Source organism: Camelus bactrianus, chromosome 1 (assembly GCF_048773025.1).
Source record: "Camelus bactrianus isolate YW-2024 breed Bactrian camel chromosome 1, ASM4877302v1, whole genome shotgun sequence".
In the NCBI taxonomy this organism is placed as follows: Eukaryota; Metazoa; Chordata; class Mammalia; order Artiodactyla; family Camelidae; genus Camelus; species Camelus bactrianus.
In genome coordinates this window covers 147423001-147495089 of record NC_133539.1, presented here as the reverse complement: position 1 = coordinate 147495089, position 72089 = coordinate 147423001, and the positions used below count along the sequence as shown (strand labels likewise).

General features: G+C 38.5%; 2 long non-coding RNA genes across 3 annotated transcripts; both read left to right on the top strand.

Annotated features, from left to right (window-relative positions):
• Positions 1 to 29179: 29179 nt before the first annotated feature.
• Positions 29180 to 35316, top strand: LOC141579068 (uncharacterized). The gene is made up of 3 exons (XR_012510090.1): positions 29180 to 29286; positions 33427 to 34814; positions 35139 to 35316. It is a non-coding gene; the product is annotated as an uncharacterized LOC141579068 (long non-coding RNA).
• A 20998-nt stretch (positions 35317 to 56314) lies between these two features.
• Positions 56315 to 60929, top strand: LOC141579060 (uncharacterized). 2 transcript variants are annotated; one of them, XR_012510051.1, is made up of 3 exons: positions 56315 to 57193; positions 58480 to 58587; positions 60456 to 60929. It is a non-coding gene; the product is annotated as an uncharacterized LOC141579060 (long non-coding RNA). The 2 variants fall into 2 exon arrangements; XR_012510053.1 differs by having other exon boundaries at positions 56316 to 57120; positions 60456 to 60928.
• Positions 60930 to 72089: the final 11160 nt, after the last annotated feature.

Genomic DNA, 72089 nt, shown 5'->3' with positions numbered 1-72089 from the left:
CCAGTGCCCATACCTGAGCCTATCTGGGTGATGCTGACATGTGGGATCATGATGGTCCTGGGAAAGGAGAGAGAATATGGGCTGGGCGTCAGGTCTGCATCAGAACCTAATGATGCCCATAATGTTGTGTGACCTGGAAACTCCCTGACCTCTCTGTGACTGGCTTTCCAGCCCTGACTCAGAGGACTGCTGTGCTTGGCATACAGTAGGATCTCAATCAGAGGAAAAAGCCAGCCCTTCCCCAGGAACCTCTCCTAATACATGCCCAAAGCTAAGCCCATGTGCCACACATCACCAGAGCTGATACTTGACAAACAGGGCAAGTGAAATCCAGCAACTCCTCCATCCTGCCTGAGGCCCTTCCCTCCTCAGTGACAGTGGCTCAGAGCAGGTCTCTGCATCCCAGAAGTCTGAACTGAGCCTTGTGACCTGGAGGAGTCCCTGTTCCACACAACTCTGTTTCCAGTTCCTTCCAACAAGACACAAGAGCACATGGTCAGTCTCTTAACTGCAAGGTACTCCCTTTGCAAATTCCCCCATCACATCCGGGCAAGAAGATGTGAGTTCCAGGGCACATGTACATCCAAATGATGACTTCAGGGAAATATCCCTGCCCACACTGCCCTCTTCAGAGCCCACCTTCTAAAAGAAGGGGTAGTGACCCACGGTTGTGCACAGTTTTCTCAGAACAAAGCCCTCACCCACTCACCATTGGAAACACGTGAGAAGCAGAGATTCCCAAGTGCCTGGACCCCTGTCATCCAGAAAGCAGAGGTTAGGGTAACAGACAGAAGGGGAGAAAGTACTTTCAGACTGTATATCTGATAAGGGGTTAACACCCAAAACATATAAATAACTCTTACAATTCAACAGCAAAAAACAAGCAATCTGATTTAAAAAGAGGGCAGAGGAACTGAATAGACATTTTTCCAAAGAAGGCACACAGATGTCTAACAGGTACATGAAAAGGTGCTCAACATCACTCACCATCAGGGAAATGCAAATCAAAACCACAATGAGATATCCCCTCCCATCTGTCAGGGTGGGTGTCATCAAAATACAAGAGATAAAAAGTGATGGTGGTGGTGTGAAGAAAAGGGAAACTTCTGCAATGTTGGTGGGAATGTAAATTGGTGCCATCACTCTGGAAAAGAGTAAGAAGACTCCCCCAAAATTTAAAATTAGAACTTCCATATGATCCAGCAAGTCCACTGCTGGGAATATATCCAAAGGAAATGAAATCACTATGTCAATGAGACAACTGCACCCTCATGTTCACTGTATCATTATTTACAATAACCAAGATATGTAAACAACCTAAGTGTCCATCAACAGATGAATGGATACAGAAAACGTGACGCATATATATGTATATATAATGGAATCTTATTCAGACATTAAAAAAATGAAATCCTGCCATTTGTGACAACTTGGATGGACCTTCAGTGTATTATGCTAAGTGAAATAAATAAGACAGTGAAAGACAAATACCTATGATCTCATTTACATGAGGAATCTACAAAATAATCCGAAACCAATAGAAACAGAGATCAGGTTGGTGGTTGCCAGAGGTGAGTCAGGGGGTGATTGAAATTCGGGAAGATAATCAAAATGTACAAACTTCCACTTAGAAAATAAACAAGTCCTGGGGACATAGTGTACTGCAAGGTGACTGTAGTTAACAACACTGCGCTGTGCATTTGATAGTTGTTAAGAGAGTACCTCTTAAAATTTCTGATCACAAGGAAAATAGTGTGTGTCTATGGGTGATGACAGACATCAAGTAAACTTAAAGCAGTGATCATTTCACAATATGCACATGTAATAAATCATTATGCTGCACACCTAAAGCCAACAAAGTTATGTGACAATTGTATCTCAGGAATACTTATCCCAGGAAGCGGGGGTGCAAGCCTGGACTACCAAATGCAGGAGCTGCCTTTGCCCTCCAACAGCAGAGGGTGGTAATTGTGACAGGGACTGTAGGTCCCTCAAAGCCTAGAATGTTAACTGTCTGGACCTTCACAGGGAGAGTGTGCAGACCCTGCCCTGGAAGACGGTGGTCATGGCAGCAACGACGGCCTGCCTGTGTGCAGGCTCAGCCCAGACAGCTCCTGTGCTCTGCTGTCACCGCATTTACTTCCCTCCCCACCCTCAGAGGGAGAGGCTTCAATGTTGCGATTTTACACATGAGAAAACTGAGGCTCATTTGCTTTGAATTATTGACCAAGTGGTGGGGGAAGCTTTGAACCCCAGTGTTCGGATTTCAAAGCCACATCTCAGTCCTGATTTTTACAAGGTGGAGTTCCAGGCACTGGGGACCCTCCACCTTCCTCACTTGTAGTCTTACTCCAGGGCTGCCATCCCCGAGGCGTCTGGGTGAACACATTTAATCTGCTTACTCTGCACCAGCTGAGCCCTTGGCTACCAGTCTGTTGTCGCTGCCTGACACCAGCTGAGGTTTTACAAGTAAATCATCCCACCTGCCCTGCCAGCCCACCTGCCCTGCCATGTGGGGCAGACTCCTCCTAGCCTGGTCATTCTAAACCCTTAGCTCACACATTTGCACAACTGCATCGAAAGGGCCCTACTCCCTGTGTGGAGGTATCGACAAGGGGAAGGGAGGGGAGTTTTGGGTGGCCGCTTACTGTGAAGGTGACACATGACAGGGACATATTCATGTCCATAATTGCACTCAATTTGAATCTAAGTACATGGTCACAGCGAGGGGTAAAAGCTGAGGGGCTACAAGGCTGCTGAGAAAGGGGCTTGACTATTGAATTGTAAATGTGTAATTTAATTTAAAAATTAGCCTCCTGGGGGATAAGAATTTGCCCTAAGGCCAGAATGGGCCACCTGACCCCTGGGAACCCCTCAATTCCAGGATGTAAACATCTGAGCATGGAGGGGGCTTAAATTGGGGTGCTGTCCTCTCAGTCATGGTGCACCTGCCCACATGTGCACCAATGAACTGCAGTTCTCACACATCAAGGCACCTCTCATGCCCTGCCAAGGAGGTCCAGGTCATAAGGAAGGGATGACAGACTGTGAGGTCACACGTGTGCCCCTGCAGGGGTGAATTTTGTATAGGGCAGAGCCCCCCCACTCTCACCTCCAGGAGGGGTGCTGGAGGGAGCAGGAATCCTGAGCCCCTAGGCTTAGCAAGCATCCTGGCTGAGGGTGGGGAAGCTGTCCACTCTGAAGTCATAAGTCAGATGGTAGATTGGGGTCCCACCCCCACAGCTCACCAGTGAGACCGTCTAGTCTGTTTTCTCTGTAAACTGGAACCCAGTCACCCTCACCCTCAGAAGTGGGGGCAGCCTGTGTAAATTACAACACAAAGCCCTGGGCTGTTTCAGGTGCCCGGGGGTGTCCAGCCCCCCTAGGCCGGGCAGGTGGGAGAGGAGATGTATGAGTTAGCAGGTGTGAGAGCAGGGCTGAGACTTGGCTGAGTGCATGCACTCAGGAATATCCAGGAACTGCGAGCTACCACTAGCAAATCTGTTCACTGAGGCCATGTGTACTCTCCCTTGTCATTTACAATCCCCTGTTTGAACAGAGGCCTCTGGAGTCTATTAGCCACATTGTTGCCTATCACCACACTGTTGCAGTTCCAGGGTCTCCATTTAGCCAGCTTGAAGGAATAGTCAAACTTTTTCTTAAAACCAGTGACAGAAAACCAAAGTGGCTTAAAGAAGCAAACAGGGCAGGAGAGAATGACTTAACTAACTGAGACATCCACAGGGAGATAGCTTCAGGCAGGGCTGTACCTGGTGCTCAGTGACATCAGCAGAAGTCATCCTTCCCCACCTCTGGGTTCTGCCACTGGTGTCAACTTCACATGGCTCTGCTTTTACGAGAGCAAGATAGTCACCAACTGCCACAGGCTGACATCACCACCCCTCAACTCCCAACTGAAATAGAACTTCTCTGCTCCCAGGATTCCAGCAACTAGGCCTGACCTCCGTGGAGCCTGATTGGGCTGGTGCCCAGCCCTGAGCCAATCACAGTGGCCAGGGAGGATGGAAAATGCTGATTGGCCAGATCAAGGCCATGTGACCATCCTCTCCGGGAAACCTGTGAGCTGTTCACCTGTTTTCAGGTTGGGAGAGTGTGATGTCTCCCAGAGGATCCTGCTACTAGCACAAACTGCAGGTGGCACAATGAGCTGAAATGAGCCTGTCTGCTTGGTGACAAGTGACAGGTCACTTAGTGGTTCACTGTTCCAGGGAAGGAGGCTTGTCCACACAGTATTGGGGCTTCAGAGCCAGAATGTAGTAGAAAAGCCTCCCAGTCTCCCAAAAGGTGGGAAAGTGAGCAGTGACACAGGAAAGGCACTCCTCTCTGTGGCCCTTGGCTTTCTCCTTGTTACAGTGGAGAGTGCAGTGTTGCCACTGACAGCCCACTTCCCTGCTGGGAGGCCTTTGCAACAGGTGGAGAGTGCTTGGAAAAGCCCACTTATTCTGAGGAAATGTTATTGCTCCTGTTTGCATTATTATTTTCATGTCACTTGTGAGTTGGGCCCTGAGGGGGCCCTGATCTGGGGGCACAGACACCCACAGAAACTTGGCCCACTATTACTGTTCATTCAACAATGACTTACCGAGCACCTACTGTGTGCCAGATTCCCAGGGTAGAGCAGTGGTGTTGACAGCACAAGCCCCTGCCTCACCTCATCTCTGCATCCCAGGTGGGGTCAACAGAGTGGGAGTTCAGGAAGCAGAGGTCCTGGCCGAAGCCTTGTGGGAACCCCTGGGTTTTACTCTGTGCTGAGGGCACTAGCAGCACACCGATTGTGGGACTCAGTACCCGCAGGACCCAGCATGATGGGTAAAGGAAAGGGGCATTCCTAAAAGCCCATCCTCACTAACCCAAGGCTCTGGAGGGCAGCTCCACTCTGCTCAAACCCAGGGGGCATCTTCCACCATCCTGATCACCCTCTGGTATTACTCCCCGCTCAGATGCACTTTTCACTGTGGCAGCTACACTCAGAATATGTGTTTGTTTCTCTCCTATGTGGTTAAGTGGACTTCAGATACATAATAGTGATGGAGTGGCTAAGCCTCTGGGCAGATTGCTGGGTGACCCGCGGAAATTGCTGCAAATGGTGAGCTCCCTTTTGCCAACCAACGGACCAGGGCCCACCACTGTTCTGTCTGTTCTACCTCACTTAATCTGCACAGACACTCTGTGCAGGACCTCCTGTTATCCCCCATCTCTGCTGACCTTGGGTGGACAAAGCTTGGGTTTGAGAAAGTTGCCCAGGTCACATGGTTGACAAGTGGAGAGCTGGGGATTTGCACCCTTGTCCCAGGAGTCTAGATCAAGGAAAGGCCTGGGTGGGGCAGCTTATTGCCAAGGGAAATCCTGCCCAAGCCTCTCCCATGAGAGCCCAGCCAACAGCACATCTAGCAGAGTCAGCATTTCCTGGACCAGATGGACAGAACCTCAAAACTTCTTTGCAAACAGATTGTTTCCATGTTCTATTGCAAACACAGAAAGGCCACAGGCCAGGGAAGGATAAGGCCAAGAGTTATTTCATTGGGGAGAGTGAAGGACAAGTGTGAAGACACACAGCACTCCCAGCAGGCCTCTCGGCAGAGCCTGCCACTGGGTGAGCAGCTACCATGACTACTTACCATAACCCTGTGAGGTTAATGCCTGTACAAGCCTGCCTGTGAGAAGAGCAAAGTGAAGCTCAGAGAGGTGTGGGGACACTCCAAAGACAAACAGATAAGGTGGGATCATCACCACCATGCTGTGCTGGGACAGGCAGTCACCTGTCACACTGCTCATGCATGGCCTGCTGGGAGTAGTGAAGGCCTGACAGGAGCACAGGAACACTGTGGTGAAGGTGATGTTTCTACCTGGGACAGATGGTACCGGGAACTCTAGCTGATTCTTCATTGTGCCTGCTTTGAGTGCCAGCATGTTGCAGCCTCATGTAGGGGAAGGGCTGTCTCCTTTCCACAATGGTGGACAAGGAAAAGCATGTACACACTGGCATCACCATAGACCACCGGCAGGATCAGGATCTGGAGCTAAGAACAGAAACTGCCAACACCTCAGGAACTGGTGCAAGAGGAGGACCTGAGTGCCCCCTGAAACATGTCTAGTTTTAAAAACATACTTAATTAGGGGGAAGTGATAAACAGTTGATCCCTTCAAAATATTCGGTTATCCAAGGAACAACAGCACCTCAGCATTGTAAGAAGATTAAGTCAGTCATCAATAACCATCACTATAGGTATGAGTAAACAGTGTTAGGAGATACAAAAGGGTCTCAGGATCATGCAGGTCAGAACTGAGAACCGTCCAAAGCATGGGCTGCATGATAGCCTCTCTAAGCTACCTGAGGCTTGGTCTGCTCCTGACACAGGGCAGATGGTTTTGAGAAAACTACACTCCTCAGGGGACCCCAGGGAGTTGAAAGAGTTGAGTTTGGATTCCTGATCATCTTCTAAGTTTGGAATTTTGAGATTCTTCTGCACCTGTCCTTCCTCCAGAACAGAATCTGATTCAGGCGGGATTCCAAGGACTGAGGCATGTGCCAGGCAAGAGAGCAGGCATGGCTGAATGAGAGCATCGCCAGTTCCATCAACAAAGAGGCCAGGGCACTGAGATTTCCAGTGATTTAGCATTCTGGCTGGGAGGGGTCATGTGTTCTACAGTGAGTACTGAGTATCCTGCACCGCCCTCGAGGACCTGCAGGGGGCGCGCGAAGCCAACGTGTCTTAGGTGGCAGTGCGCATACGCAGTTCGCGTCAGCAACTAGCGTCTTCTCTGGGGGCGGAGCTTGTTTTCCTCAGGACTGAGAGGGCGGCGACAGGGAGGCTCCGGGACAGCGCTGCCTGCGTGTCCGCGGGAGAAGGACGCTCCCCGCCCGCTGTCTGAAGTTACGCCGGTTTCCCACGGCCTGAGCCCGCTTCCTGCCGGGGTGTGTGTGGACCTGACCGAGCTGGGGCCCCGGCCGGCTGGGCAGGAGGGGACGGGTGCGCTGGCGGGCCCGCTTCGTCTATTCTCCTCGCCCGCAGGGAGCGGGTGAGTGTCCGCGCCCCTGGTCCTCACCGCCCGGGTCCCCTTCCCCCGTGTGATCGGAGGTGTGTACACAAAGGGTCAGGAGCGGGGACGCGGGTGTAATGGGAAAGGGGCTGAGAAAGTACTGAAAGGGTTAAAGAGAAGTGTGTAAAATCACATTATGTTAATTTTTATATTTTAAGTGTGTCAAAGTCGGAGTTTATCATGCTTTTACTTTCTTGTCTTTAAAGGAATGCAATCATTTATTTTATACTTAAAATATGATTCTCAGCTTACCTCGTTTTCAAGTCAAATTACTGCCACGGTTGACATTTTCTCATAATATAGTGACAATCTTAAACATGTGTGAATATAAACTCATTGAAAAAATCTTGCAGCATTCCATGCTGAGTAGTCTTGTTAAAAATAATATCCGGGCCATTACTAAATCATTACAAAAATATAAATTTTTTTGAATCACTTTTAGAAGTTCCACAAACAGTGGTACTTTTAAAACACCAACCACTGCATAGTGCTTAAGACCATTTAAGATGAAATATATTCAAACCTAAAACTTTAGAATACTCAAAAGGCAGGATGTCTGCTTTTTCTTTGCAAATACATGTTTTCTTCATAAGTGCAAAATACGACAGTATTCAGCTAAATATTGTATATATTTATTCAAAAGGTGAAATTAGAATATAATCTCCTTATTTTTTATTTTAAGGCTATTTCCCATAAAAATTGGTATTTTTATCTGTAGGATCTTAATTCTCCATTCATGTTTTTTTCTTTTGATTTATTTTCTTTAACAGAGTGCATTCTTGTGTCTTTTTAGAGTTTTTAATTCTGCTAACTTATTCCCAGAGACATTCTGAAACTGATAGTAAATAATGGGAGTGGCCTTATAGTAACTGTGCATCTTTTATGTCAGCACAGTGCGCTTGCTGATATGATTTTACATTACATTATAATATAATTATTTTATTTGATTTACATATATACTAATACATATTTTATATATGTACACACATATATGAATATCTACTAAATGCCATTAATTTGCATGGGGTGATAGCTGATAACATGTGATCTTTCTGACCACTGGCTATTCTTATGTGTGTCTAACGTACTTCTAAGAACAGATGCTAGAATATCACACCTCTCATTATACAGTATATTAAAGGTTATATTTTATTTTACTTATTTTTAACCACTTTTTATTAGGTAATAGTCATTTTACAATTTTATGACAAATTCCAGTGTAGAGCACAATTTTTCAGTTATACATGAACGTACATATATTCATTGTCACATTTTTTTTTTTTTGCTGTGAGTTACCACAAGATCTTGCATATATTTAAGATTCCACACATGAGTGATCTCATATGGTATTCCTCTTTCTGTTCTGCTCAACCTAGAATAACATTCTCCAGGAGCATCCATGTCTCTGCAAATGGCATTATGTTGTCAGTTTTTGTGGCTGAATAGTATCCCATCATATAAATATCCCACGTCTTTATCCAGTCATCTGTTGAAGGACATTTTAGGCTGTTTCCATGTCTTAGCTGTTGTAAACAGTGTAGAGAAATCAGCTGAAAATCTTATGGGGGTTCCCTTGTAACCCACTCTTTGTTTTCCTCTTGCTTCCTTTAGGATCATTTCTTTATCCTTGACCCTGGTTAACTTGATTAGGATGTGCCTTGGTGTGGGTCTGTTTGGGTTCTCCCTGTTTGGGACCCTCTAAGCCTCAGGTGCTTGGATATGATTCCTTCTTTAGGTTTGGGAAGTTTACAGTCATGAGTCCTTCCCACACCTTTTCAATCCCCTTTGTTCTTTTTCCCCTTCTGGAACTCCTATTATGCATAGATTGGCACACTTTATATTACCCCATAGGTCCCGTATATTGTTTTCATTGTTTTTTATTTGTTTTTCTCTCAGCTGTTCTGATTGGGTGCTTCCTGTTGTCCTGTCTTCTAGATCACATATTTGTTCTTCTGTATTTTCTAGTCTGCTTTGCACAGCCTTTAGGTCAGCTCCCATCTCAGCCAATGAGTTTACTAATTGTACATGGTTCTTCTTTATAGTTTCTATTTCATTTTTGACATATTTTATATCCCTAAACCCTATTTCTTTTAGTTCCTTCAGTACTTTGATCACTCTTTTTTTGAAACCTTGTTCTAGTAGGCCATCAATGTCTTTTTCCTTGATCATGCTTTCAGGGGGTTTCTCTTGATCTTTTAATTGGGAGTGGTTACTCTGCTTCTTCACATTGCTCATATCTCTCTGGCACCGTGGCTTAAGGAGTATCAGTTACGTACTTAACCTGGAGATGGTGTGCCCTTAATGATTTAATCAAGAGGTCTTTGTGTCTTCACCCTGCTTCGCGAACTCAGCTTGCTGTTTCATAGGCCTTCTGTTGGTGCCCTCATCTGTGCTGCTCTCAGTGGCTGTTGGCTAGCAGATTGTGCCCCCTCCTAACACTAGGTCAGGAGCTGAGCTCTTACCCAGTGGGCGGGCAGGTCACTCCCCCTCCTGATGCCACAGTCAAATGCTGTGCTCAGGGGGAGGCAGGTGGGCAGATCACACCCCATCCCAGCACCGTGGTCCGGTGCTGTGTTCCTTCCAGGAAGGTGGGTGGCTGCCCATCTGCCCTCTCCTGGTGCTGGTCACTCCACTGCTCTGTGCAGCTGCCTGCTCTGCCTCGAGTAGGCGGTCTGTAGGTGGGCACGGGGAAGACTGCAGAACAGCCCCACCTAATCTCTGTGCCAAGTCTGAGCTCCTTGTTTCTCTTGGCAGCACAAGTTCTCTGAGGTGTCAGGGTAGAAAGATCCTCTCTGCCTCAGGCTATAAACAAGTCTCAGTCCTGCCTAGGAGGTTGTGGAGCAACCACGTGCAGATACAGGCCTCAGCCCTGCCCCCGCCCAGGCACTATGCACAAGAGGAGATGGTAGCTGTGGCTGAGCACTGCTTCTCTTCTTGCGAGATGTGCCAGTAATGGCACAGGTCTGAGGAGACAAAGGCTACAGCACCCCTCCCCCCAGGGCACATGCCTGTTTACAGTTTTGTTTACCTTCTGAGTTAAAATTTACCTGACAATGAGATGTATAAATTAGGCTTTTGAGGTTCATCCTTGTATCAGTAGTTGATTCTTATTTATTGTTGAATAGTATTCCATTGTTTGAATATACTATCATTTGTTTTATCCATCCACCTACTAATAAATACTTAGGCTTTGGATATCTTTTTTTGCAAGCAAACATTTTTTAAAAAAATGCAAATATAATATACATGCTTAAATGTGAACACATCTTAAGTATATAGCTCAGTGATTTTTCACAAAGTAAACACATCTATGTAACCTTCATCCAGTCAAGAAACAGGACATTGCTGTTCCACTTTGGGTTTCTTCCCAGATACTACGGCACCCCTTTGATGGATTAACCATCCTAAATTCAGCCACCATGGATTGGTTATTTTGCTTTTGAAATTTTTGGTCCCGTACTTTCCACTCAACATTATGTAAGATTCATCCACTAGTGTTTTCTGTTAACTAGTATATTTATTTTTATTGCTTTAAAGTATACAACTTGTATGCATGTGCCACCACTTATGGTCATGTATTGCTGACAAGTGTTTGGGTCATTTTCTATTTGGGGGTATAACAAATAGTGATTATGAGAATTTTCTGGATGTCTTTTGGTGCTCAGATGTAGAAGTTTATGAAGGGCACACACATGGGTTACCCTTGGTAATAGGGTGTGTGTGTGTACATATATATACACACACATATACATATATAACTTTCATTCAAAAATCCTTTTCCCAAAGTATATGTAAGAATTTATATTCCCACTGGCCATGTGTAAGAGTCCCCATTGCTTGTTGCACTCAATAATGCTTCATATCACTTAACAACTAACTATTCTAGTGGATGTCTAATGGTGTTCCAAGTGTGGGTTTAGTACGTATTTCTATTATTAATAAAGAGGTCAGCCTCTTTTCATAGCTTATTTGGATTTTTGTGTGTGAGTGTGTGTGTGTGTGAAGCACCTGTTCAATTTTTTTGCACATTTTAATATAGAGGTTCTGCCTTTTTCTCCACTGGTTTTTGTTCTTTATATGCCCTAGATACAAGTCTTTTGTTGGATATAGGTATAGCAAATATATTTTCCCACCGTGTGGCTTATCTTTTCACTTTCTTAATGGTATCTCTTGATAAAAATAATTATTAATTTTACTGAAGTCCAACTTAAAACTCTTCTTTTATGTTTAGTGCTGTGTCCTGTTTAAGAACTCTTTGCCACTTCAAAGTCATTAAAATATCTCCTACATTATTTTCTAGATGCTTTGTTTTGGTGGGGGATTAGGTTATTTATTTTAATGGAGGTACTGGGAGTTGAACCCAAGACCTTATGCATGCTAAGCACACATTCCACCTGAGCTTTACCCTCCCCCTGATGCTTTGCTTTATGTTTCAAATTTATTAGATTTATAATCTACCTAAAATTACTGTTCATGTATGGTATAGGGTTTAATTCAATACTGTTCCATTGGTCTGTATATCTAACTTTAGGTAGTTATCACATAGACTTAATATTGTTTTATAATAAGTACTTTAACATTGTTCTTTAATATCATCTTGGCTATTGTTGGCCCTTCACGCTTCTCTATGTATTTAGAATCAGCTTGTCAAGTTCTACAAAAAAACAGTAACAACAATTAACTTTTGGGGATTTTGATGTGCACATATAAATATTTGAATCAGTTGAAGGGGAACTGACATCTTTAAAATGTTGAGCCCTCCAATCCATAAATTTGGATTATCTCCCCTATACTTATTTTTATCACTGCTGTAACAAATTATCACAAATTTTGCAGCTTAAAGCAACACAAACTTATTAATTTATTGTTCTGTAGGTCAAGTCAGGAACAGGTATCACTTGGCTAAAAATCAAGATGTCATCAGTTTTATGCCCTTCTGTAGGTCAAAGGAAGAAAATATTTTCTTGTCTTTTTCAGCTTCTAGAGTCCACCCACACTTCTTTACCTATGGCCCTTCCTCTATCTTCAAATCTAAAAGCTTTACAGCTTTCTAATCCTTCTTCCAAAGTCATATCTTTCTGACCACAGCTGGGAAAATATTCAATTTTTAAGGACTCCTGTTGTTAGACTAGGCCCATGTAGATAATCCAGGCAAATCTCCCTGTCTCAGAGTTCTTAACCTGATACATCTGCAAAATCCCCTTTGCCATGTAAAATAACATATTCACAGATTTCAGGATTAGAGCATGGATATAGGTAGGGGTCAATGTGGTGCACTATTCTGTTTATCAAACTGTTTAACATTTGACACTTTCTGACAAACGTACAAGATAGAAGATCCTGATCATGTTTAGAATGCTTCCTCTGCAAAATATTGGGCACTGAGTTTATTTGAAAGGACTGAAAACAATATTACCACAGGAATGGTTTCCTAATTCTACTGACATTTATTTACTTTATAGTTAAATACCCAAAATGGTCAGCCAGGAGTGGGATCTTGGCAAATAAAATAAAAGTATTATTCAAGCATTTATCACTGAATTTACTAGCTAATTCTATTTTAGAAACAGACAGAAAATAAAACAATTTAGAGTAAGTCTGCTTACTTATATATTAAGTGAACATAAAGTTTTAAAAGCATGTCTGAATATGGGATAAAAAGAGCATCATGAAATGTAATGTTAATATTTAGTACCTGCAAATCTGAAATTCCCAATTTATAAACAAGTTCATGCTGTATAGCACAGGGAACTATATCCAATACTGTTTTGTAGTAACTTATGGTGAAAAAGAGTATGAAAATGAATAAATGTATGTTCATGTATGACTAAAGCATTGTGCTGTACACCAGTAAATGACACAACATTGTAAACTGACTACATATATATATATATAATATATATATATATATATATATATTTGAAAGGACTATATATACCAAGAAAAAAATTAGATTGATAACCAACAAAAAATCTGTCAGGAATATAATGCTAGAAACACTGAGACACAAAAGAAAATCTCAGGCATACATCTGTTTATAGAGTCATAGAAAAAATAGTGCCTATGCAAGTCCCTGATAAGCATGAGAAAATAGGAAAGGCGATATAAAAGTTCAAAATGCTTTGCTATGTAAGAGCTGCAAGACGACACAGACACAAAATTAAGTGGTCAAAATGTTTATATAATTAATGATAACAAAGTAATTGAGGACATCATTTTAAATGAGATAAAAATAGCTGCTCAATTTTCATATTACTAAGCAAGTCATTTCTGTTTGCAGTAGGTTCATATTATTTTTATATGTATTTGTATTTTATAAAGACATCAACTTAGATCCTGGCTGATAACTGACAGTGGAGCAACTGATTGATATAAATGGGTATCATAGGCTTATCAGATTTCATATGCTTTAAATATACATTAGTTATTAGCTGTCAGGAAGAGTTCAATTTTCATTTATTCTAACATAGTTGTGTCACAGGAAGGTTACTCTGTATTTACAATGGAGGATCATGATAGATATAAAGATATCAAGCCTTATTGATCTTCATAGGGTTGCTTTTATAAGAAAAGGAGAATAAAATAGGAAAAATCAAAAATACTACTTTTTTAATAGTGTTCTAACAGTTTTATCTTGATTTTTATTTTTTTACTGAGTTATAGTCCGTTTACAATGTTGTGTCAATTTCTGGTGTACAGCACAATTTTTCAGTCCTTTATGAATATACGTATATTTGTTTTCATATTTTTTCACCATGAGCTACTATAAAATCTTGAATATATTTCCCTGTGCTATACAGTATAAACTTGCTTATCTATTCTATATATACTGTCAGTATTTACAAATCTTGAACTTCCAGTCTGTCCCTACTCACACACCTCCCCCCTGTAAAATACTATTAAATCAACATATATTTATGAAGAACTATGAAAAATGGGAAACTATAAGTTGTTTCTTTAAATTGGAGCAAAGAGAACTCCTTTAACTGGGAAAAGAGTTAAAATCTGGCAAGTTTTATGATTTCATGTTCACCCCTGACAGCTTTTCTTTCCTCATTTCTCCTTCAATCTTTTTTGGGCTTTCTAAAGAATTAAATTAAAAAAAAGAAAAAAAAGTAAATTAAGAAACAGCTTTGCATCTAAAATAACCTCCTAACTGGAAAGATTGTATACTTTGTGAAAAATTTACAGCTACCGACTTATGATCTATGTCTCTGTCCACACTGCCTTACTTGTTAGGAAGGGTCTTAAAAAAAAAAAAGTAAAGAAAAATAGCAAATTATTATGGCTTTTACATTTTAAATTCTTTTCTATGAGTTTACAATCTGCTCTATCATGAGTTATTAAGATAAACATTATCAGCTATACTCTACTTTCCTATCATGCACATTGTGACTCTGAGAAGCTCACACAATCTAACTTAACATCTGCAGGTGGTGTACAGGTTAATGCAGTTCTTTTGACAATATATGGTTTTGTAGTCTAGTTGTCTAACTACTACATAATGGAAAAGATGTAGAACTACTGGTACCACTGCCCTCGGTCTCTGTCATTAACCTTAAACATACCTGGAAAAGTAGATTCAAAAACTCATTGGCAAGAACATTTTTCACACTCCAGATCTGATATTCTTCGAGTTAAGATGGCCACTCTGAAAGAGAAACAATGTTTAAGATTATTTTAAATCTTCATTTTCTTATATTATTTGAATAAAATCTGTTTTATTAAACTTGCAATGGTCATTTGTCTGAAAGAAAACTAATGATTTAATGTAGATGCTATGTGTTCATCTAAAAGTAGGCCAGCAAAAATAAGTTCAAAAGTAACCAAACTCTGAAGTAGTGAGTCATAACGTGGGCAATTTATCACCAAAAATCTTCCTCGAGTAAGACCTGGGAAATAACTCACAGTATCTTCTGGTTCAAGGGGAAGTTTACTAACAGAACCAACAAAAGGTTCTGGGTAGAGAAAAAGGATTATTTACTAACTTTGAAAGAATTCTTCCAAACTCTCTGGATTATGCCGTTTGACCCTAACAATTTTCTAAGATCTTCTTTAAAACATCTGGCAATATTATTAGACTTCTTAAGAGATTTAAAAGAACTAAATATATATAATAAATGAGTATCTATATTAACATCTCCTCAAAATAAAATTTAACATTACTTTCAAAAGTTGAATAAAGCAGTATTTTTTGGGGGGGGAGTCAGAGTGTACCAAAAATTACATTTATATACAGTAGACAATATTACTTGGGAGGCAAAAATATAACCAAATGCTTCTTACTTCATGTTTTGAACAATCACCTTAACAATCCTAGATGAATAATAATGTTCTTAGCTTTTATTACTTAATTATATTTTTATTATCTAATGATTTCTTATTTAATGATACTTAATAATATTTACTATTAATGATATTCATGTATTCATTCAATATATAATAACATTTATTATAAGAAAAGATTTTAAAGCACTGTGATGGTAATTATTGGCTTTCAGGATGCAACTTCCATTAAAGTATATTAATACCAATGTAATGGTACAAAATAATGGGTAATATTGTCACAGTCTATTCACCAGTGAATATGGGTAATAGGTTTGGTTGAAAGGTCCAAATTCTATTCTAAATTTTTACCATTTCATTATTATGGTTACACGGAGATGGAGCAGCTAAATGATCTTTTTTTTTAATGTTCAAAAGTACAGCCATAAGAAGAAACTTGGTCTTACATAAAAATAGACAGCAATGATAACATCCATACTTATCAAACACCCAGAAAAAAGGCGATGGAAATTGTATCTCTACATAAGGTATTTCCTAAAAGAAACTTTCCTATGTTTCTGTTTTCATATATACCAAATAGAAATGGCTACCTTAGTTTTGGGCAGAAAAGTAAATGAAGACGGTTATCTGAATTGCCAAACAAAGATCAAGCCCTGAAAAATTAATTTCTATTATTTATTTCTATTGAGTGTCAGTTAATAAGACTATGATGATTTCTTCTGGATTTGTGATTGAAAAAAAATGTTACTTATTTTTCTAAGCCTGTATAAGACCACTATGGTCTACACCCTAAAATCTGCTACTTGGTACATGTCAGCATTTGAATAGAAAGAGTCAAATTAACTCATATGTGTCTCACATATATGGATTATCTTCAGTTTCACAGGGATACATAGACATTAAGGCAAACCTATTATAATATCTTCAATAAATGTTGTGAAACTTAAAAAAAATTCAAGGCTTTATTCTTTGTAAAGTACATGCTTGTTTCTGTTATTATACACTAATTCTGGCTGCTATTAAAGAACTTAGTACAGACCTTCACCAATATTATTGAAAAAAAAATTTTTTTAAACTATATACACCACTCAGATTGAGATAAAAAATAATTTCCATCATCCCAAATATCCTATGGTCCTTCCCAGTTAAATCACCCATCTCCAAAATCACTATTGTAACACATTAACATTAGTTCTGTCTCTGTTCTAGAACTTCATATAAATTGAATTGTACAATGTGTTCTTTTATTCTGTGGCTTCTTTTGCTCAATATAAGTTTTGTTTTACCATAATGTATTAAAATGGGAGAAGTAAAGATTATAAACTACAGATGGCAAGGGCTGTCTCTACTTAATTTTTATAAAATGCCTAGCTTATAAAATATAATGTTTTTATGTAAATAACACTTAATGGAGTTGTTTAAAAGTGGAATGGGCTTTCCTTAGGGACAACTTGGAGGTATTGTAACGACAGGTCCAAATAAGCATTTAGCAGGGATGATGTAGAAGAGATTCAAGTATGTATACGTAAGGTATGTATAGCAATTCAGAATATAATGTATTTTTAGAAAAGAATAAATTAGTCTCTGCTAGACTCACCTTTGTGGTATCATGCGCATTCTATGTGTCTTCTACAATGTTGGATACATCCATGTGTAATTCCTTTAAAACCAGAAACCCAAATCAGTAGTTAGGAAGGAGAAGGTATCATTTTTATAAGCCAGTAGCTGAAGTATAAAGTATTTTGGGTCAACTTTTTTTTTTTTTAATTACAGAAATATATTGCTTGATTACCTTAAAGATTATGACAATTTTCCAGTGGTTTCATTTTTTTTTTACATAATACATTCAGTTTATTAAATTTTCTAAGGCAAATTCTCTTCCCAATTTTGCATCTTTGGCTATGAATATTTTGAGTAGCATAATATAGAACCTGGAAGTAGTAAGAAATCTTTTTCTCAACCTCTTTTAAAAAATTCTTCACTCTATGTTCCTGTTGGAAGTTTACATGCAAGAAGATGAATACAATCAGACTTTACCAGGGTATCATCGGTGCAGTTGTCCTTCCAGACCTCTAAATGTGCAACCACGTGTCTCTCAGTTCAACCCTAGAAAGAACTCCGTCACCGTCAACATCAAATACCTTGAAGCAAACTAAAGAAAAGAAACTCTTATGGAGGGAAATTACTTTCATATTCTGAAGTATAATACATTTTATTACAAGCTGCCCTAGTAAAATTACTTAGTTCCTCAAACAACTACATTCTGGATTAAGTTCTTATTTGGAGGACACTGTGTCCTTAAAGTCCTTTGAACTTGTAGGCATTCCTGTACACTTCACAAGTCTCTCTCCTTATATCATTAGCCAGCTTAGAGAACTCTATCATTCACCTAAATCTAAAGTTAAATTTCTTGCAAACTGAAAAAGGGCCAAGTTACTATACAATATCTCACAGGTTTTGAGAAGGTAATTCAAGCTTTTAAATTAATTTCTAATATTTAAAACTGATCATTTCACAGTTGATTCTTACAATGTGGAAAATATTCCATCTACATTAAGAATCAACAAAAAGCTGGTACAGTCAGCCCCCTGTATCCATTGGTTCTGCATTCACAGGTATAAACAGTAGATCAAAAAAATATATATATATAAAATATATATATATATATAACTTTCCCAGAAAGTTCTCAAAAGCAAAACTTGAATTTGCTATTCACTGACAACTATTTACATATCATTTACATTTTATTTACAAACAATTACATTATAATAGGTATTACATGTAACCTAGAGATGATTTAAAGTATACAGGAGGATGTGCATAGGTTATATGCAAATACTATGCCATTTTACATAAGGACTTGAACATCCATGTATTTGGTATCTGAGGGGGTCTCAGAACCAATACTCAGCAGATAATGAGAGATGACTGTATAAAGATTTTGCCTCTCCAATGTAATTAATGTGCACCGTATATTTTTGCCTAAGAACAATTTCAAATCTTCAATGAAGTTTATATAGAACAAGCTAAAAATCCGAAATATCAGCACTTTGCTAATTAACATCAATATCAGCAAAATTGCTAGTTAGTCTAGTTGGTTAATTTCCACTAGTCCACTGGCAAAAAATAAACTTAAAAAAATTTAAGACAATAATTAAAGTCAATTGAGAAACAAAGACTTCAGCCTCTTTAATACCAGAACTTTAATGTGAACAAATAATCTATAACAAAGCCAGGTTAGAGTAATGGTATACTATCAGGGAAGATAAAAGAAATCTAAATTCTTAAGATTAAATAATTATCTACTTCACACACCTGTGTAACAATTATGCTATTAAATTAACTGAGTGCATCACAGTACAACATTACTAAAGAATATTGAACTATTAAGTATCATACACAAAATATGCAGTATTTGTGAAGCTGTATTTTAGAAAGATGCAGCGATAATGACCCTAGTGAATATATAAGAATTAAGTTCCAATTAAATGTAAACTGCTGCATTTTCCTAAACAAATATGGTTAAGATTTATTAATGTAATATGCTTATAAATTAAGCTACAATATTTTAGCTAGGTTTAAAATATAAATTCAGTATTTAATAAAATTGTTTTATCATAAATATAATTTTGCTAATAAAATATCAATATACACAGTAATAGAAAATAAGTTGGAATTCAAGTTAAGCAAGATATATTTTCTATATAGGCTACTAGAAAATATTTTCTATATGCTTAACATTTTCAAACACATCATGAATGTTGTAGTTCATTTATCATGAATTGTACATTCATCTGGAAAATCAACCATTATTAATAACAAAGATCTTAAATTACTCCACAGTAAAAAGAACAGATGATTGAACCTTTACACTGACCTCAGTAAAACCTCAGCAAGAGACTGCTATTTGCCAAAAGGATGAAAATTCAAGCTTTAATCAGATGATTTTTTACATGAATGGATGCTAATTTTTTTCTCTGTATAGCTTCCAAATTTTGTGATGTTTAACACACTTACATTTCTGTCTTTCAGCCAGAGGTCCTCTGCAACAAGCTGATAACCCACAGGATATCTCCTTAAAATCTATGTGGCTGTCATGATTTTCACCAAAAGCATTAAATAAACCTGTAAAATAGGAACACAGAATAAATCACAGCCAACAAACTTCCTGTTAATAATGACACGCTTATGAAAGGAGGCATGACTCGCATAAACTAACTTAGTTTTTAAAAGTTATCAGTAGTTTCCACTGTCTTAGGAAGTTTTTTCTTTTCCCCTGGCATAATTATAAACAAAATTTAACTTCCTAGAAGAAAATACTATCATTTAATGTTTGGTTTTGTCTGCCTACCTGTCTCTTTTATTAATTCCAAAAGTCAAAAGTGATTGTAGAATGTAAAAAATAAAAATATATTTCAAAAATTTAACTGGAAAAAAGCCAGAGACCACAATTATCCTAATTTGGAAAGACTAAGGAGAGAAAGGAAAAAAGAAGAAGAAAAGTTGAACTCTATCAGAGATATACTGTGTTGTTATTAACAAGCTTCATAGAGCTCCTTCATGAAGCAAAGAAAACACACTATATTATAAGAGAAAGAAATTCTGTACTGCAGTCTTCATTGTACCACTTAATCTGTATAAATAAATATATTAAATTTCAGAAATAAAGGGCAATTTATAATCTAATCCTGTGGATTTTAAACTTTTCATAAAAAATAAATGGAATCATTTTGTTTTCAAATGAAATGATTTCTCAATCTCTAATTCTAAAAAGGTAAAAACATAACTGCTCTGCTGAAGTGGAAGCCCTGTCTGTTTTAGCTCCCCTAACAAATATTTCTAAAACACACTAGAAACCTGAAGAATACAGACTATTTCAAGAATCTAATTCTGTGCCCTCAAAGAGCAGAAAATTGAAGCTAAGAAGTAGTTAAATGACTTGCTAAAATAAATTTTTTTAAAAAGGTCTGAATCAGAAGCAGAACCCAAGCTTTCACATTTCAAATACAGTTTTTGTGATTATCACCCACAACTACTCCTTGTAAAACTCAATTAATATATATATATATATATATATATATAGTAGTGAAAAGTTTAGAGCTAAGTGGGGACCTTAGAGATGGTCTAGTCCATTGGTTTCTTAATTTTTTAAAGGTGGGGGAAGGATACAGCAGTGGAACCTTCTATATAAAAGATATACAATACACACTCCTCAGCTGAGGAAGAGGTGGGGTCATGTGTGGAAGCTAGAGCTTTGCCTATTCAGTGTCCACCACCCTGACCCTGCACCAGATGCTGAGGCACCGCACTGGAGCACAGTTTCATAATGATTGTCTTGGTCAAACTGATTTTATATATGAGAATATTCAGGTGCAGAAAGGTAAACCAACATACACAAGGCTCCAAAGGTGGAACAAGGCTCACGTGTTTAGCAAAGAACATTTGTAGAAAATAGAAGGATTCCCACCTTCAGTCAGGGATGGACGAATTGGTGGTGAAGCCAATGGGCCAAATGTCTCTAAATCAAATCATCCAGTTCGGGATTGAGCCCTCAGCAACCAATAGCATTTCTCCAGATGAATGATGTCTGATTCTTGCACTAACAATCAAATCAAACAAGATTATAAAATCTCACTCTTCTCTTCTGGACAATTAATTAGTTCATCCTGATAATGTAACTACTAAAGATACATTTTAATTTCCCAGTTAAACTGTTAAAAAAACTACCTAAAACAAAAACTCTGAAAGACAGATATATTGTATCTAAAGTGGCATGAAAATTAAATTCAAATTAACATAAAAGAGGCTTTAAAATGGGAAAAAAATTTGCAATTTCCCATTAAGCAGGCTGTTTAATTCCATCATGTAAAATAATAAAATAAGATATTTATTTTTTGCTTCCCACACTTTTATCTGTATTCACTTCGGTGATTTTAATCTCTATCTTGGATTTGAAAATTCTTGATCATAGTCTCTCCTGGCTACACTGGTAACACACTAATAGCAGAAACTATGTTTGATTTATCCTGTCACTATTGTAACCACTTACACATTTAATACTTATTAAATAAATGTACAAATGGGATAGACCTAAGCTTCTCCTTCTTGGCCCTAAAATTCTTACTACCCCTCCTATAAATGCAGAAGCCTCCTCTGTAGGACAGAGTGTAAATGTATCTCCTGAGAAGGATTCCCCAACAAGGGCTGTCTTTACAGCGTGCATTTAGATAAGATGTTTCTATGGGACATTTCAATAAAAGGATGAAGGACCTAAGCTTCCCAGTATGGTGGGAGTTGTGATGGGCATGGGAGGATGCTCACTTGGGAGGATGAGATGTTAAAGACACTAACAGTGAAAAGGACAGGGCAAGATGAAAGGCGATTGGGATACAGGACCACAGAGATGTGACATCTACTTCCCACTGTCATCTAAGTGATACCTACTTGAAAGAAACATTTCTACAGTTAAATTCTATAATGGGGGGTTATTTAAATGAAGCACACATATTCTCAATGAGTAGATCACATAATTTTTAGAGATTCAGAGTGCATTAGCATTTTCAGAGTACTTTTTACATCAATAACTAGTATTTATAAATTCCTGTGTGCTAAATAAGTATGTGGAATTTTTTCCATTTTGCTTTTAGACTTACTACAGCTTAACCTATTCACTGCACTGATACAGAGTAATTTTTCTAATGAATAAAAATGATAATGTACAAACTTGTTAAAAATTCTTTAATTTCTCCATCACCAGATTTATGAACATTTAGGCCTATGTGTCAGGCCCCGTTTCTTACCAGCTTTTTCACCAACACCTTACATTTAGGTTATATTGCATTACCCAGAGGTCGGGAAATGTTCTTTCACACATCCACGTCTTTATTAGGTCCTGTGTCCTCTGAGGAGAAACCTTCTCCCCACTTTCACATCCTTCCATTTTACAGCCTAACCACTAATCCTTCTGTGAACACCTTCTAATGCTTTCCAACCTCACCAGCTACCCCAGGGTCTTAGTTTCTCTCTTCCACAACTGTCATCCACTGTATATAGTATCCAATATTCAAGTGAAGTATGAGTCCTCATTTACAGGTCTGTGGCCTCTCTAGATTACAAAGTATTTGGATTCAGTAACCTTGTCCTTTTATCACTGTTGCTGCTAGAATTCATTTCATAGGACCTGATACATAGTAACCACACAATAAATACTTGCTGAATGAAGGAATGAATGAATGAATGAATAGCCAAGGCAATCTTCACAGCCAAGGCTTCCCCATCCCAGCTCAGTATTGTTTCTGTTATATCAAAGAGACTCTGCCTCATGAAACAATAGACCCTGCATATTTTAACAAATGTATACAATTATTAGGAACTATTATTAGAACAGAGACTAGCACTACTGTTCTCATAGTTATGTCACATAAGTAGTGTATTAAAGCTCGTTCTGATTTATTATTTATACAAATCAGCTATGTCTGTCACCAGTTTAAATATTAGTAATTTAGAAAACAAAAGTTATTGATTTATCTACTCATCAGAAAACATTATGACAGATCTATTTACATACCTCTTTTGTCAGTTTATATACCAACTGGAAAAGAAGGGGTGTACAGTCAACTCTGAGAGTATAATTGCCTGCAAAATAAATAAGAGAGTATTTTAATACCTCCAAATGGACTTCAAACCTGTATTTAATTCTAACTTTATTTTCTAATTATAAACAAGATATAACAGATTTCAATATGAAGGCATCATTCCTGGAGAATTAAAAATAGGGTGGACCCTACAGATTATCATATTCAGTGAAGTATGTCAGACAGAAAGGCAAATACCAAATTATATCACTTATATGTGGAATGTAAACAAACAAAAAAATGATACAAATGAACTTATTTACAAGCCAGAAATAGACTCACGATATAGAAAAGAAACTATGGTTACCCAAGGGGAAATGGGGAAGGGAAGAGATATGTTAGAGTTCAGGAATAAGATATACACTATTATATATGAAACAGATAAACAAGGACCTACTGTATAGCACAGGGAATTATATTCAGTATCTTATAATAACCTATGATGGAAAAGAATCTAAAAACAATGTATATGTATATGTATATGTATATGTATATGTATATGTATATGTATATGTATATAACTGAATAACTTTGCTGTACACCTGAAACTAATATTACACATCAAATGTACTTCAGTAAAAACAAATAAATAAAATTTTAGAATAGATAGGTAGGTAGATAAATAGACAGACAGACAGACAGTCTGGCTAAAACTAAAACACAAGGTGGAAATAACTCTTCAGGAGCCAGAGAGGCTGCAGCACACACTCGGGATAGGAGACTGCAGAGGCGGACTCTGCTGCTAAGGCCGCAGCTCCTGCAGTAACAGGGTCATTGCTCATTACGGCAGCAGTACCTAGGGGTCTTTGGCAAAGGAAGTGGTAAGGCCATAGTGTTCATGTTTTTATTCATTCATTCAATTCAATATCAAGACTTTAGACTAGAGCGTGTCAGTAACTAACATGCGTCCTGTGACACTTACCTAGAAATAACCATAATATGATGAAAGCCTACAGATGCACATGTCACATGTCAGGGTCAAAAGGAAGTCTGTAGTGGGTGATTATTTCAGAGTTGTTCCAATACATACAGGAACTATTTCTGTATGAAATATTTTAGCCCAACTTTTAAAAATAGCTCCACAGGAAGAATGTCAAAAGTACTAAAGTTTTAAGTAGTAATCCAAGATAGGCCAATGGTAAATATACTAAAGGAATTAGGATCAATACCTTAGTTATGAATCATATTGATTCATTTGAATCATAATAATGTTCTCTCTGGTAAAATGGAGAAATGGAGGTATTATTGAGGCATCTCATAGAAAGAGGATAATCCTAGTTTATGAGTTGGAGTTGATAGAATTAAATACTGGTATACTATTTAATGACAATCTGAAATAAAATTTACCTTCTGTGTATGAGTCTGCATTGATATATGCAACCTCTCTCTCCTGGAGTGTTTTCACATTCTCCTGTAGTTGAAGCAAAGCAGTCACTTAACTCACAGCATTTACAATTGTGGATATACAAGCAAAACAAACAAATTAATTCAGTAAAAGAGTGGTTTGCAGATACCATTATAAATCAAATGCCTATGCCTTTGACCATCATTTTAAGAAAATGCTATTAACTGCTTGATAATATTAAAGCAATTAAAACAAGAAAGAAAAATATTAGTGATGCTGTAGCCACTTTTCATAGCAACAGCAGGGAGACCCAGAGGAAAACTGCCCCTGATCCCCTGCACCATAATATGAAGGGGGAAGGCTCGGAGATGCTCAGCCTCACCCTGGATCTACTGGAAGAGAACTGCTCAAAGTAAGGCTTGGAAATCTGTATTTTTAAAAGGTGTCCCTGGCAATCCTTAAAGACATTAAAGTAAGAGATCCCTTGACGTTGGGGATCCAAGTAACTTTACCATATTAAAAGTGAGGAAGTTGGAAATTTGATTTATCAAGAATTTTTTGAAAGAGAAGATATTGATGAAAAAGAAAAAGAAAGGAGGGGAGGATAGAGAAAAAACTAGAGGGAGAGAAGAGTGGCTATTAGGACAAAGACAAGACATTTCTCTCTCACACATACATGCACACACGCACACACATTCTAGAAAAATACAGCAGAAGAAGACTAATGCCATCACACACATGGGAATATGCAGAGAGAACTCTTTTCTTCTCTCTATTTCTCTCTCTCTCTCTATCTTGCTACCTTATAAGAGCAGTTACAGTAAAAACATTTAAAGCTGTGAGTAGTCATCCCACAAATGAGAATTCTCACCTCTGCACTTGGCCACACGGGATAGATGACAGCTGATTCTGCTGCAGAATTTCCATTATGACAGAGCTACAGTAGAAATAAAAGATTCCTTAACTATATGTAAAGATAAATGTGCTGCTGAACATGATCAAGAAGCTAGTAGAAAATGGGAAACAATATTCAAATTGTCTTTTAACTCACATGAAGTTAAATTAAAGAAAGGCATATTATCTTGTATCTTGGATTTATTTTATCTGTATTTTAAGCTGCTTAAATTATAGAAAGACACATGTATTTCTATATACATGTATTCACAAGAAATTACATATTTCTAAAAGTAAATGACCTTAATGAATAAGATCTGATTCATCTAAATACGTGTATTATGAAATGCATGTTCATAACACCAACATAATAATAAGACTTTGCAATATAAATGGAATCAAATGTGATACAAGTAACTGTGATTTTATTCCCATACTTATTTGATTCATATTATTATTTTAAAGTATGCGGAAATGAGTCAGAAGGAAAGCATTTTAAAAACCAGACACAATGATAAGAAAGATATGACATTCTTCAAATCAATTCTATAAAATTGGGACTCATAAATGATGAACAAAACAGAGGATAGTCACAGGAAAGTGCTTTTTGGTGCACCTGCTTTAAAAAAAACACACAAGCCGACCATGAACATGTAAGAACTTAGAGTTACTGGACAGAGAGCCTAAGGGAAGAAGATGAAAGAAGGGGGCCTATGAAAGACACTTTAAAATAAAGCATTAAGAGCCAGTGACAAATGAAAATTAATCATAATTGAATTAAAAATAAATCCTTGAAATTTTAGAGTAATTCAATTAACAAAATCATTGTATTATACTTCCCAACCAGGCACTTTTGTAAATGGTAAAATATACCTATGGTTACAATTTAGTACGGAATCCATAAAGGAGAGACTATAATCAGAGTATAGTCATCTTAAAAGAGCATGTTGTTTTCCTAGATAGAAGAAATCCAAGGAAACTTTAAAAACTTGAAAATTAATGCCAAGGATCTATATCAGATTTTCAATAAGCTAATTCACTTGTCAGAAGCAGCTTCCTAGGTTTGACTATTTTCTGAGCTTACAGATTTTACTTACTTATCACAAAAAAATACAAATAGAAACTAAAATATTTTAAAAATAATGAAAAACTTGGTTTGTACTTAGTAATTAAGAGGTTGTTCTGTTTTACCAAACTGATGTAAAAGCAAAAGCAAACTCTATTTCTTAAATTTTCTTGAGTATTTATCCAAATTAAAACAATATCAGGTAATGGAACACATCTGTGATTACCCTGAGATACATGTTGACCAAGAAGATACGTTTTCTGTCTTAGTTACCTCAGCCCATTTGTGGAACCCAGAAGTCCAAATTTTTCTGCATCCCAGCTGGCAAAAATGGTAGTTCTTCTCGGTCTCCAGCCTGTAATCATTGTTAACATACATGGTTAGTTACACCTGCCTAAAAACAAAGGAAAATTCACTCAAGTCACTTTCTGTCATCACTTGCCAAGGAAACATTTTTTACCTCTACTAATCAGTTTTCCAAAATTCTGGACAACTTCTTATAAATCAGCAGTTCCACTGGTTAGGTCAGTACCTCCAAATACCCAGAAGTCCTGATGATCTCCCAGAATAACACACCTGTTTGGAAAGGAAGGCATTCAAAAGAATGACAACTTAGAATGTATTATAAAGAGCAGTAATTTATGTTTTTAAATTAAACTTCTTCCTGCTTGAGTTTCCTCCATAGAAAACCATCAAGGTAGTGTCTCCTTTTAGAATTTACCTTTTTTCCCCACATTTAATTATATCACATCAACCAGGAAAAAAATATTAAGAGTTGATTAAAATTTATCTTCTCTTACTCCTGTAATCTTTGTAAAAACAAAATGTTTTAAGACATTTTAAAAAATTCACCAACTCACCAAATTTCACAGATCCTCAGGTAGTTCTGATTACATCGTAAATGCTTGTGATTTTCTTGATGTTATGAACATGCATTTTAACCTTCCTAGAATTTCACAAAGGGAACAAATTACTTCACATAGAGCATTATGTCTAACAGGTTCCTTCCAATGTTTTATTCTAAGTCTCAGAAGTACAGAAAACTGTTTAATAGGATGATAAATTCCCATATGCCCACCATCTAAATTCAATCATTGTTAATACTGTTGAACTATTTGCAAGCGAGTTGCGCAAATCATGACAGTTCTCTCCTATGTAATTAAGAATGCATCTTACGGTGAGATTAAAAAAAAAATCAGTATTTTATATTTTTCCTCCCTCATAGCTCTATTGTTGGTATTTATTTAAACTTCAAAATCATTATTCAACATGAAAAAGAAACTTGTTCTTAGCAATTTAAAAAAAAAATTGTGTATTTGTCCATTTAGAGCTCAAATCAATTAAAGGATATAAGCCCCAGGTGCTTTTATTGATATTTTGACCAGGGAAAATTTCTGTTTCTGACTTTTCTCTTAAACTGTTACTGAAGCTAAATGCTCTGTTTTCCTTGTGTCTGTATGTGTCTGTTTATAAATCACATTTGTCATTGTGTACCTCTAGCAGGTATTAATACATGAGATAATAAAGTCTATGTTAAAGGAACTCAGTTCTAATTGAGTTAAATAAACACTTTTTAAAAAATTCTTATAAAATATAACTGAACTTCTAATATCTTAAGAGTTTTGAAATTTTAAAACAAGCTTCTTACAGAACTTATAAAATACTTGCAGAATCCAAATTCACATTGCTAAAGCAAATCATTAACCAACAAGGCTCATTTAACCATTTTAGTTTAATAAAAACAGCTATCTCCTCTCTGATTCATCAGTGTGAAGTTTCCCTTTCCCTCTACATTTCAAGCCAGTCAAACTAAAGTTCTGATCATGCCATGCTGTTTCCCAACCCTGCACAAGCTGTCCTCTGCAGCTGGCGTTTACTGCCTGTCTTGATTCCTTGGAAATCTTACTGTTTGTGTAAAATTAAGCTCAATGAGCACCTGTTCCGTGGTCATGCCTCCTTAACACCAGTGCTGTCCGGGGCTAGTAACAGTAACGACTATGACGGTAAGCGCACGGGGCCATGTAGCAGTTAAGCGTTCACCACTGTGACCATGTAACCCACCCCCACAGAAGTGACCGGTGAACTTCTCTCCTTTCCCCCTTCTCTCCTACTCCTTCCCTTAAATTAACCTAGGGTTTTGCATGCATAGCGTTTTGACAGTTATCTGAAACACTGTTTTAAACCCTCAGTTGAAAAGGGAAGATAAAATGTTACACCTGGCCCGGACGAGGATAGGGGTGGGAGTGGCCCAGAGGAAGCTGAACAGGACCCGCGGCCTCGGATCACAACACAGCCCCGTTCCTTCCCGAGGTTCGCAGCCGGGAAAGCAGAGGCCTGGGGACCGGACCGCCTCGGGGCCTTTGGGGGAGGCCGAGGGAGGGACGGATACCCGCGCAGGGCTGGGGAGGGGCCCGCAGGGACTCACCGTCTGTGCAGCGGCTCCTGGCCCACGGCTGGGTGGGCGTCGGTGGCGGTTGAGGCTGCGGTGCCGGCTGAGGGGGCCGAGGCGGCGGCAGTACCGGCTGAGGGGGCCGAGGCGGCGGCGGTACCGGCTGAGGGCGCTGGGCGGGCGGCGGCGGCGGCGGCGGTTGAGGCTGCGTTGCCAGCTGAGGGGGCTGAGGCGGCGGCGGCGGGCGCGGAAAGGACTTGAGGGACTCGAAGGCCTTCGCCAGCTTTTCCAGGGTCGCCATGGCGGCCTCCCGCCCCGCGGGGTCAGCCCCCGGTGTCGCCGTGCCGACCGGCGGCTCTGGTCAGCAGCGGTGGCAGTGAACGGGGCTCGGGACCGCCAGCAGGTGCGGACCCCAAGCGCGCGGCCATCTTGGAGCCGTCCCGATAGCCCCCGCGGCCCTGCGTCTTGCCACGCTCCGCCGGTGGGGCGGGGCCTGGCCGCAGGATTGACAGCCGGAGGCAGCGGCCTCCGCCAATGGCTGCCGCGCCCGCCCCTTGGGCTCAAAGAGCCGCCACAGCTGCTGGAACCACTGCGTTCTTCCCGGCGAGGGGTGAGGGGTACTGCACGGAGATCGGGAGGGCGGTTCGGGGGCGGGGTTGCGTGGCACGGCGAGGAGGGTGGGGAGGGCGGGGTGACTTGTGATTGAGGGTCTCTCTTGGCGACGGGCGTCCCCGGACGACGCCTAGCAGGTGGCAGTGAGGCGGGGCAGTGGGCTGGGAGCCCGAGACCCCCACGGGGTGCTTGCCCACCCCGCGGCGCGGGCGGAGGGCCGGCTCGCCGGACAGCCTGCTGTAATAAGCTGACTGTTATATATTTGGCCTTACCCTTGTTAGTTGCCTCAAATCACTCCTTGTTCACCTTCATGATCATTACCATAGATACACTTCTTACAATCCTCGTACTTACTATGTTCCCTCATGCTACAGGGCCATACACATGCTATTCTCACTCTTAGAAATAATCTTTTGCACATCAATCCCCTACTCCCCTCAAGAGATTTGCCTATCTAATTCCAATCACTCTCAGTGCTCAGCTAATTTGTGAATTCATAAAGCCCATTACATTAACATAATTTCTTAACACCATGTAATTCTCCTTTATCACATTATTAAAGTATACTTTATAATAACATAAAAACTCTTCCATGCATGAAGGTAGATATTAAACAATTAAGTTCACAGTATAAAGTTGTAAGTACATATACTGTATATTTTGAAAAATGTTAAGGAATAACATACTATAGTTAAATTCATTCATAATTTTTCATAGAAATATGGAAATATTTATTCCAAGTAGGATCATCATTATATGTGTGTGTGTATATATGTATATATCTCTCATCCTTCATTCACATTAAAAGTTCTGATAAATTATTGCCAACAATTAACTTTTATACCCAAAATTACCAATAAAGGAATAGGAAAGAAGGGAGAAAAGAAAGAAGGAAGGAAAGAAGGAAATTGAGGGGTTTTAGAACTCTTGAGGTTGAGACATATTAAAGACTCAGATTTGTACACTTATATATGATAATTACTTTCCTGAAATGATATAAAAACACAAAGAAAACTGAAAGCTAAATATAAAGTTATTTACAACCCAAATTTGAGGTTAATTTATATCTTCAATTGATTTGCATTTTTAAAAATTTAATATTACACTGTTCCATTGCTATAATATAATCAAATTCATAAACAGAAAACTATATATGATATATACATCCTCTCACCATTTATAACATTTCTGAAACTATTTTTGAAGTAGAATATTTTATATTTAAAGTTTTTATCATTGGAAAGGCTTTGAATGTTTTAGCACTATTAGATTTAATTTACTTGATCATAATATTTTTTCCAATACATGAGAAATAATATCTTACATGGTTTTGATCATTCTTTAAGTAGTTTGTTAATATTGTGTAATAAGTGAATTCATGGAATGTTATTATAGACTTAGACATTTTTTATTTGAAGATGTCATCTTTTGTAGTATAATAATAAGGCCATTATTGTAGGAATGTGAAGGAGTCAGACATTGCTTTTAGTAAAAACATCACTCTAAAGGGCATATTGGCAATAGCAGCATGTGGTTAAGATCATGTCAATTTTTTGTAAATCTTTAACAAATTCTGAAATCACTCTGGTTGCTTACAAATTTATAAAACACAATTACTTGCAGGAAGAACAAGGCTATAGTCACTGCATGACAAAGGAATGCTGCTTAATAAATAAGTGAGGAGAAGAATTAAGTTTAATCCAAGGAAAGCAGCATTCTTAAAATATTTTGGATTGATTCGAGGAACAGGGATTTTATGATTATTTATTTAGCAGAGTTTATATAGACATTTATGTGTGTGTGTGTATCCTTCATGTCTGTATCAATTCAAATAAGATTTTGCCACAAAAATAAATTTTAGAGCCAAAAATACCAATCAAAAAGAAAGAAGAGGGAAGGAAATCAGGAAGGCAACTTAACATCAAAAAATTTCGTCATTATTTAGAGTAAAGATCTATATCAACTAAACATTTGTATTGTGATCTCCACATTCCACTAAAACTTATGCCATTTACCTATAAATATAAGCTTTTATTTGCTTCTAAAATAAATAATACATAAATTTAATGAAACTGCAGCTCAAAAGAAGGAAATAGCATTAGAAATTCAGTCATCTAGTGCAGTAGCTAAAGCATGGGTATGACCAGACTCTTAGCAATCAGAGAACAACCAAGAAAATGTGCCAAAGTGTTGGATACCCAGATTTGTTCCCAGGGCAGGGAAATAGGCATATCAAGAAAAGTAAAAGAATATACCATATTTAGAGCTTAATTATAATGCAAAATAGATATATACCTATATCTATTTCAAAATGTTAAATTTAAAAGTGGACCAGAAAAAAATATAAACAAAATTACTTCTATAGAGAAAACAAAGAATAGCCTTGTCTTCTTCTATTAAAGACTGACTAGCCACAAAATATTATGGAAATAGCTATAAAGCTTTGAGGAAAAATATTATAATTCTATAATTGTGTTACCACTAAGGTTGTTATGTTTGTAGTTAAGCCAAAGTAATACCAAGACATTCAAAGAATCAGAAGGAATGGTAACTATATATTTATCCTAAAAAGTAATAATAAGTACTAAGAAAAGGATACATTTTTTAAAATGTAAGAAGTAAGATATGATTATATAAATGCTATGTTAAAGGGTATTGAATCTACAAGTAGACAAAATAAGGATCATGTCTATTTTGAAAATATTTCAAAATAAATGCCAATAAATAAAAATAATTCTTAAAATGATATTTCAATCTAACTTGTTTGACTTTGTAAATGCATGTTACTTTATATCAATTTGCATTATTTTTATATGGTTAATAACACAGATACAATTAAAAGAAAGTGTATAAAAAGTTGAGATAGCAAAAATAACTTTCTTTTCTAATATTTACAAATAAAAGATTTAACAGTGAATTTTTATCAATCATAAGTCTTTATATTTTCAGTAAAATATAAAATTATAATGGAGAAAAATGTAAGCAAAACTAACATAACTTTGTAAATCAACTAAGACTTAAATTTAAAAAAATGCAAACTAGGTTTTTTTTAAAAAAAATTCATTTATTTCAGTTAAAAAATAGTCACTGTTTTATTTCAAGACGTTGCAGAGATGATGTACTAATATGCTGGTGCTTTAATACCTCAAAGTTCAGAAATCACTGCAGGGAGAGGCTGACGTGTCTACAGTCAGGAGGAAAAAGCCAAATCCTTCCCCTGTGTCCCCGCACCCTGCCAGTGTCCCCTTGGCCCAGGGGTGAGGAGAGGCAGGAAGCCTGCAGAGCATGCTCTGTGCTCGCAGCCCCTTCAGCCAGTCTTGGAACACTGCCCCCTCCTGGGTGTGAGGTGTTTCAGTGCCACTTGCTGTGTGGTCCTGCCTGGCTCCTCTCTGAGGTCACGTCCTCAGAGGTCAGTGCAGGCCGAGGTCAGGGTCTGTGCCTGTGGGTCTGCTTCCTGGCCTCCCCTGTGCATCTGAAACAAGTTTCACACTACGTGCAGGCCCACAGAGAAAGTTGTTGTTCAGATTTTTCTGTTTCTTAGTGCAGTTTTTTCCCCCCTATTTATAAAAATTACATTTACTGTACAAAATTTAGGTAAAATGGAGAAATGTAAAGAAGAAAATAGACTGACCCACAAACCTGCCCAGAGGACTGTGCCACACTTTTTCGGTATAGTCTACTGAGCTCTTTTTCTTAGACACACGATACACGTTTTAAGCACAGTTGGGATACCCTCCATCTGATTTCGTGTTCTAATTGTACAATGTGCTCCTGAAGTTGTATTTTGCATATTGATTTATCCCTGATGTATCTTTATGGTTAAATACTCTGTGGAAAGATATTTAGTAACTACCTGACAGCCCATCATGTGGGTGTAGCACAACTCACTTACTTGTTTTCCTACCATTGGCTGTGGGTTATTTTAATATATTTAATCTGTGATGAAGCTGATACTCAACATGGGTTGAATTAATTTTAGAAAATGTTGTATGTAATGTACTGAGTATAGAAATTGTGAATAGTTTCTGTTTGCGAGAGCTACTGTTCTTATGATTTTAAGTTTCTGATTTTAATAATGTGTACATATCTTTTATCTTGATCTTAAATATTCTACAATTGGCTTGGTCTCCTGAGAAAGGCTACACACTCTCTCACTTCTAGAAGTTGTGCACCTCAGAAGACATAAGAGGAATTCAGTCACCTTTTCTTGCAAATTCACTGGTAACTGTCTGTGATTGTACTCGGTGGAACTGATACATCCATCAGATGGATGAGGATTCGCTCCAACCTTCTGTCTCCATGAGTGTGTGACAAGCAGCCAGTGCCATCAGGGTGCTCAGAAAGCCTCCTCTACCTGGTGCAGGTGGGGATTGTCCACTCTGCCCGGCTGCTCCCACCAGCATGAGCTGGACCTTCCCAGCCTGTGGCCTGCATGTTGAGTGGCACCCCAGGGGGCTGGTGAGGCCCTGGGGCCACACAGCAGCTCCTGGCCCTCTCCTGCTGGTGACGGCTGACAACCAGGTCACTGGCCCGGGAGGGCAGCTGGGTGAGCAGATCCAAACTCCCCTCAGCATGGATCTCACATAGCATAGGGTTGAGGGGAACCTGCCAGACTGTTCCTTCCTACCAAGTGCAGCCCTTACTAGAGTGAGCAGGTCAATTACTGAGTCCTTAATGCATGCCTAAACCATGCTGTGTGCTTGACCTGCTGCCTGTCACTGGGTCTCTTCTGTGCACCCACTCGCCGCATATGATAGGTGAAGGTGCCAAGGCTGAAACATATGTGTTAACAGGTGTGGTCATGGTTACTCTGCCCACAGATGTAGAACCAGGATCTGAGTCCAGGTTGTCACACCCTAAGTAACGCATGCTAACCAGGTTGTTGACTTTTAAATGCAAGCCAATTTGTAGTTGGTTTAAAAATTAATAGTTAAACAGCAAAAAAAAAAGTGACAATGAATATATATATGTTCATGTATAACTGAAAAATTGTGCTCTACACTGGAATTTGACACAACATTGTAAAATGCCTATAACTCAATAAAAATGTTAAAAAATTAATAGTTAAAACTTCTTCCTTTTTGTTAGAGGAACAATAGTGACCCATTGTTTGGACAGACAACAGCATTTTGGAAATTAAATGCCTTCTGCGGTTTTCTCTTCACATTCCTAATGGAAAGGCCACTTTGCTTACAGAGCATCTGGAATTGCATGCATGGTCATTTTATTCCCCCTCCCCCAGTCCTGAGCTTTGCACAGAGTGGAGATTCAGTAAATGCTTGCATTGCCAGGGCAGGTGGGGGCAGGAGTCTAACTTAGAGTCCAGGGAGGGCTTCCCTCCAGGAATTACTCACATGTTGTTTTGCCTCTCTGTCTCCCCAGGTGGAAGATTAGGTAATTGGAAGCTGCATCAAACACATCCCTATTGCAGGTAGAGATATTATGTATTTCATTCAACAGCTGCCAAGGGAGAGGGAGGTGGGAATCCCTCCTGAGCAACCACTGGAGACTGCAAAGGCCATTAAGGTAAAAACAGATGGGAAATTGGCCAGTTTGGGGGTGAGAGAGAAACGGTGTTTGCACACTTCCCCTTGTGGCTGCCACCCCTGCTCCCACCGTGCCTGTCCTCCCCTCCCCATGAATGTGGGTCTCCATCTGTTTACCAGTTGAATTAAGGGGCTGAAAGCTTAGCCTCTTCTCTGAACAGGGATGCTTGTGGAGGTTCCAGCTGTAAGTGAGAGCAGCTTGATAACTGGTATTGAGCATCCTGTGTAGTATGATGTCATTTAATTGGAGCCTGATTAGACAGAACCTTCAATTAGCCAATGTGTCTTTCACCTCTCCCTCCAGGCTTCATTTCCCGAGTAAGGAGCAGACAGCAGCAGCAGTGACTGTGAGGAGTCCTGTGCAGTCAGCCAGAATTCAAACTCATTTCCAGCTCTTGCTGTGTGTGGTTCTGTACCCTGAGAATTACCATTCAGAGTGATGCTGTTCTAGCGTGAATCATTGAACAGAGTCCTCCTGTGTTTTCTAGACTCTGTTACCATGCTGGAGGAGTTACAGGAAGCTCTAAAATTAAATCAGTAAGATTCGGAGGAAAATGTCTCATTGGCCTTTATTTAAAATGCCCACTTGACTAATCCATCAGTTTTGTCTTTGTGTCAGTCTGTAGGTAGCAGTTGACAGACCCCTTTCAAAGCAATTTTCTCTTCAGGTTGCAAAATCAGGACAAATTACTGTTTTGTTCTTGTTTTGTTTTAGTCAAAATGAAGAGATTCTTATTAATACAAGGATAATTATTATATAAAGAGCAAAGATTTTGTTTTTGGAGAAAAATTTAAGCATGGAAGTGACATGTGACCTTGAACACATAGTTTCTGAGCTGCAGGGGAGTTTAAGGGAGGTTAGCCTCCCCCCTTCCCTCCCACTTTTGCACCCAGTAACAAGCTGGTTGAAGGAAAGCTAGTGCCTGGGGGGAGTCCCACATTTTGCATGACACTCTTGGTGGATGGAGAGGTATTTTTAGGACAGGGTGCACAGGTGCGAGTCAGGGCTCCTGTGAGTAGGGTGGCTGGGTGCTCTGGTGTGCCCAGGACTAGAGTTTCCAGGGCTGGGGCACCTCAAAACTTGGGTGTGTGGTCCTGGGCAGCCCATGGGAGTCAATACTTTCCCCCTGGGGGAAGGTTTACAGAAGTAGCATAAGACATTCTTTTTATGTTAAAATATTTCCTAGAACTTCCCCTAGTCCTTTCCTTGTGTTTCTTCAAGGAAATAAATTTGGATATTTGACCGAAGTTCCCTCGCCACCCCACTCCTGTTACCAATATGTCACAAAGCCTCTGGCTCCGGACCGTCGGGGTGGCCATGCAGGTGAGCAGGGCCCTGAGTATGCTGACTGTGACAGAGGCTGCTCTCCTAGTCCTCGTGGTGGATTTTACCTTCCTCACTGGCTCTCTGGGGTCCATCTCTGACCCTGAACCAGGTTTGGCCCATTTGGTCGGTGACAATGTATCACTCAGCCATGAAGGTCAGGAAGTGGAAGAGCTCCTTGTGTTCCCTGCAGGTCAGCCGCCCCAACCCTGCTGTCAGTTAGTTCTTGCCCCACTTCTCTCTGTGGGAGTGGGTCAGAGTTGCCCTGTGTCTTGTTGCCCCTGTGGGCAGGAGTGGGCCTGAGGTTGTGTGGATCCTGTTGGTGGGGGCAGTGGTGGTCCAGGTCTTGGGGCTGACACACTGCACACCATCAACTCTGTGGAGGCACTTCCTGCCTTCTGTTAAGCCTCTGAGATGCTGCAAGACTTTGACCTGGTGTCTTAGGACAACTTACTGTTTCTGCCCTCAGCCTGGTAGATTTGAGGTTGTATGGAGTGACCCACTCACTCAGTTATCAGTGAGCACAGGGGTGTGTAGCAAGTCTGGCCCATCAGTCTTACAGTTGTGCAGAGTATACCAAGGGTGGTATTAGGTTTCGTTTCAGGGATTCTAAGAAATTTTGAACTTAGTATTGTGAAAATGCCTTCAGAGGTCCTCCTGAGCACCAGCTTTGGGCCTGACAAAGTGCAGGCATTGAACAAAGCCCACTTGGCCCACAGGAAGCTGACTTTCAGAATCTGGTACCCAGGGGCCAACCGCTGTTCTTGTGAGGTTAGCTCTAAGGTTGATCTGGATGATCAACCCAGAGACCCCCAGTCAGGCATCACCAGCTGAGGAAACACTTTGCACAGCACAGGCTGGGGCTGGCACTGAGCGGGTTCTCATGCCCCAATGTGTGGCAGCTCCATTCAGTCAAAGTCGGGCTTTCCTTTGGTTCATGGTCCCAGCACCTTACAAAGTGCTGTGCCATTTACTTATTTATCACCATCACTGGTTACTCTGACTCTCAGCCAGTGTATGGGCCAGTGGGCAGGGGTCTGTGTGTGTTTTATTCACTTGTGCATCCCACGTGCCTAGGCACTCACTAACTCTATGTCATGGAGCCACTGAGTGTGCTGTGTCAGACCACAGAGCAGGTTAACCACCTGCCAATCGGATGTGGTGACCACAGGGCCAGATCTGCTGCCTTCAGATCTGGGTTGGGCTGCGATGCGGGTCTGCTTGTCCCAGTGGGTGGCAGCGAGTGCCTGGGCAGGTGCCACGTGGGGGCATACAAGGAGTAAGAAGAGAGGAGATGGAGACTAGGGACTTGATAGGCACCGTCAGACATCATCTCAGATAGTAGGCAGCAACATGTGACACAGTGACGCTGGGACTAACATCAGAGCTGGAAAGAAAGCAGAGTACATTGCCAGAGCATAGCTGTTAGACATCACTGAGCCCAGTAAGTGTCCCTTGGAGCTGTGGCCGTGGGCAGGACTGATGTCGGGGGTTTGTGGTGCTGGAGTTATTGGGTGTTTGCCGGAGGGCAGACAGGGTGGCGGCTAATGCCTGGTGATATCTCTGTGTGTCTGTGTGTGTGTCTGCAGGAGAAGTACTGTCACATTTGCCCCAATATAGTCAAGGAGTTTGCCAAGTATGTCATGGATCCACGGAAGTGGATCAAACAGCACACAGGGAACAATGCCATCAGCCAGAAGAAGTTCATTATCGATGTTGGCTAGGAAAGGTTCCCAGGCCCTGAAATTTTCTTTCACCCAGAGATAAGACATTTGCTTTCTGATTGTGCAGAGAATGACGTGTGTGGAGCAATGCTGCCACCTCGTGTGTGCAAGGGTGGCTCTCCGTGGGGCTCCCGAGTGAGGTGGCCACCTTTTAGGGAGGACCTTGGGAGTGTAGGCTGCAGCTTCAGTGGCTGCTCTGGCTCCTGCGTGGTCCACGCCGTTGACTGGGTGTTTCATCGTGCTCCACTTTGGGTCTGGCTATCTGTTAAACAGTTAATGGTTGGTTAAACCAAGAGTGGTTAGGAAGCAGCTTTAAGAACAATAGAAGATAATGGATTTGAAATTCATCTCCTACTGATATGAAAACTAGTTAATCTCGAGGCTTGATTGGAATTTGCCTCTGTATAAGAGTACGATATCGTACATATAACCTTCCCATCACACATGACGATCCGTCCTCAGTCCAACTTTTAACCCAGTACAGCTGGTCCTGCTGTGTTCCCTGCTGCAAGTTAAAGCTTCTGTTTGAGGACAGCCTTGGGAAGAAGAATTAGAGATATCATCAGTTTAATGAGTAGTCACAAAGAATGATTACTGCTTTTGCAAAAAAAGTAACTAAGAGGCAATATTTTAAGGTTTAAGTAAATTGGATTTTACTTCTATTTTGGTATAATTTTCTGCCTCATTCAGTTTACATTTAATAGGTAAATACAAACCACTGCCTGTTCTTCGATGTGTATGACTGTTCAGGGAAATGGCACACAATGCATGTCTGACTGTACCTGATATCACGGCACTCATTCGCTCTTGATAGTCTTCAGTTAAAATAGACATAAACCAACAATGTCCAGTGAACAGCTGCATGGCGCCTTCTTCTTCCCTCGAGCAACACTTTCCATGATTTTTAAAGCATATTTCAGAATTTTGTAACTGAATTACTTATACTTTAGCTTATTTCACTTATGGAATTGAATGTAAGATTTTTTACTCAATAACATGATTGTTACCATATTGATTGTTTCACTTAGAAGCCACCACCATTCCCCCTTCCCAGTCTTCTAGCTCAGGTTTACAGTATGAGTCACTGACTAGGTTTTTTCTTATATCCTGGCTAACTTTTTCATGACATTAGTGTCTATACATCACATGTTCAATATCTACTCACAATATTTTTCACTACATGTCACATACACTGAGCACTTGCTTTTTACAATCTCATATAAAGTGTGAGTCACTGTGTATTCTAACACAGGGCTGGTCTGTCTTTGTTACTGTTTGATTTTTTCCCTCTCTAAACCCACACATTTCATCTCTTGAGGGGACATGTCACCATCACTCCATGCACAGAGTCACTTGGATTAATTTGACACATTCATTCCAATGTGACAGTTTTAAAGGCATAGTGAATTCTGTATTTGTTAAAGTTACTTTTTTAAAAAAGTTGCTGAGAGAAATGTGTAACGTTTCTTTTATATCTGTATAAAATTCTGTTTGCCAACCCAGATTTTATGGAATCCATCTCAGATGTTGTTGACAAAGTAATACAGAACTGTCCCATCGCTGTCCAACATCTCCTGTGTAAGGTATAAGCTGCTTGGGTAACATGCTTGGATTTCATTCTGGAATTAAAGGCCCAGCATTCTGAGAATAATAGACTCTTACCGTCACTCTGCAGACAGTCCTATTTGACTTCTGTTTTATAGGATTTGTTAAGGGCCAGATTCCTGATAAAATATTTTTCTTGGAGTGAGGATGACTAAAATGCTTGGCAATATGACTCAGTTAACCACAAGTATTTGATTTAAATATTTTAGTATCTCTTATTCTTATCTGCCCAGCTGTATTTTTAAATTGGACAATTTTAACCCTCCATGTTGACTGGAAGATCAAGGGGGTCCTTCCCCTCTTGCTTTCTGTGAGATCGCTGGTCTTGCTTCATGAGTATTTAGATTAGTGCCAGATGTGTTGTTGTCAGAGAGAAGGAGGAATCTGAAATGAAAAATCGGAAAATGCTCATGTAATGTTTCTCCAAAATTCTTTGAGTGCAGAGAATTTTGAAACTTGAAAGGAGAAACAGGCAGTTCATGTAACTGTAGGATGAAGGAAGTGTTGCTGAAAGCCAGAGGGGAGGGGCAGAAAGTGGCAGTCAGCTGGCCCTGCTTCCCTGCCTGCTCACCTCTGTCTGCACATCCTGCTCTTCCCCCAAGACCATGTCTCCCCTTCATAGATGCAGGGGCCTGAACCTTAGGGAGGAGAGGACCAGGCTCAGTAGGTAGGGCTTAATACAGTTTAATTCATCTGGACAGTAGAATACTATTCAGCCTTTAAAAAGAATGAGGTAAAGCAATGTAAATTCAAATGAAAGGATGTCTACAGTATATATTGTCAAATGAAAAAGCAAGTTGTAAAATTTACACATAGTATTATTTCATTTTACTTAAAATATACTTTATGTATATATATATAAGAAAAGGTTTTGAATGATATGTGTTAAACTCCTTAAAGGAAATAAAATATATCTTGGCAAGAGACGGATAACTCTTACTTTCTACTCTTTGTGTTTTAAAATTATTTGAAATTTTATGGTTAATAAATGTTATTTTATTATTGGAAAACATTTTCTATATACACAAATTTGATGGGTAAAAGCAAATTATAATTTGGTTTTCATTGGTATATAACCTTAATTAAACACATCTCACCTCCAGTAAATGTGCAAGGAAGGGAAAGCAAAGGCAGATGAAAGTATTAAGTTTAGTGCAGTATGTCTCTTGTTTTCCCTACTTCTTAAATCTCACATAACATTAGCTGTGTCTTCCTGTTCATGAAAGCAAGGAACAAGTGCACACTATTTAGTCCTCATTTCATCATGGTGGAGATGAAACTTCTGCCAGCAGTAAGGATTGCTCATGCTGGGGTTGAGTTTTCTCATTTGATCATTTAGTTTGTTTTCAGTAGATTTACGGGATTCTTGAAGTAGAGCTGGCCTTCTAGACTGAGTACCTTATTTAACAGATGATGACACTGAGCCCTACAGATAGGAAAAGGAGGCAAAACTGGAGGGACCTGGGTCATATGGGGCAAACTGGTCTTTGACGTTTTTCTAACTGAGGTAGGGTTGATGTACAATATTATATGTTTCAGGTTGCAGTTTTTAAAGGTTATACTCCATTTATAGTTATTATAAGATATCAGCTATATTCCCTGTGCAGTACAACATATCCTTGTAGCTTATTTATTTTATACGTAGTAGTTTGTACCTCTTAATCCCCTACCCCAGTCTTGCCCTCCCCTCTTCCCTGTCTCCATGGATGCCCATTTGTTTGTTCTCAGTACCTGTGAGTCTGTTTTTGTTGTTGTTGTTGTTGTTGTTACGTTCACTAGTTTTCTTTTTCAGAGTTCATATATAAGTGATATTCTACAGTATTTGTTTCTTCTGTCTGACTTATTTCACTCAGCATAATACTCCCCAAGTCCATCTATATTGCTGCAGATGGCAACATTCATTCTTTTTTATGGCTCAGTAATATTCTATTTTATATATACCACAACTTCTTTATCCAGTCATCTGTTGATGGACACTTAGTTTGCTTCCATATCTTGGCAATTGTAAATAAGGTTACCATGAACATTGGGGTGCATATATCTTTTTAGGTTAATATTTTCATTTTCTTTGGATGAATACCAGGAAGCGGAATTGCTAGATCATATATTAGTTCTATTTTTAGTTTTTTGAGAAGCCACCGTCCTGCTTTCCATAGTGGTTGTAATAGTTTGCATTTCTATTGTTCCTACTGTTCCTAGTTTGGGTATATAAACTATACTGACTAAACCCAGAGTGAACTAGTTGCTCACAGTGTCTCTCAATGTGACTACACTTTGAATCAAGTGGGAAGCTTTTCAAATCTGGTTGCCTGGGCCAATTGTATCAGAATCTCTGGGTGGGGGTGTGTGATGTTGGGGGACTCAGCTCCTGGGGAGACTGATGCCTATGGAAAGCCAGGGCTGAAAACTGGTTTCAAGCACCACATGCTGCCTGCAATAGCTTGACGTCCTGGATAAATCACAGGCCTCCAGGACTCAGCTCTCACACACTAGTCTCTGTATAAACTATACACCAACAGTATATATGGGTTCTCTTTTCTCCACATTGTTGTTACATGTTTGTGTTTTTGTGGTCTTTTTGATGATAGCCATCCTGATGGACACGAGGTAATATCTCACTGTGGTTTTAATTTGCATTTCTCTGATGATTAACAATGTTGAATGTCTTTTCACTGCCTGTTTTCTCAGCTCAGTGGCAGGAACTATAGGTCGATTTTCTTTTGATGAAGCAAGTAGGAGGAGGCTTTCTTTAGGTCCTGCTGACAACACCTGAGATCTTCTTGGTCACTGAGTGAACACCTAACTCAGGCTCATTGACAAGAAAAAGGTGGTGGAGAATATAAAATGTGGCTTTGAAAATTCATACATTTTAGAAAACCAAAACTTTTTTTAAGAAGTAGTCATAATCTAACTTTTATTTCAGTCTTTTCTGTAGATAAGGGTGTTCACATGCTTCTTTTTTTAATTTATTTTTTGTTCAGTTTCCAAGTGTGATGGAGGTTGGGTCTGGGAATGGTTCTTCTTTTTCATTTTATTATATCTCTCAATTTTTATGGGTTAAAGATTGTCAGTTATCTATTGTAGACTTGAAGGGCTTTTTGTAAGTGGAAGATTTCCTATGTTGGCTGTGCACATTTCCATGATATTGCTGTGAGATCTGTTTTTGGTATGGTGTGATGCCATGCCATTCTTTTGTGTGCATTGCCTGTTATTTCTATGATTGCCGATGTGGTTTTTGTTGTGGTAAACACAATCTACTTTTGTTGTTTCGCAGAGCCTCATTTTGGTTAGGTGTTTATCACAGATTGGAGAGTGGCTAGGGCTCCTCCTTGTATTGGAATTGAGACTTCCAAACCATTTCTGGGGTGCAGGCTGTGGTATGTGGTGTTGGAATGTCTCCAATACACACTCATGACAGTTCTTTGTCCTTTCAATTGCCATGGGAATGTCCAAATTCTACACAGAGACACCAGTGGAAACAAATCCAAAGATCTCATGCATTAGGGCTTGCTGCAATGATCCTTCAGTCCCCCACCTGGGTCCTCAGTGCAGTACCAGGTCAGTGCCATCCCTATTGTCACATTTGCATGTGGTAGACAAGGCTGATGGAAAGGCTTCAACTTCCCCTTCTGTGCACCCAGATCTCTGCTCTTGGCTCTCTCTTCCTTGTGGCATGGGACCACCAAGACAACCACAGAGCGTATCCACACTGTCTGCCTTGGACCCAATAAAAATCACAGTTTTGCCTATGAAATGTGCAGATTCTTTGGCCATGGATTCTGATTTCAACTCCAACTTCCCCTGGGTCCCTCAAACCAAAATTATGATGGTTCTGATAGAGCCCTGCTTTTCCTCTATTGCAAAAATGCCAAATTGGGCCCTGTATCTTCACAGATAGTGAATATGTCCATGAGATACCTAGATAATCCACACTATGTGCATCAGCAATGTTGCTTTTTGAATTCATGTCCCAGGCAGTTCTGTTCTGTAGACACTACCAATCACAGAAAACAACACACTCCAACCCCATGAGACTCAGTCTGTGCCATCAGCCTCAGCCCTCTCCCTCAGCTTCAGCAGACATTCCTAGCTCAGCATCAGCAGCTCAAGTCAAGGTCTTGGGATTGATTGCAGGGATATTTTGTGCTGGTTTCTTTCAGTTCTGTCAGCCAAGCATCTGCTGTGCACTTCTCTCACCATCATTGGATCTCCTTTAATCCCAACTGATCTCTCTGTGTGTGTCCCAGTAAAAGTGTTTTCCCCTTTTTGGCTCCCTCACCAAAAGTCAGGTCCTGCACTGATTTCCTTTTCTACTTTTCTTTTTCCTCTTTCCCAATTTTGTGAGGACCCTTTCTGTCTCTTGAAGTAAGAGATGTTCAACCAACGTCCAGCAGGTGTCCTGAGCAAAGGGGTGGGTAAATGGAGGTTTATCTTGCTGTGTACATGGATGATAGTGAGTTAAGAATGCACTTGTAAGGTAGTCAATAAAAGATATCAAACATAAGATTGTTATATGGGAATTAAATTTTATAGGAGGAGAGGAATGAAATGAGTTCCACAAGGGAAACAACTATGTAAAATTCCTGGATTTTCTAGAAGAGTTTGTTTATTATGTGTTTTTTATATGGATGACACGGTAGATACAAAATCACTTTGGTATTTAATTTAGCTCCCATTGTGTACATTAAAAAGAGTGGTTTTTGTAAATCAGTATTTATAATATCAGAAGCACAATCTTTTATAATGATTTAAAGTCAAGATAAAAATTTTAGTTATTTTTAAATGGATGAGGAAATGACACAGTGTTTCAAATTCCTTTTAGAGGGTAATGGTTGAAAAAACATTCAGGCACTTTGTTCTAACGTGCCTGGAAGCCAAGAACCTTTGCTGACCATTTAACGTTTTGACCAAATAAAATGATAAAGCCAGAGTCATTTCAGAAATGTCCAAAAGCTATTTCAAGAATCCCCTGCAAATGGCCAAATCCAGAACTCTGAACACAGTAAATGTTCAGTTAACACTAGCTCTTTGACAAAATATTTTGGCCATTCAACTGATATCTATTAACAGCATAAATACAATATCCCTTCTTCCTACCTCTAACCTTCAAGGAGATCTTTCAATTTTTCAAATATCAGTCAAAAGTATGCTATTGAACAAAGCCCTCTACTAGATAATAAGTACACTGAATTTGGTTGTTTCATTCTTTTCCGGATATTGTTTACATGCCAAGTATAATGCCTGGCCCAGGAAGCTCAGGAGATGAATCAAATAACTTGACCATGAAGGAGCACTGAGGAGGAGGCAGAGATGATCTCTGGCATGGGTATTATAATACATGTAATACAAGGCTCAGAGGCAGTGTAGAGAAAGAAATGAGAAGCTCTTGGAAGTGGTGGGCAGAGGACAAGTGTCTGGAATGGTCTTTCAGAATAGATACATTTGAATTGACTCTTGAAAGATGGGCAGGTGTTTGACAAGGCAAGGTGGACACCACAAATAGTGGGGAGTGAAGCCATCTGGCAACCTAGTACCTTCCTCTCTGGACTGCAAACAGTTTGAGATGGCTAGTGCATGGCATGTGACTGTGCACATTGTGTCCATGGTGTGTGCACTGATGATTTAGAAATGACAGAGGGGCAAGAGGTGAAGCTTGAGAGTTGCAGAAGCACACAGAGAAAGACTGTCTTACATGGCTTTCCAAGGCATTTGGACATGATCCTGTGGCAAAGCAAGTCATTACATGATTATTAAAACAAGCAGTATTGGTGTGGAATTTGCTTTCCACAACAATTATTTTCCTGCATTGTGAATGACAAATTTGGGAGGTGGAAGAGGGGAAAGAACACAAACTGAACTACTGGTTGGAAGACAATTAGCAGTGGTCCTGGAAAGACTTAAGGCAATAAAAAGGCTGCGAAGGAAGGGCGCTGAAGGGAGGGACCTTAAGGATATGGAATCTGGACAAACTGATTACTATTGTTTAAAGAGTAGTTTAGTGGGAAACAAAGCAAAGAGAAGCACAAAATGTGTTCTAAGTTTTTTGGGGTTATGTAGTTGGATCAATGGTATTGATATTTGCTATATATATATATAATATATATATATATATGGAATCAAAAAATTAATCACAATTTTCTGGGAGAAAAAGTATCTTCAGCACCCTAACTCCAGGTCCTCATTTTTTCTATGAGGCAGAAAGCACAGGTGATGTTATCCCAATTTTATGTCCAAAGGGGTAAACTTTTTGCCTACTATCACATGAAGCAGGTTGGGAAGTTAACTCTCTACCAGGCTTAAGAACATGTAAACAAGGGAGACAAGATCCATGCTTTCACAGAACTTATATTCTTGTGTCTGTGTTGGGGGGAACAGAATATGAACAAGTCAGCAAGCAATGAACCCAGGTCTGAAGGACTATGATGGTGGCAGGCAGTGGTACTTTATCTAGATATTAGGGAAAGTATCCCTGAGGTCACACTGGAGCTGACCTTCCATTGAGAAGGAAGCAGTCATTCAGATCCTTAGGGGAAGAATGTTCTAGGCAGAGAACAGCAATTGAGAAGTCCCTGAGGTCGAAACAAGTTTGCTGCACCCTGAGGGAGGAATTCCAAATACAGAGCGATTGAAGAGCTAGGGAAATTCCTAGTTCCATTGGCATTCCTGGGAAGGTGAAAGTGAAAGGCTTGTGACTCATTAGGGTAAATACCTAGCACAAATACTCTTGGGGAGGGCTGGGAACCTGCCCACCATGCACAACACTATGCCTTTAGAAACTGCACCATGACTCACAAATGCTTTTGGGAGACAAGTCCTTGCTCAGTTGCCTATTTTGGTACCTCATTTAACTAAAACTCATTTAGGTTTGCCTAGAGAGATGAACTTAAAAATCTTTAGATGAATGGAATTCATCTTAAATTTATCAGCTCAGAACAAGAAATCACCTACAGTCCAATGGCAGGCAGCTCTTCCCCCGAGGCTCAGTCATGCCCTAACATGTTACATGGGAACAGAGCCTCCCAGCCAACTTCCAAAGCCCTAAAAGAGACCAGAGAGGCAACATTTTCCCCAAAGGATGCCCCGTTAGCTCAGCTGGACAGGACAAGGAGAAATGGTACCCCACTGCCACGGTGCCAAGCTGGGTTCTTGTCTATGTGAACCTAGAATGCCTTGGAGAGATGGGACATTGGGGCTGCCTGCTGGCTCTGAGATGGGCCATCCCAAGCACAGTCCTGCCTGCTCTCTGGAACACACTGCTCACACCTCTCATCCTGTGGTCATCCTCCACTGCTACTTTGTGGGCTACCTATTCTCCTGCCAACAGTGTTTCTTATGCTACCCCATTCAGCCAAATGGCTTCAAATTCAAATTCTCACTACGGGTAATGCAGATCAACACTCTGACACTCTCTGAAAAGATTCTACTTTACAGCCAATTTTCTCAGATGCCTCTGCTTGGTGTATCTAAAAGAAAAAGTGTGTGAATTTAATGTTTATCAATAGAGCATGAATAAATTATGAAATAATTAAATTATTCCTAAATTATGTAGTTCCTTCCAGAGTATCATATTGAGAAGTTATATATCATGGGCACTTATTTTAAAGAAGGCTCCAAACCATGAAATGCATTCTTTGGAGTGGTGCTGGAGACTGTGGCATGTTCTGGTCCATGCCGAGGGCAGGCTCACCTTGTGTCTGAGCTCATTTCAAACCATATGCCCATAACATCTCTTTACTTCAACTCACTGGCCAATTTTTTGTTCCTAAATTCAACATTCAACTTCGGATCATAAGAAGTTTGCACATACTTTCACAGCACCTGTATGTCTCCTTCCTAACAACTTTAATAATGGCAATTTTTCATTTATTTTCAGTGATAGACTCACTTGTCTCCCTCAGTAACTACAACTTCCACAGCAGCAGGGACCATGTGCATTTCTGCTTACCAATATGTCCCCAGAAACTAGCACATCTTCTGGCACACAGTAGGGCCTTAACAACTAGCTACTAGGGGAAAAATACTATGAAGTAGACTCATTGGTGGAAATGTTTCTGCTTCTAAGAGTGGATCTGCTAAAAATCATTCAAATCAAGGCTAAATAAGGTTAAGGCTCAGCTATGCTGTGTGTTTTTTCCTTAAAAAAAAAATACAAGAAAGACTTTGCTGCTATTTGAGTTTAAACTGATTTTGGAGACAATTATCAAAAGGTTTGACTAACAATTTAACAACACTCATTTGGATATGTATGGAGATGACCAATTTTAAAACTTTTTTTTTTAATGGAATAAGAGTTCATTTTCAAAAAGGTTCACCCAGATTCGGCCAAATTTAAAAAGATAAGAAAAACTACCACTTACTTTGTCAGGCACTCTCTCTCTATTATTTTCATTTAATCCTCATATCTGAATTTACCCCAGGTCACAGATGAAGAAATGGAGGGAGCAAGAGGCTGGGGTTAGACACTGACTAATCGGCAGAGCCAGGATGCACATCTAGGTCTATTTGATTCCAAGAGCTATGTCTTAAATCTAAGCCAAACTTTAAGCTAAAAAATAAATGCTGACATTGAATAATAATGTTTGTTGCTTCCTCTCATGAAAAGGTACAAGACTACAGCTTAGTACCATCAACTGGGGCAAGTATTTAAAATAGAATTTGGATGCCAATGATGGGGTAGCAGGGAAATGAGAAAATTCACAAAAAAGAATAAGGAGGGGATTCAGAAGTTGGCGGAGTAGAAGGACGCTCGCAGGTCACCCTCTCCCACAAATACACCAAGACCCACATCTACAGACCCACTCAGCCAACCAGAGCACCTGTGGAACTCCGACAGAACATCGCCCTCTTCAAAAGATAAAGACACCAAAAATCTGGTAGGAGAAAAGGAAAAAAGAAAGAAAAAAAGGCAAAGCAGCGTGGGACGGGTCCTGTGGGGAGGGAGAGGCAAAGGAGGACTGGCGCTCGCTCGCTGGGTCTCCCCTCTCCAACTGAGAGGCCAGTGGGACCGAGGGGGAGCCTCCGAGGCTCGGATCTGTACAGAGCAGCCCTTGACTAAAAGAACTAAGTTAAACGGGCACAGAGTGTCCCCCCGACACCCAGCCTGAGTCGCGGGCTGGCAGCGGTGGGCAGGGCCATGCTGCACAAGCCGGGCGGAGGACGGGGGAGGCTGCACGGAGGCAGCCCCGGGGGAACGCAAGGGGCTGCGCGCCGTGGCTGTGGCTGCACAGGGCAGAACAAACTGGGCCCTCCATAAAACAGCAAGGTTGATGTGCTCTCGGGGGAAGGGTGCACACCCCCATCTCTGAAAACCCGCGGAAAGTTTTCGGGGGAAGAGAGGAGGGGCTCAGGCACAGCCGCCATATCCTCCGCGCTGAGCACTCAGGTGGGGGCGGGGGCGAAACCTACATCCGCACCGAAGGGTTTAGCAGCCTCAAAGGCCAGACTGAGACTGGCCTGCAGCCCGGGGCAGATAGGATCCTTCCATCCTGGTCCCTCAGAGAACTTGCTCCACAAAGACAAACAAGGAGCTGGATTCTGGCTCAGAGCAGGGACAGGGCTGTCCCTCGGTCTTCCCCGAGCCCACCTGCGGAGCGCCGACCAGGGCGGAGCGCGCAACCGCGCAGAGCAGCTGAGCTACCGGCGGCGGCGCAGGTAGAGCGAGAGCGGCCCCCCGCCTTTCGGGCAGGAACACAGCCCCTGACCGAGGTGCTGAGAGGGGGCACGACCCGCCCTCCTACCCGGCCAGTCTGCAACATCTGACTGCGGCATCCGGAGGGGCAGCGACCCGCCCGCCCACAGCAGAGGAGAGCTGCACCTGACCCAGTGTTAGGAGGAGGCGCGATCAGCTTGCCGACAGGTGCTGGGAGCAGCACAGAAGTAGGCGCCAACGGAGGGCCTCTGAAAACAGCAAGCTGAGCTTCCAAAACAGGACAAAGACAGAAAGACTTCATATTAAAAGCACACAGACTCCAGGAGAACACCGACAAACCCCCCCCTTTTTTTTAAATCTTTTTTTACCTGTTCTATTATCTATTAATCTCTTAATCTTGACTTCTTAATTCATTTCTATTTCCCTTGGGTTTTGATGTCCTGCTATTGATTAGACACAGGTCTCAAATACGTCTATTCATCTCCCCCCCCCTTTTTTTGTAAAGGTTTCAAAAGGACGTATCAACCCGATTAATACTCTGCTTCAACTCACTCTTCTATTATTCATTATACACTGTTTTCAAACCCTATTTCTCCCTTCTTTTAAAATTCTTTCTCTCTCTCTCTTATTTTTTTTTCTTTTTTTCCTAAGTTCTATTCCTAAATAGGCATCAGATAGATAAAATGCTTAAGGACCAAAATAAACAACTGATACTCCATAAACCACAGTGCCAAAGAGGTATGAGCAAGATGAAGAAGCAGAAAAACCTTTCCCAATTAAAAGAACAAGAGAAATCCCCTGAAAGAAAGATCAACAAAATAGACATTGATAGCCTACTGGATCAAAATTTCAAAAAACGAGTGATCGAATTGCTGAAGGAATTAAAAGAGATAGTGTTTAGAGATATAAAATATGTCAAAAATGAAATTGAAGCTATAAAGAAGAGCCAAGTAGAATGGTTAAACTCATTGACAGAGATGAGGAATGATCTAATAGCTGTGCAAAGCCGACTAGATAATGCAGAGGAACGAATTAGTGATCTAGAAGACAGGGCAATAGAAAGCACCCATTCAGAAAAACTACAAGAGAAGCAAATAAAAAATAATGAAAATAGCATAAGGGACCTATGGGATAATATAAAGCTTCCCAATCTTTGCATAATAGGGTTCCCAGAAGGAGAAGAAAGATCAAAGAGGATTGAAAAGGTTTTTGAAGAAATCATGACTGAAAACTTCCCAAACTTAAAGAAGGAATCAGATATCCAAGTACAGGAAGCTCAGAGGGTCCCAAACAGGAAGAACCCAAATAGACCCACACCAAGACATATCATAATCAAGATGGCCATGGTCAAGGTTAAAGAAATGATTCTAAAGGCAGCAAGAGAAAAGCAAAGAGTAAGTTACAAGGGAACCCCCATAAGGCTCTCAGCTGATTTCTCTACACAAACACTACAGGCCAGAAGGGAGTGGCAAGATATATTCAAAGCCCTGAATGAAAAAAAGATCCAGCCTAGGGTCCTTTATCCAGCAAAGCTATCCTTGAGGATAGAAGGAGAAATAAAGAGTTTCACAGACAAAAAAAAAAAAAAAAAAAAGCTGCAGGAGTTTAGCAACACTAAACCCATGCTAAAAGAAATATTGAAAGGGCTATACTAAATAGAAAAGCAGCAGGATGCTACAGAAATGAGAAACACACAACTAGAAAGGTGATAACTCATGAATTACAAATAAAGTAAACATGAAATTATAAAAGAAGACATACAAATCACTGAGAATGGGAGAGGGAGGCAGGGAAATATGGAAAATATTTTTCTTTCTTTTTAAAAATTTTTTAACAGTAGGATGGGATTGAGATCATGTTACTATCAGTTTAATAAAAACAGTTATAGTAATGGGTTGACAGATTTACAAAAAAGGGTAACCACAAGCCAAAAATTTACAAAGGAGTCACAAAAATTAAATAAAATCCATGATAATACAAAGGAAAATTACCAAACCACAAAAGGAAGAAGAAAGGAACAAAGAGCATATACCAATTCAACTGCAAATATAAGTTCAAAGTGGCAATAAACACACATCTATCATTAATTACTGTAAATGTTAATGGACTAAATGCTCCAGTCAAAAGACACAGAGTGGCAGACTGGATAATAAAGCAAGAACCTTCAATATGCTGCATACAAGAGACCCACTTTAGGGAGAAGGACACATATAGATTGAGAGTGAAAGGATGGAACAGGTTATTCCATGCAAATGGAAAAGCCAGAAAAGCAGGTGTTGCAGTACTGATTTCAGACAAAATAGACTTTAAAACAAAGGCCATAAAGAAAGATAAAGAAGGACATTTTATAATGATTAAAGGAGTGATACAAGATGAGGATATTACACTCGTTAATATATACGCACCCAATATAGGAGCACCTAAGTACATACAAGAATTACTAACAGAGATAAAGGGGGATATTGATGGGAATACAATCGTAGTTGAAGATTTTAACCCTGCATTAACATCACTAGACAGATCTTCCAGATAGAAAATAAACAAGGCAACAGAGAAATTAAATACTACAATAGAAAAACTAGATTTGGTGGATAATTTCAGAGCATTACACCCCCCAAAAATAGGATATACATTCTTTTCAAGTGCACATGGAATATTTTCCAGGATCGATCATGTACTTGGGCACAAAAGAAACCTCAACAATTTTAAGAACATAGAAATTATCTCAAGCATCTTTACTGACCACAATGCCATGAAACTGGAAATCAACAACAGAGAAACAAAGGAGAAAAAAAGGAAAGCATGGAGATTAAACAATATATTATTGAAAAAACAATGGATCAATGAGGAAATCAAAGCTGAAATTAAAAAATACCTTGAGACAAATGATAATGAAAGCACAACCACTCAATACCTATGGGACACAGCAAAGACAGTGCTAAGAGGGAAGTTTATAGCGATACAGGCCTTCCTCAAAAAAGAAGAACAATCTCAAATAAACAATTTAACCCGCCACCTGAATGAATTAGAAAAAGAAGAACAAAAAGCCCAAAAAGCAGCAGAAGGAAGGAAATAATAAAGATCAGAGAGGAATTAAATACAATAGAGTTTAACAAGACCAAAGAAAAAATCAACCAAACCAAAAGCTGCTTTTTGAAAAAGTAAATAAAATCGAAAAACATCTGGCCAAACTCACAAAGAATAAAAAAGACAGAGTACAAATTAGCAAAATAAGAAAGGAAAATGGAGAAATTACAGCAAACAAAATAGAAATACAGAATATCATACGAGTATATTATGAAAAACTATATGGAAACAAACTGGATAACCTAGAGGAGATGGACAAGTTTCTGGAAACATACTGTCCACCAAAACTGAATCAAGAAGAATCTGAACAGTTGAACAATCCGATCAGTAGAAAGGAAATAGAAATAGCAATTAAAAACCTTCCTACAAATAAAAGTCCAGGACCGGACGGCTTCACCGGGGAATTCTACCAAACATAAAAAGAAGAACTCATACCAGTCCTTCTCAAACTCTTCCAGACGATTGAAAAGGAGGGAATACTCCCAAACTCATTCTATGAAGCCACCATCACCCTGATACCAAAACCAGGCAAAGACACTACAAAAAAAAAGAGAATTATAGGCCAATATCACTGATGAACATAGCCGCCAAAATCCTCACCAAAATTCTAGCAAATAGAATCCAACAACACATAAAAAAGATTATACATCATGACCAAGTGGGGTTCATCCCAGGGACACAAGGCTGGTTCAACATACGCAAATCAATCAGTGTAATACATAAGATCAACAAGAGAAAGGACAAAAACCACATGATCATCTCAATTGATGCAGAAAAAGCATTTGATAAAATTCAACACCCATTTATGATAAAAACTCTTGCCAAATTGGGTATAGAGGGAACATATCTCAACATAATAAAAGCTATATATGACAAACCTACAGCCAGCATAGTACTCAACGGTGAAAAACTCAAAAGCTTCCCACTAAAATCTGGGACAAGACAGGGATGCCCACTATCACCACTCCTATTCAACATAGTCCTGGAATTCCTAGCCACAGCAGTCAGGTAAGAGAAAGAAATAAAAGGGATCCAAATTGGAAAAGAAGAGATAAAAGTGTCATTATATGCTGATGACATGTTACTATATATAGAAAACCCTAAAAGGTCCACACAAAAGCTACTAGAGCTGATTGAAGAATTCAGCAAGGTAGCAGGTTACAAAATTAACGTTCAAAAATCAGTTTCATTCCTTTACACTAACAATAAAACAACAGAAGAAGAAAGTAAAGAAACAATCCCCTTTCAAATATCACCCAAAGTAATAAAATATCTGGGAATAAATCTAAACAAGGAGGTGAAAGAATTATACACAGAAAACTATAAACCTTTGATGAAGGAAATTAAAGAAGGCTTTAAAAAATGGAAAGATATTCCATGCTCTTGGATTGGAAGAATCAATATTGTTAAAATGGTCACACTGCCCAAGGCAATCTACAGATTTAATGCAATCCCTATCCAATTACCCAGGACATATTTCACAGAACTAGAAAAAATCATAATAAAATTCATATGGAACCATCAAAGACCTAGAAATGCCAAAGCATTACTGAAGAGAAAGAAAGAGGCTGGAGGAATAACTCTCCCAGACTTCAGACAATACTATACAGCTACAGTCATCAAGACAGCATGGTATTGGTACCAAAACAGACATATAGACCAATGGAACAGAATAGAGAGCCCAGAAATGAACCCACAAACTTTTGGTCAACTCATCTTTGACAAAGGAGGCAAGAATATACATTGGAATAAACACAGTCTCTTCAGCAAATGGGGTTGGGAAAACTGGACAGCAGCATGTAAAACAATGAGGCTAGAACACTCCCTTACACCATACACAAAAATAAACTCAAAATGGATTAAAGACTTAAACATAAGACAAGATACAATAAACCACCTAGAGGAAAACATAGGCAAAACATTATCTCACATACATTTAAAACTTTTCTCCTAGAAGAAATAAAAGGAAGAATAAACAAATGGGACCTAATGAAACTTACAAGCTTCTGCACAGCAAAGGAAACCAGAAATAAAAGAAGAAAACCTACGGAATGGGAGAAAATTTTTGCAAGTGAAACCGACAAAGGCTTGATCTCCAGAATATATAAGCAGCTCATACTACTCAATAAGAAAAAAATAAACAACCCAATCCAAAAATGGGCAGAATACCTAAACAATTCTCCAAGGAAGACATACAAATGATCAAAAAGCACATGAAAAAATGCTCAATATCACTAATTATCAGAGAAATGCAAATCAAAACTACAATGAGGTCTCACCTCACACCAGTCAGAATGGCCGTCATTCAAAAATCCACAAATGACAAATGCTGGAGAGGCTGTGGAGGAAGGGGAACCCTCCTACACTGCTGGTGGGAATGCAGTTTGGTGCAGCCACTATGGAAAACAGTGTGGAGATTCCTCAAAAGACTAGGAATAGACTTACCATATGACCCAGGAATCCCACTCTTGGGCTTGTATCCAGAAGGAAATCAACTTCAGGATGACACCTGCACCCCAATCTTCATAGCAGCACTATTTACAATAGCCAAAACATGGAAACAGCCTAAATGTCCATCAACAGGTGACTGGATAAAGAAGAGGTGGTATATTTATACAATGGAATACTACTCAGCCATAAAAACCGACAACATAATGCCATTTGCAGCAACATTGATGCTCCTGGAGAATGTCATTCTAAGTGAAGTAAGACAGAAAGAGAAAGAAAAATACCATATGAGATCGCTCATATGTGGAATCTAAAAAACAAAAACAAAAACAAACAAACAAAAAAAAGGGTAAATAAAGGACAGAAATAGACTCACAGACAGAGAATACAGACTTGTGGTTACCAGGGGGGTGGAGGGTGGGACGGGATAGACTGGGATTTCAAAATTGTAGAATAGACTACACAGTATAGCACAGGGAAATATACGCAAAATGTTATGATAACTCAGAAAAAAATGTGACTATGAGTGTGTATATGTCCATGAATAACTGAAAAATTGTGCTGAACACTGGAATTTGACACAACATTGTAAAATGATTACAAATCAATAAAAAATGTTAAAACTTTAAACCTAAAAAAAAGAAAAAAGAAAGAATACTGAGCTAGAATGGGGAAGCCTTGGCTGTGAAGATTGCCTTGGCTATTCATTCATTCATTCATTCATTCAGCAAGTATTTATTGGGTGGTTACTATGTATCAGGTCCTATGAAATGAATTCTAGCTGCTACAGTGATAAAAGGACAAGGTTTCTGAATCCAAATACTTTATAATCTAGGGAGGCCACAGACCTGTAAACGAGGACTCATACTTCACTTGAATATTGGATACTATATACAGTGGAGGACAGTTGCGGAAGAGAGAAGTTAAAACCCTGGTGTAGCTGGTGAGGTTGGAAAGCATTAGAAGGTGTTCACAGAAGGATTAGTGGTTAGGCTGTAAAATGGAAGGATGTGAAATTGGGGAGAATGTTTCTCCTCAGAGGACACAGGACCTAATAAAGACATGGATGTGCGAAAGAACATTTCCCGACCTCTGGGTAATGCAATATAACCTAAATGTAAGGTGTTGGTGAAAAAGCTGGTAAGAAATGGGGCCTGACAAATAGGCCTAAATGTTCATAAATCTGGTGATGGAGAAATTAAAGAATCTTTAACAAGGTTGTATATTATCATTTTTATTCATTAGAAAAATTACTCTGTATCAGTGCAGTGAATAGGTTAAGCTGTAGTAAGTCTAAAAGCAAAATGAAAATAATTCCATATACTTATTTAGCACACAGGAATTTATAAATACTAGTTATTGATGTAAAAAGTACTCTGAATCTCTAAAAATTATGTGATCTACTCATTGAGTATATGTGTGCTTCATTTAAATAACCCCCATTATAGAATTTAACTTTAGAAATGTTTCTTTCAAGTAGGTATCACTTAGATGACAGTGTGAAGTAGATGTCACATCTCTGTGGTCCTGTTTCCCAATCGCCCTTCATCTTGCCCTGTCCTTTTCACTGTTAGTGTCTTTAACATCTCATCCTCACAAGTGAGCATCCTCCCATGCCCATCACAACTCCCACCATACTGGGAAGCTTAGGTCCTTCATCCTTTTATTGAAATGTCCCATAAAAACATCTTATCTAAAAGCATGCTGTAAAGACAGCCCTTGTTGGGGAATCCTTCTCAGGAGATACATTTACACTCTGTCCTACAGAGGAGGCTCTTGCCTTTATAGGAGGGGTAGTAAGAATTTTACGGCCAAGAAGAAGCTTAGGTCTATCCCATTTGTACATTTATTTAATAAGTATTAAATGTGTAAGTGGTTACCATAGTGACAGGATAACTCAAACATAGATTCGGCTATTAGTGTGTTACCTGTGTAGCCAGGAGAGACTATGATCAAGAATTTTCAAATCCAAGATAGAGATTAAAATCACCAAAGTGAATACAGATAAAAGTGTGGGAAGCAAAAAATAAATATCTTAGTTTATTATTTTACATGATGGAATTAAACAGCCTGCTTAATGGGAAATTGCAAATTTTTTTCCCATTTTAAAGCCTCTTTTATGTTAATTTGAATTTAATTTACATGCCACTTTAGATACAATATATTTGTCTTTCAGAGTTTTTGTTTTAGGTAGGTTTTTAACAGTTTAACTGGGAAATTAAATTGTATCTTTAGAAGTTACATTATCAGGATGAACTAATTAATTGTCCAGAAGAGAAGAGTGAGATTTTATAATCTTGTTTGATTTGATTGTTAGTGCAAGAATCAGACATCATTCATCTGGAGAAATGCTATTGGTTGCTGAGGGCTCAATCCCGAACTGGATGATTTGATTTAGAGACATTTGGCCCATTGGCTTCACCACCAATTCGTCCATCCCTGACTGAAGGTGGGAATCCTTCTATTTTCTACAAATGTTCTTTTCTAAACACGTGAGCCTTGTTCCACCTTTGGAGCCTTGCGTAAGTCGGTTTACCTTTCTGCACCTGAATATTCTCATATATAAAATCAGTTTGACCAAGACGATCATTATGAAACTGTGCTCCAGTGCGGTGCCTCAGCATCTGGTGCAGGGTCAGGGTGGTGGACACTGAATAGGCAAAGCTCTAGCTTCCACACATGACCCCACCTCTTCCTCAGCTGAGGAGTGTCTATTGTATATCTTTTATATAGAAGAAGGTTCCACTGCTGTATCCTTCCCCCAACTTTGAAAAATTAAGAAACCACTGGACTAGACCATCTCTAAGGTCCTCACTTAGCTCTAAAATTTTCACTACTATATATATATATATATTAAATGAGGTTTACAAAGAGTAGTTGTGGGTGATAATCACAAAAACTGTATTGGAAATCTGAAAGCTTGGGTTCTGCTTCTGATTCAGACCTTTTTAAAAAAATTTCTTACTTTTAGCAAGTCATTTAATTACTTCTTAGCTTCAATTTTCTGCTCTTTGAGGGCACAGAATTAGAGTCTTGAAATAGACAGTCTGTATTCTTCAGGTTTCTAGTAAGTTTTAGAAATATTTGTTAGGGGAGCTAGAACAGACAGGGCTTCCACTGTGCATTCAGCAGTGCAGTATTTTTTTTACCTTTTTAGAATTAGAGATTGAGAAATCATTTCATTTGAAAACAAAATGATTCCATTTATTTTTTATGAAAAGTTTAAAAACCACAGGATTAGATAATAAATTGCCCTTTATTTCTGAAATTTAATATATTTATTTATACAGATTAAGTGGCACAATGAAGACTGCAGTACAGAATTTCTTTCTCTTATAATATAGTGTGTTAGTTTTCTTTGCTTCATGAAGGAGCTGTATGAAGCTTGTTAATAACAACACAGTATATCTTTGATAGAGTTCAATTTTTCTTCTTCTTTTTTCCTTTTTCTTCTTAGTCTTTCCATATTAGGATAATTGTGGTCTCTGGCTTTTTTCCAGTTAAATTTTTGAAATATATTTTTATTTTTTACATTCTACAATCACTTTTGACTTTTGGAATTAATATAAGATAGAGACAGGTAGGCAGACAAAACCAAACACTAAATCATAGTATTTTCTTCTAGGAAGTTCAATTTTGGTTATAATTATGCCAGGGGAGGAAAAAAAAAACTTCCTAAGACAGTGGAAACTACTGATAACTTTTAAAAACTACGTCAGCTTATGTAAGTCATGCCTCCTTTCATAAGCATGTCATTATTAACAGGAAGTTTGTTGGCTGTGATTTATTCTGTGTTCCTATTTTACAGGTTTATTTAATGATTTTGGTGAAAATCATGACAGCCACATAGATTTTAAGGAGATATTCTGTGGGTTATCAGCTTGTTGCAGAGGACCTCTGGCTGAAAGACAGAAATGTAAGTGTGTTAAACATCACAAAATTTGGAAGCTATACAGAGAAAAAAATTAGCATCCATTCATGTAAAAAATCATCTGATTAAAGCTTGAATTTTCATCCCTTTGGCAAATAGCAGTCTCTTGCTGAGGTTTTACTGAGGTCAGTGTAAAGGTTAAATCATCTATTCTTTTTTACTGTGGAGTAATTTAAGATCTTTGTTATTAATAATGGTTGAATTTCCAGATGAATGTACAATTCATGACAAATGAACTACATCAGTCATGATGTGTTTTAAAATGTTAAGCATATAGAAATTATTTTCTGGTAGTCTATATAGAAAATTTGTCTTGCTTAACTTGAATTCCAACTTATTTTCTATCACTGTGTATATTGATATTTTATTAGCAAAATTAAAATTATGATAAAACAATTTTATTAAATACTAAATTTATCTTTTAAACCTAGCTAAAATATTATAGCATAATTTATAAGCATATTACATTAATAAATCTTAACCATATTTGGTTAGGAAAATGCAGCAGTTTACATTTAATTGGAACCTAATTCTTATATATTCACTAGGGTCATTATCACTACATCTTTCTAAAATACATCTTCACAAATACAGCATATTTTGGGTATGATACTTAATAGTTCAATATTCTTTAGTAATGTTGTACTGTGATGCACTGTGTTAATTTAATAGCATAATTATTACACTGGTGTGTGAAGTAGATAATTATTTAATCTTAAAAATTTAGATTTTTTTTATCTTCCCTGATAGAATACCATTACTCTAACCTGGCTTTGTGATAGATTATTTGTTCACATTAAAGTTCTGGTAGTAAAGAGGCTGAAGCCTTTGTTCCTCAATTTAGGTTAATTATTGTCTTAAATTTTTCTTTAAATTTATTTTTTGCCAGTGGACTAGTGGAAGTTAACCAACTAGACTAACTAGCAATTTTGCTGATATTGATGTTAATTAGCAAAGTGCTGATATTTCGGATTTTCAGCTTGTTGTATATAAACTTCATTGAATATTTCAAATTGTTCTTAGGCAAAAATATTGGGTGCACATTAATTACATTGGAGAGGCAAAATCTTTATACAGTCATCTCTCATTATCTGCTGAGTATTGGTTCTGAGACCCCCTCAGATACCAAATACATGGATGTTCAAGTCCTTATGTAAAATGGCATAGTATTTGCATATAACCTATGCACATCCTCCTGTATACTTTAAATCATCTCTAGGTTACATGTAATACCTAATATAATGTAATTGTTTGTAAATAAAATGTAAATGATATGTAAATAGTTGTCAGTGAATAGCAAATTCAAGTTTTGCTTTTGAGAACTTTCTGGGAAAGTTATATATATATATATATTTTATATATATATATTTTTTTGATCTACTGTTTATACCTGTGAATGCAGAACCAATGGATACAGGGGGCTGACTGTACCAGCTTTTTGTTGATTCTTAATGTAGATGGAATATTTTCAGGATTGTAAGAATCAACTCTGAAGTGATCAGTTTTAAATAGTAGAAATTAATTTAAAAGCTTGAATTACCTTCTCAAAATCTGTGAGATATTGTATAGTAACTAGGCCCTTTTTCAGTTTGCAAGAAATTTAACTTTAGATTTAGGTGAATGATAGAGTTCTCTAAGCTGGCTAATGATATAAGGAGAGAGACTTGTGAAGTGTACAGGAATGCCTACAAGTTCAAAGGACTTTAAGGACACAGTGTCCTCCAAATAAGAACTTAATCCAGAATGTAGTTGTTTGAGGAACTAAGTAATTTTACTAGGGCAGCTTGTAATAAAATGTATTATACTTCAGAATATGAAAGTAATTTCCCTCCATAAGAGTTTCTTTTCTTTAGTTTGCTTCAAGGTATTTGATGTTGACGGTGACGGAGTTCTTTCTAGGGTTGAACTGAGAGACACGTGGTTGCACATTTAGAGGTCTGGAAGGACAACTGCACCGATGATACCCTGGTAAAGTCTGATTGTATACATCTTCTTGCATGTAAACTTCCAACAGGAACATAGAGTGAAGAATTTTTTAAAAGAGGTTGAGAAAAAGATTTCTTACTACTTCCAGGTTCTATATTATGCTACTCAAAATATTCATAGCCAAAGATGCAAAATTAGGCAGAGAATTTGCCTTAGAAAATTTAATAAACTGAATGTATTATGTAAAAAAAAATGAAACCACTGGAAAATTGTATAATCGTTAAGGTAAACAATCTATTTCTGTAATTAAAAAAAAAAACTTGACAAAATACTTTATACTTCAGCTACTGGCTAATAAAAACAATACCTTCTCTTTCCTAACTACTGACTTGGGTTTCTGGTTTTAAAGGAATTACATGTGGATGTATCCAACATTGTAGAAGACAGATAGAATGCACATGACACCACAAAGGTGAGTCTAGCAGAGACTAATTTGTTCTTTTCTAAAAATACATTATATTCTGAATTGGTATACATACCTTACATATACATAATTGAATCTCTTCTACATCATCCCTGCTAAATGCTTATTTGGACCTGTGGTTACAATACCTCCAAGTTGTCCCTAAAGAAAGCCCATTCCACCTTTAAACAACTCCATTAAGTGTTATTTACATAAAAACATTATATTTTATAAGCTAGGCATTTTATAAAAATTAAGTAGAGACAGCCCTTGCCATCTGTAATTTATAATCTTTACTTCTCCCATTTTAATACATTATGGTAAAACAAAGCTTATATTGAGCAAAAGAAGCCACAGAATAAAAGAACACATTGTACAATTCAATTTATATGAAGTTCTAGAACAGAGACAGAACTAATGTTAATAAGTGTTACAATAGTGATTTAGGAGATGGGTGATTTAACTGGGAAGGACCATAGGATATCTGGGATGATGGAAATTATTTTTTATCTCAATCTGGGTGGTGTATATAGTTTAAAAATTTTTTTTCAATAATATTGGTGAGGGTCTGTCCTAAGTTCTTTAATAGCAGCCAGAATAAGTGTATAATAGCAAAAACAAGCATGTACTTTACAAAGAATAAGGCCTTGAATTTTTTCAGTTTCACAACATTTATTGAAGATATTATAATAGGTTTGCCTTAATGTCTATGTATCCCTGTGAAACTGAAGATAATCCATATATGTGAGACACATATGACTTAATTTGACCCTTTCTATTCAAATCTTGACATGTACCAAGTAGTAGATGGTAGGATGTAGACCATAGTGTTCTTATACAGGCTTAGAAAAATAAGTAACATTTTTTTTTAATCACAAATCCAGAAGAAATCATCATAGTCTTATTAACTGACAATCAAAAGAAATAAATAGTAGAAATTAATTTTCAGGGCTTGATCTTTGGCAATTCAGATAACCGTCTTCATTTACTTTTCTGCCCAAAGTAAGGTAGCCATTTCTATTTGGTATATATGAAAACAGAAACATAGGAAAGTTTCTTTTAGGAAATACCTATGTAGAGATACAATTTCCATTGCCTTTTTTCTGGGTGTTTGATAAGTATGGGGTTATCATTGCTGTCTATTTTTATGTAAGACTGAGCTTCTTCTTATGGCTGTACTTTGAACATTAAAAAAAAGATCATTTAGCTGCTCCATCTCCGTGTAACCATAACAATGAAATGGTAAAAATTTAGAATAGAATTTGGACCTTTCAACCAAACCTATTACCCATAGTCACTGGTGACTAAACTGTGACAATATTACCCATTATTTTGTATCATTACATTGGTATTAATATACTTTAATGGAAGTTGCATCCTGAAAGTCAATAATTACCACCACAGTGCTTTAAAATCTTTTCTTATAATAAATTGTATTATATATTGAATGAATACATGAATATGATTAATAATAAATATTACTAAGTATCATTAAATAATAAAACGTTAGATAATAATAATATAATTAAGTAATAAAAGCTAAGAACATTATTATTCATCTAGGATTGTTAAGGTGATTGTTCAAAACATGAAGTAAGAAGCATTTGGTTATATTTTTGCCTCCCAAGAAATATGTCTACTGTACTTAAATGTAATTTTTGGTACACTATGACACCAAAAACAAAAAAATACCACTTTACTCAACTTGTGAAAGTAATGCTAAATTTTATTTTGAGGAAATGTTAATATAGATACTCATTTATTATATATATTTAGTTCTTTTAAGTCTCTTAAGAAGTCTAATGATATTGCCAGGTGTTTTAAAGAAGATCTTAGAAAATTATTAGGGTCAATGGGCATAATCCAGAGAGTTTGGAAAGATGATTTCAAAGTTAGTAAATAGTCCTTTTTCTCTACCCAGAACCTTTTGTTGGTTCTGTTAGTAAACTTCACCTTGAACCAGAAGATACTGTGAGTTATTTCCCAGGTCTTACTGGAGGAAGATTTTTGGTGATAAATTGCCCACGTTATGACTCAATACTTCAGAGTTTGGTTACTTTTGAACTTATTTTTGCTGGCCTACTTTTAGATGAACACATAGCATCTACATTAAATCATTAGTTTTCTTTCAGACAAATGACCGTTGCAAGTTTAATAAAACAGATTTTATTCAAATAATATAAGAAAATGAAGATTTAAGATATTCTTAAACATTGTTTCTCTTTCAGAATGGCCATCTTAACTCTAGAGGAATATCAGATCTGGAGTGTGAAAAATGTTCTTGCCAATGAGTTTTTGAATCTACTTTTCCAGGTATGTTTAAGGTAAGTGACAGAGACCGAGGGCAGTGGTACCAGTAGTTCTACATCTTTTACATTATGTAGTAGTTTGACAACTAGACTACAAAACCATATATTGTCAAAAGAACTGCATTAACCTGTACACCACCTGCAGATTGTAAGTTAGAGCGTGCGTGCTTCTCAGAGTCACAATGTGCATGATAGGAAAGTAGAGTATAGCTGATAATGTTTATCTTAATAACTCATGATAGAGCAGATTGTAAACTCATAGAAAAGAATTTAAAATGTAAAAGCCATTATAATTTGCTATTTTTCTTTACTTTTTTTTTTTTAAGACCCTTCCTAACAAGTAAGGCAGTGTGGACAGAGACATAGATCATAAGTAGGCAGCTGTAAATTTTTCACAAAGTATACAATCTTTCCAGTTAGGAGGTTATTTTAGATGCAAAGCTGTTTCTTAATTTACTTTTTTTTTTCTTTTTTTTAATTTATCCTTTAGAAGGCCCAAAAAAGATTGAAGGAGAAAGGAGGAAAGAAAAGCTGTCAGGGGTGAACATGAAATTATAAAACTTGCCAGATTTTAACTATTTTCCCAGTTAAAGGAGTTCTCTTTGCTCCAATTTAAAGAAACAACTTACAGTTTCCCATTTTTCATAGTTCTTCATAAATATATGTTGATTTAATAGTATTTTACAGGGGGGAGGTGTGTGAGTAGGGACAGACTGGAAGTTCAAGATTTGTAAATACTCACAGTATATATAGAATAGATAAACAAGTTTATACTGTATAGCACAGGGAAATATATTCAAGATTTTGTAGTAGCTCATGGTGAAAAAATATGAAAACAAATATACGTATATTCATAAAGGACTGAAAAATTGTGCTGTACACCAGAAATTGACACAACATTGTAAACGGACTATAACTCAGTAAAAAAATAAAAATCAAGATAAAACTGTTAGAACACTGTAAAAAAAGGAGTATTTTAGATTTTTCCTATTTTATTCTCCTTTTCTTATAAAAGCACCCCTATGAAGATCAATAAGGCTTGATATCTTTATATCTATCATGATCCTCCATTGTAAATACAGAGTAACCTGCCTGTGACACAGCTATGTTAGAATAAATGAAAATTGAACTCTTCCTGACAGCTAATAATTAATGTATATTTAAAGCATATGAAATCTGATAAGCCTATGATACCCATTTATATCAATCAGTTGCTCCACTGTCAGTTATCAGCCAGGATCTAAGTTGATGTCTTTATAAAATATAAGTACATATAAAAATAATATGAACATACAGCAAACAGAAATGACTTCCTTAGTAATATGAAAATTGAGCAGCTATCTTTATCTCATTCAAAATGATGTCCTCAATTACTTTAAGTTATCATTAATTATATAAACATTTTGACCACTTAAGTTTATGTCTGAGTCATCTTGAAACTCTTACATAGCAAAGCATTTTGAACTTTTATATTGCCTTTCCTAATTTCTCATACATATCAGGGACTTGCATAGGCACTATTTTTTCTATGACTCTATAAACAGGTGTATGCCTGAGATTTTGTTTTGTGTCTCAGTGTTTCTAGCATTATATTACTGACAGATTTTTTGTTGGTTATCAATCTAATTTTTTTCCTGGAATATAGAGTCCTTTCATATATATATATATATATATATATATATGAAAGTCCTTTCATATATATATATATATATATATATATATATAGTCAGTTTAAAATGTTGTGTCAATTTCTGGTGTACAGCACAATGCTTCAGTCATACATGAACTTACATTTATTCATTTACATACTCTTTTTCACCATAAGTTACTACAAAACCGTATTGGATATAATTCCCTGTGCTATACAGTATGAACTTGTTTTTAAATTGGGAGTTTGAGATTTGCAGGTACTAAATATTAACATTACATTTTATGATGCTCACTTTATCCCATATTCAGACATGCTTTTAAATCTTTATTTTCACTTAATATATAAGTAAGCAGACTTACTCTAAACTGTTTTATTTTCTGTCTGTTTCTAAAATATAATTAGCTAGTAAATTCAGTGATAAATGCTTGAATTATACTTTTATTTTATTTGCAAAGATCCCACTCCTGGCTGACCATTTTGCGTATTTAAGTATAAAGTAAGTAAATATCAGTAGAATTAGGAAACCATTCCTGTGGTAGTATTATTTTCAGTCCTTTCAAATAAACTCAGTGCCCAATATTTTGCAGAGGAAGCATTCTAAACATGATCAGGATCTTCTATCTTGTACGTTTGTCAGAAAGCGTCAAATGTTAAACAGTTTGATAAACAGAATAGTGCACCACATTGACCCCTAACTATATGCATGCTCTAATCCTGAAATCTGTGAATATGTTATTTTACATGGCAAAGGGGATTTTGCAGATGTATCAGGTTAAGGACTCTGAGACAGGGAGATTATCCTGGATTATCTACATGGGCCTAGTCTAACAACAGGATTCCTTAAAAATTGAAAAGCTTTCCCAGCTCTGGTCAGAAAGATATGACTTTGGAAGAAGGATTAGAAAGCTGTAAAGCTTTTAGATTTGAAGATAGAGGAAGGGCCATGGGTAAAGAAGTGTGGGTGAACTCTAGAAGCTGGAAAAGACAAGGAAATATATTCTTCCTTTGACCCACAGAAGGGCATAGCGCTGCTGACATCTTGACTTTTAGCCAAGTGATACCTGTTCCTGACTTGACCTACAGAACCATAAAATAATAAGTTTGTGTTGCTTTAAGCTGCAAAATTTGTGATAATTTGTTACAGCAGTGATAAAAATAAAGGAGATAATCCAAATTTATGGATTGGAGGGCTCGACATTTTAAAGATGTCAGTTCCCCTTCAACTGATCCGAAGATTTATATGTGCACATCAAAATCCCCAAAAGTTAATTGTTGTTACTGTTTTTTTGTAGAACTTGACAAGCTGATTCTAAATACATAGAGAAGCGTGAAGGGCCAACAATAGCCAAGATGATATTAAAGAACAATCTTAAAGTACTTATTATAAAACAATATTAAGTCTATGTGATAACTACCTAAAGTTAGACATATAGACAAATGGAACAGTATTGAATTAAACCCTGTACCATACATGAACAGTAATTTTAGATAGAGTATAAATCTAATAAATTTGAAACATAAAGCAAAGCATCTGGGGGAGGGTAAAGCTCAGGTGGAATGTGTGCTTAGCATGCATAAGGTCTTGGGTTCAACTCCCAGTACCTCCATTAAAATAAATAACCTAATCCCGCACAAAAATAAAGCATCTAAAAAATAATGTAGGAGATATTTTAATGACTTTAAAGTGGCAAAGAGTTCTTAAACAGGATACAGCACTAAACATAAAAGAAGAATTTTAAGTTGGACTTCAGTAAAATTAAGAATTATTTTTATCAAGAGATACCATTAAGAAAGTGAAAAGCTAAGCCACATGGTGGGAAAATATATTTGCTATACCTATATCCAAAAAAAGACTTGTATCTAGGGCATATAAAGAACAAAAACCAGTGGAGAAAAAGCAGAACCTCAATATTAAAATGTGCAAACAAATTGAACACTTGCTTCAAAAAAAAAAAAAATCCAAATAAGCTATGGAAAGAGGCTGACCTCTTTAGTAATAATGGAAATATGTACTAAAACCACACTTGGAACACCATTAGACATCCACTAGAATAGTTAGTTGTTAAGTGATACGAAGCATTGGTGAGGGCAACAAGCAATGGGGACTCTTACACATGGCAAGTGGGAATATAAATTCTTACAAATACTTTGGAAATAGGCTTTTTGAATGAAAGTTATATATGTATATGTGTGTATATATATGTACACACACACACATACACATACATACACACACACACCCCCTATTACCAAGGGTAACCCATGTGTGTACCCTTCAGAAACTTCTACATCTGAGCACCAAAGGACATCCAGAAAATTCTCATAATCATTTTTTCTTATAGCCCCAAATAGAAAATGACCCAAACACCAGTAAACAATAAATACATAACCATAAGTGGTGGCACATGCATACAAGTTGTATACTTAAAGCAATAAAAATAAATATACTAGTTTACAGAAAACACTAGTGGATGAATCTTACATAATGTTGAGTGGAAAGTACGGGACCAAAAATTTCAAAAGCAAAAAAGCCAATCCATGGTGGCTGAATATATGATGTTGAGTCCATCAAAGGTGTGCCGTAGTATCTGGGAAGAAATCCAAAGTGGAACAGCAATGTTCTGTTTCTTGACTGGATGAAGATTACATAGATGTGTTTACATTGTGAAAAATCACTGAGCTGCATACTTAAGATGTGTTCACATTTAAGCATGTATATTATATTTGCATTTTTTAAAAAAATGTTTGCTTGCAAAAAAAGATACCCAAAGCCTAAATATTTATCAGTAGGAGAATGGATAAAACAAATGATAGTATATTCAAACAATGGAATACTATTCAACAATAAAAAAGAATCAACTACTGATACAAGGATGAACCTCAGAAGCCTAATTTATACATTTCATTGTCAGGTAAATTTTAACTCAAAAGGTAACAAAACTATAAACAGGCATGTGCCCTGGGGGAGGGGTGCTGTAGCCTTTGTCTCCTCAGACCTGTGCCATTACTGGCACATCTCGCAAGAAGAGAGGCAAAGCTCAGTCACAGCTACCATCTCCTGTTCATAGTGCCTGGGTGGGGGCAGGGCTGAGACCTGAAACTGCATGTGGGGGCTCCACAACCTCCTAGGCAGGACTGAGACTTGTTTATAGCCCGAGGCAGGGAGGATCTGTCTACCCTGACACCTCAGAGAACTTGTGCTGCCAAGGGAAACAAGGAGCTCAGATTTGGCTCAGAGTGTAGGTGGGGCTGTTCCGCGGTCTTCCCAGAGCCCACCTACAGACCGCTTACCTGAGGCAGAGCAGGCAGCTGCACAGAGCAGCAGAGTGACCAGCACCAGGAGAGGGCAGGTGGGCAGCCACCCACCTTCCTGGCAGGAACACAGCACTTGACCACGCTGCTGGGATGGGGTGTGATCTGCCCTCCTGCCTCCCCCTGAGCACAGAATCTGACTGTGGCATCAGGAGGGGGAGTGACCTGCCCGCCCACTGGGTAAGAGCTCAGCTCCTGACCTAGTGTTAGGAGGGGGCACAATCTGCTAGCCAACAGCCACTGAGAGCAGCACAGATGAGGGCATCAACAGAAGGCCTATGAAACAGCAAGCTGAGTTCGTGAAGCAGGGCAAAGACACAAAGACCTGTCAATAAAATCATTAAGGGCACACCATCTCCAGGTTAAGTACATAACTGATATCCTTAAGCCATGGTGCCAGAGAGATATGAGCAATATGAAGAAGCAGAGAAACCACTCCCAATTAAATGATCAAGAGAAGTTCCCTGAAAGCATGATCAAGGAAATAGACATTGATGGCCTACTAGATCATGGTTTCAAAAAAAGAGTGATCAAAGTACTGAAGGAACTAAAAGAAATAGGGTTTAGGGATATAAAATATGTCAAAAATGAAATAGAAACTATAGAGAAGAACCAAGTAGAATTAGTAAACTCATTGGCTGAGATGAGAGCTGACCTAAAGGCTGTGCAAAGCAGACTAGAAAATACAGAAGAACAAATATGTGATCTAGAAGACAGGACAACAGAAAGCACCCAATCAGAACAGCTGAGAGAAAAACAAATAAAAAACAATGAAAACAATATACGGGACCTATGGGGTAATATAAAGTGTGCCAATCTATGCATAATAGGAGTTCCAGAAGGGGAAAAAGAACAAAGGGGATTGAAAAGGTATGGAAAGGACTCATGACTGAAAACTTCCCAAACCTAAAGAAGGAATCATATCCAAGCACAGGAGGCTCAGAGGGTCCCAAAAAATAAGAACTCAAACAGACCCACACCAAGGCACATCCTAATCAAGATAGCCAGAGTCAAGGATAAAGAAATGATCCTAAAGGAAGCAAGAGGAAAACAAAGAGTGAGTTACAAGGGAACCCCCATAAGGTTTTCAGCTGATTTCTCTACACTGTTTACAACAGCTAAGACATGGAAACAGCCTAAAATGTACTTCAACAGATGACTGGATAAAGACGTGGGATATTTATATGATGGGACACTATTCAGCCACAAAAACTGACAACAATGCCATTTGCAGAGACATGGATGCTCCTGGAGAATGTTATTCTAGGTTGAGCAGAACAGAAAGAGGAATACCATATGAGATCACTCATGTGTGGAATTTTAAATATATGCAAGATCTTGTGGTAATTCACAGCAAAAAAAAAAAAAATGTGACAATGAATATATGAACGTTCAGGTATAACTGAAAAATTTTGCTCTACAGTGGAATTTGTCATAACATTGTAAAATGACTATTACCTAATAAAAAGTGTTTAAAAATAAGTAAAATAAAATATAACCTTTAAAATACTGTATAATGAGAGGTGTGATGTTCTAGCATCTGTTCTAAGAAGTACGTTAGACACACATAAGAATAGCCAGTGGTCAGAAAGAACACATGTTATCAGCTACCACCCCATGCAAATTAATGGCATTTAGTAAATATTCATATATTTGTGTACATATAAAAAATATGTATTAGTATATATGTAAATCAAATAAAATAATTATATTATAATGTAATGTAAAATCATATCAGCAAGCGCACTGTGCTGACATAAAAGATGCACAGTTACTATAAGGCCACTCCCATTATTTACTATCAGTTTCAGAATGTCTCTGGGAATAAGTTAGCAGCATTAAAAACTCTAAAAAGACACAGGAACGCACTCTGTTAAAGAAAATAAACCAAAAGAAAAAAACAAATGAATGGACAATTAAGATCCTACAGATAAAAATACCAATTTTTATGGGAATTAGCCTTAAAATAAAAAATAAGGAGATTTTATTCTAATTTCACCTTTTGAATAAATATATACAATATTTAGCTGAATACTTTCGTATTTTGCACTTATGAGGAAAACATGTATTTGCAATGAAAAAGCAGATATTATCCTGCCTTTTGAGTATTCTAAAGTTTTAGGTTTGAATATATTTCATCTTAAATGGTCTTAAGCACTATGCAGTGGTTGGTGTTTTAAAAATACCACTGTTTCTGGAACTTCTAAAAGTGATTCAAAAAAAATTATATTTTTGTAATGATTTAGTAATGGCCCGGATATTATTTTTAACAAGACTACTCAGCATGGAATGCTGCAAGATTTTTTCAATGAGTTTATATTCACACATGTTTAAGATTGTCACTATATTATGAGAAAATGTCAACCGTGGCAGTAATTTGACTTGAAAACGAGGTAAGCTGAGAATCATATTTTAAGTATAAAATAAATGATTGCATTCCTTTAAAGACAAGAAATTAAAAGCATGATAAATTCTGACTTTGACAAACTTAAAATATAAAAATTAACATAATGTGATTTTACACACTTCTCTTTAACTCTTTCAGTACTTTCTCAGCCCCTTTCCCATTACACCCGCGTCCCCACTCCTGAACCTTTGTGTACACACCTCCGATTGCACGGGGGAGGGGGACCCGGGCGGTGAGGACCAGGGGCGCGGACACTCACCCGCTCCCGGCGGGCAAGGAGAATATTCGAAGCGGGCCCGCCAGCGCACCAGTCACATCCTGCCCAGCCGGCCGTGTCTCCAGCTCGGTCAGGTCCACACACACCCCGGCAGGAAGCGGGCTCAGGCCGTGGGAAACCGGCGTATCTTCAGACAGCGGGCGGGGAGCGTCATTCTCCCGCGAAAACGCAGGCAGCGCTGTGCCGGAGCCTCCCTGGCGCCGCCCGCTCAGTCCTGAGGAAAACAAGCTCCGCCCCCAGAGAAGACGCTGGTTGCTGATGCGGACTGTGTATGCGCACCGCCACCTAAGACACGTTGGCTTCGCGCGCCCCCTGCAGGTCCTCGAGGGCGGTGCAGGATACTCAGAACTCACTGTAGAACACATGACCCCTCCAAGCCAGGATGCTAAATCACTGGAAATCTCAGTGCCCTGGCCTCTTTGTTGATGGCACTGGCGATGCTCTCATTCAGCCATGCCTGCTCTCTTGCCTGGCACATGCCTCAGTCCTTGGAATCCCGCCTGAATCAGATTCTGTTCTGGAGGAAGGACAGGTGCAGAAGAATCTCAAAATTCCAAACTTAGAAGATGATCAGGAATCCAAACTCAACTCTTTCAACTCCCTGTGGTCCCCTGAGGAGTGTGGTTTTCTCAAAACCATCTGCCCAGTGTCAGGAGCAGACCAAGCCTCAGGTAGCTTAGAGAGGCTATCATGCAGCACATGCTTTGGACGGTTCTCAGTTCTGACCTGCATGATCCTGAGACCCTTTTGTATCTCCTAACACTGTTTTCTCATACATATAGTGATGGTTATTGATGACTGACTTAATCTTCTTACAATGCTGAGGTGCTGTTGTTCCTTGGATAACCGAATATTTTGAAGGGATCAACTGTTTATCACTTCCCCCTAATTAAGTATGTTTTTAAAACTAGACATGTTTCAGGGGGCACTCAGGTCCTCCTCTTGCACCAGTTCCTGAGGTGTTGGCAGTTTCTGCTCTGAGCACCAGATCCTGATCCTGCCGGTGATCTATGGTGATGACAGTGTGTACATGCTCTTCCTTGTGCACCGGTGTGGAAAGGAGACAGCCCTTCCCCTACATGAGGCTGCAACATGCTGACACTCAAAGCAGGCACAATGAAGAATCAGCTAGAGTTCCCGGC